The sequence below is a fragment of the Zea mays genome, chromosome 3, assembly GCF_902167145.1.
Source record: "Zea mays cultivar B73 chromosome 3, Zm-B73-REFERENCE-NAM-5.0, whole genome shotgun sequence".
In the NCBI taxonomy this organism is placed as follows: Eukaryota; Viridiplantae; Streptophyta; class Magnoliopsida; order Poales; family Poaceae; genus Zea; species Zea mays.
The window spans coordinates 234,527,521-234,599,609 of record NC_050098.1 but is presented as its reverse complement, the minus strand read 5'-3'; the positions used below and the strand labels follow the sequence as shown (position 1 = coordinate 234,599,609).

Below are 72,089 nucleotides of genomic sequence, written 5' to 3'. Positions count from 1 at the left end.
CTAAGCGAGCACATCGTAAGTTTTCTGCTCAAAAGTCGTTCCAAAGGGAATATAGAGCTTACAGCGAAAAATAAACGCTGATTCCGCCGAAATATAAGGCGAAGCGTGAAAAGTCAACGCGAATACCGCCGAAATAGAAGGCGAAGAAGTTCAAAAGACGTTCCTAAGGGAATGCAGAACTTATAGTGAAAAGTCAACGCTGATACATCGAAAAATAAGCGGTGAAGCCGAAAAATAAACGACAAAGAGATTGTGTATTCTACTGTGGGAATGTGTGTATCTTCGGCACAAATATCATTTTGCATAGCATAACATCATTACATCATTCACATAACATAACATCATACATCGTACTGCATCAATGGCACAAGAAGGGGATACAATGTTAACCTTCGGAAATTGCTTCGAAGAAGTTGTGCCAAGGCACAAAATAAGTTTTGAAGAAGTACAACTTCATCAACTCTAATATGAAACGAGATCTATTGCTTACAAAGTATAATGTTTTTACGGAGATTGTATGTTTTTACGGAATATGGATATTCTTCACGAAGCATGAAAAGAAGGGAAGGTGTTTTTTCGCCGAAGGCTCAAAAACGGTATGTACGTAAAGTTTCATGCATCGTAAAGAATTGAATTGCAAACAGCTTATATATTACATTCAAAACTATAAAATGTTACACACTTTGTTCAGCAAATATTACATTCCAAATGTTTTTACAATAACAGCTATTCTTCTTTTAAAGCTGTTTCCGCAGCTTCGTTTAGCAGTCGAGAAACAGCTTCGTCCATAATAGCTTCGGCCACTTTAGTAATTTCATCTTCTCTGCCTCTGGGTCGGCTATTGACTCGAAGGGCTCTAGGGGAGGAGACAGCTCAGCTGCGATAGAAAACGTAAATAAGTTCGAAGTCACAAAATTAAAAAATCAAGCTGAAAGCTATTAAACGATACATATTCGCCTTTCAAGTTCTGCAGCTTTTTCGGCTGCCTTTGTTGCTTCTCTTGCATCATGAGTATCTTTTTCGCTCTTCTTTATTATCTCGTGGGCCATCCCTCGGCCGCCATTTTCCCAGATGTCAGTAAAGAATTTTCCGCCAACTAAGCTTGCTTCGGCCGAGGGGTCTTTTGTATCTTCAACAAATAAAGCAGCTTTGGTTTACGCCAAAGATTTTACATGATCGCAACCTATCTTCTCCAAGACAGCTGCAATTCCCCTCATGCTAGAGATGGCGAAGACGTCCCCACAGCCACTCAAAACTTCCTCAAAAGCTTTGGCTTCGCCGCTGATCCATTCAATTGGGCCCTTAGGATCGCCTCTTATGAAGTTGTCCTCGCTGGAGTATGCGCCAACCTTGGCGAAGCTAGTTTTTATTTTTCTCACACATTCTATGGATTTTTCATAACATCTCTCTTTCGAAGAGCGTAGTTCTACAACTGTCTTCTCCCAATAATTCTTCCAGTAATCACTGGCGTCTCGGTCAGCTTCAGCAATAGCACATTTCAATTTTGCTTCGGCCAGCTGTTTCCGAAGATCTTCAATTTCGCATTTCTGAGCTTCAGCTTGGGTTTTGAAAGTAACTTCATCTTCTTTTATTTTGTTCACCAATGAATTTAAGATTTTATCTTTTTCAAGACCTTCGTTCCTTAGTTCGATCACTTCGGAACGAAGGTTGTTCAGAGCTATAGTACATCCTTCGTCTTCGGCAATTTTCTGAGTTCTGAGGGCATTGCTAAGAATTAGGCCCTACAAAAAGAAGTGTGGTATTAAGTATAAGCAAATAAAACAAATTTTTGTTTTAAAATACGAAAACTTCATTCTCATACATTTAAACTATTATATGCTAAGTTGTCTGCCAGTTCATCTTTTGAGAGCACCGAAAGCCCATCTTCTAGTGTTGGGAATCCGAAGCTCTTGCCCATCTCCCGGCAGACAGAAATCTCCTTGCTGTCTGGGAGACAATACAAGAAATCTTCTTCTCCGCTGCCGTTGAATATCAATGCCCCCTTCGGATATTTTAATTTCTAGGCGTAATATTGAGCTTCTCACTTTTCTTCTTCAGATAACCTTTTTCCCGAAGCATGTCGTATAATATAATCGAGAATTTCGGAAGATGTTTCGGGAGTAGGAGTGGCAGTTTGTTCAGACAAAATCTGTTCTGTAGCTTCTCTTTCTGTTTCTTCTTCTCCAGTTTCCAGGGATTTTTCCTTGGCGGGCTCTGAAGGCCCGGCTTCGGTCTCCGCATGACTCTTTGCAGCTTCGGCTTCAGTTTGTTTTGTTTCAATTCGCGTTTTTGAAGCTTCGACTATTTTCCCTGGAGTAGAGCTTGAAGTCTTTATTTTCTCCAGTACATCTAGTACGTTGACCATCCTTTTCCTCTTGGGGGTAGTTGTCAGATCCTTTTGCGCCTTCGACACTGTCACCTCTGCCGAAGGGCTTATAACTTCTAATATTTTTGTTCTTTCGACCTCTGCCTCTTCAATATTAATGGCCTTTGGCTCACCTGATTTGGCTGGTGATGCCTTCGGCATTACAGCCGGCTCTTCAATTTTCTGCGTAACCGTAGGTTCTTTGGCTTCAGTAGCCGAAGAGGTTTCACCGCCAAATTCAGGCACTATGTCCGGTTCAATGAAGCGCAGTCGGTGAGTAAGGACTTTCACCCTTTTTCTCTTCGGCGCGGGCTCGCTTGGAGCAGCTGAAGCATCATCTTTCCCAGAAGTTGCACTTTTTCTTTTTTGCCCCCGTGACGGGTAGCGGTAGTCAGGGTACATGAACCCAATAGCATCAAAAACTCTGTTCAGTCTCCTCTTTTTCCGGCTTCCGAAGGCCGCAGATAGCGCATTATCTTCCGCTTTGGAGTACGGCCCAAGCAGTTCATCACTTGTAGCTTCGACACACTTTAGTAAATCATCATCTGGCTCAATAAATTGGTCTCCAAACCTGAAGGTATATTTTAGTCTAACCAAACCACCTTTGTGGGGGTTGCTGATGGCCTCTTTCGGCATCTCCCATTTAACTACCAATGGCCATATCATGTAGGCCACGTGCTCTTGGACTAAGTCCCTCGTCCCAATAAAAGAACAAACTATGCCAAAGGCCTTTCGACATTCTTCGGCTGCTTCATCAATTTCTACCTTTGGTTTTCGAAGGCCGAAGCGCTGCCAGATAGGACGCATGATGATCTCTTTAATATCCTCTCGTACCTTTAAATCATTTTTCACATAGAACCATTCCTTCATCCAGTCTCCGGGCCATCTCTTCCGAAAAGTTGGCACGGGGCAGCTTGACCCAGAGCGAGCAACGAAGCTATAGCAGCCAAAATTGTTATGATATGCTCTTTACCCCAGGGCTTCGTCTCATATAAAAGTTCGTGCATACTGCAGAAACTTTTTGCACTTGGCTCCAAGCCCTGACTCCTCACAGCCCATACGAAGGTTCCCATTCTTATGATGGCTTCGGGAGTAATCTGGTGAAGAAAAATCTGGAATATCTTTAAAACCTCAACCACAAAGCTGCTTAGGGGGAACCGAAGCCCAGCTTTGAAGAAGCTTCGAAAGATCACGACTTCATTTTCTTCGGGAGTAGGAGAAGTCTTGTCTCCGTTGTCAGCCCTTACAATAGACACATCTCGAAAGTATCTTCCCCTTATATTGTCGAGATGACTCTGTTTAATAGTTGATTTTCCGAAAACTGCATGACTTGGTCGGCAGGGTCGATCTTCGGAGTCTTCCCCGCCACTATCCACGTCATAACTGTCGTTGTCACCAGTGTCTTCAAATAAACCTTCTAAAATCTCCCTAGTAATCTTCTCTGTATTTGTCTTTGATATTGATTCAATAAAGCCAAGATTCTTCTCCTCAGAAAGGCTCATCTTCGTTTCAGCAACGACTTTTTTATCTTGAGACATCTTCGGAAATGCTGAAAAAGTGCTCTCAAGGCCGAAGCTTAGAAAATTTAAAAAACCAAGCAAGTGTTGGTGCGCAAGAGCTAAAAATTGAGCAAGCAAGAGTAGATGGCAAAAAGCGTGCCAAATGAACTCGTGGTGTGCTCTTATTTATACGCCTAGTGCGTTGAAAGCAGGAGGGCCCCGCTTGTCATTGACTGTTGCTATTCTAGCAAAGGGAAGGTGTTTTTTCAGACCTTCAGCTTAGGGTCTTCGTCCATATCGCAATCTGAATTTATTATTCTAACAAATTAAAATTGCGAGGGGCTACTGTTGGGGGCCTTCGGCTTCCGAAGGTCCTCAAAAACATGATTTAACAATGTTTCTGGAGTATAATACATGAACAGGTACCTTCGGACTGGGATCAAGACCACAGTGTGAAGAACTACAAGGAATACGAAGGATGGTGCAGAGCCGAAGCTATGCGCAGGAGAGCTTCGGTATAATAGCAGAAAAGGAAACCGACTTAAAGATGAAAAGGCTATTTAGACCTCGATGGATTACTATAGAGTTATTAGCAAATGAAAAGGGCATGGGTGTAATTTTACATGGGCTGCGTCCCGTGCCTATAAATAGATGAACAGTGCTCCCGTACTGTTCACGCTAACTTGGCATTTGCTTTTGCGTCACGCTTGTATCTTTACCTTCTTTCAAGCCGAAGGTACACTTGTAATTTGATATCATTTCTAATTTTCTATAGTAATAAAATAGAAATGAGCTGATAATAATACATGACTGCTTATATTATCTTTTATGTTGTATATAATTCTTTCTTCATTATTATATGTTGTGTTTATGAAGGTATGTCCTTCATAACCTTCGTCCGAAAATCATTATATCCCAAGGGAAATAATGCTTCGAAGGACGAAGGACTTTAACGTTTAACATTCTTTGTGTTGCCTTGTTCTTAACTCATAGCATTTGAGAACAAATCCCCAATAGTATATATGCCTTTTTATGCTATATTATTCTTACCTAAGTATATTTTATTTTACGAAGGGTGTCCTATCACAACATGAAGTTCGTGGATCGTCCTCCGGCTAATCCTAAACGCATAACTATCGAGTCAAGCCAAGAATTCTTTAGTGTTGAGATACTGCCTTTGGCGTCAACTGGAGACCCTCCCAACACAAAGCATGACGTTCATCGTCCTGCACCCGTCGAGAGACCATCTGTTATTCATGAAACCACTGACCAAACTGGAACTGGTGATGACGACGATGATTTTATGACACCTACGAAGAAGTGTAATGCTACTGAAATTTCTAACAAAATCTTACAGAAGACAAGCACAAAGAGGATGAAAGTAATCGAAACTTCACGACAGGTTATATGTTATACATATTTTTTATATATATTAAATAATAATTAGTATACACTAAGCATGCGCTGATACACCATATTAAATACTAATTAGTATACACCAAGGATGAAAGTAGTCAAAACTTCACGACATGTTACATGCGCTGAACTGCAGTTACAATATCATATTGAGTTTTCAACATTTTGCCACCATTTTGTTATTGTGTACAGACATGGCATGTATTATTTATCTAGCTATTATGTTATGTTAGTTGCAAACTCATACATTCTGTGTGCTAATTTGATGGCTGATACACCATTTATTACAATTTTTCATATATTTTTTCAGAAACTCAATGTGAGATGCAACCCCCCAGGATGTTATTATAACCATTAAGATATTGAATGAGAGGCAACGACAAGCCATTGCGAGAAAAGGGTTTTCCAATATCCTCTACATGACCCTTGATGCACTGGGCAGTCGATCTCATATTCGGTGGTTGATGGATAAGTTGGACCACAAGGATATGGCAATTCGCCCCGGTCAAGGCAAGGAACTAAATGGTAAGCCACTAGGCATCGATGAAGCAGTGGTGGGCAATAACCTGAGGGTTGAACTTGGTTTGTCTAAAGATAAGTTCGTTGTTGCATCACTTCAGGACCGTTTGAGAAAATGAGACGACGATGACCTCTCCATTAGATGCTTCTTTTTGATATTATTCAATAGGTTGCTGTTCTCCACTTCCAGCTGGGGCATATCTAACCATGAGGTGTTACTGATGGAAGAAATGGATCGTTTCCATGAGACAGACTGGTGCCACTTAATTTTCAACGACCTTTGCGAAGCTGCTCATAAGTGGCATACAAGAAGCACTACTAACGTGTCCACGATGATATATGGATGTTCAATTGCCATAATAGTAAGTAAATAATATTGGACTGTTCATTTTTTGGCAAATCGCATGGAATCTATATTATGATAAATCATTAAAATGTTGTGTTACTTTTTTTAGTTACGCGGTTACCACCCATGATAGTATAAATTCATTTTTGATTTTTGTAGTTGTATTATTTGGACCACTTGCATGACGCTGCAGCCCCCCACAACAAACGTGGCACACCTCGCATAAAATTCTTCGATAAAAACATTATCCAAGCACTGACAGAAGTTGATAAGAGGAAGCCACGCCAAAGCGGGGAACCATTCGGCCATTGTGTGGTATGTCATTTGTACAAAAAAAATATGAAGCTATTACCCTGCATAAATATGCATTTCACTTATTATGGGCATGTTGTATATCTGTAGCATCACTATTAGTTTTTGTACCAGTCCGCATAAACTCGCAATAGACATCATATACTTCATTTTTTCACACCTCTCAATATATTTATGGGTATGTTTCATGCATTTACTTATATTACAACTTTTTTTCAGTTCCGAAGCAGCTCAGAAACTTGTTATTCTATTGTCCCTACTGTCCATGTACAATCCGAGGTTAGTTTATGACAAAACAGACATGACATCCATGTGCAGAACTAACTGCTGGGCATGACAAATGTTTTATGTATAATTATATCCATGTGTTCTACGTATTAATTATGACTTATGCATTATTATATATTATTTCACTGCAAAGGGCCAGGACAAACATTTTTGATGTGCCTCGTCTCGACCCTTGTGGTCATCATACCATTCATATCCAGCTTCCATGGATCAAGGATATGCTTTCAAGTAAGATCAAGCAGCTCCAACCACGTGACCGGCCGAAATTCATAGAAAAGTTGGTTGAGTACGATTCCGAAGTTGGCAAAGCGTGTTCCACCATCAAAAATACTCTTACCAAGATGGTTGTGAAGAAATATGAATTAGCGGACACATTTGCTGAGATGATCGATGATGTCCTTCGCGCGGAGTCTATCGACACAGACAATGCTACGGAAGCGCCTCAACCAGGTAAACTTCCAGATATATCTCATCATCTATCGTCATGTGACCTTCCCACATTGTAAATTTTTTCAATTTATGTATTTTAGTTCACCATTTTTAGTTGTTTCTATTCAATTACTAAAACCTTTTCCTTACAGAGGCATGCATTCATTCCGGTACCCAAAATACTCCGGACCTGACTATGCCAACTTCGCAGCCGACTACAGAGTTGACATGCAACCAGTTTGAGGAAATACATGAAATGCAACAACAAATGTGTCGTGCATTTGAGGGCTGCCCTGATGATTTGGACGTTACTGCGCCCATGGAGACGAACTCATACTCAAACTCTAAAAAGCAGGTATTATATACAATCTCATCATTGTTACATTATATGTTAATTTCCACTTCGCATCCAAATATTAGACAAAACCATAATAATGTCAACAGGATTACCATTTTAATGTTGGCGAAAACATCCCACCTCAACATATACCAGACTGCAACATTATGAGCTCATATACGTCTTCCCACTTGCCGATGTTTGACGCCACACCACAAAAACATGTATATGTTTCATCTTTGTTTTATCCTTTGTAATCTCAATTATCGATTAAATGTAATTGACACCTGACTGAGGGTTTAAACATAGTATCATTGATTTTTGGGGCAGGGAGGTGACATTGATGCATCTCATGACACTCAAACTGACACGGGCCCCCTTTTTGATCAGACACCTAGTGGTCATGTAAGTACTCCAAATATACATTTATGACCACATAACTTCACATAACTCGGTCATAAACTAGTATATTCTCTACCTGCATTGTTTTCAGGTTGCATCTGGAGAGGAAACACACACCTTGCACACTACACATGTGCACTCACTGCCACGGTTAACAGAGATGGACTGTGCTCGGTCGCTCCGTGATTTTTTGTGCTCCTCAATCATCGACCCAAACAGGTTTTAATCTTCAACTATTAAGACCAATAAAACATGTAGGTTGTTTCTTACATAAATAATGACTAACATATCTGTTTTTACATCATTATATAGGGAGGTCATAGAATTCGGCGAATGTATTGGAAACTGTCTCGATATTCAACAATCATTTGGAGATGGGATGTGTCTCGATAATGTTTTCATGCATTGTTTCATTCAGTGTTTTCGCAATGATGATGTAAATCATCGCCCGTCCATGAACAACAACAGACTTGTACTGGACGTCAATGTTGGTGTATGTAACCTTTCATTAATATGCACCTAATTTTACAATACTTTACCTATAGATTTATATGACACAATAATTATGCTTATTTAGGCTCTGCTCAACTTTGAAGAGCATGAACGCCACAACAAGTCTCTTCAGAGTTATGATCAAGTTGTCCTTGATGATTACCTGGAGAAGACACTACCTCAGCTGGACAACTGTGTTGACTACAAATCGGTATAAATCGTTATCTTGTTTGAAGCTTATTTTTTCTGCTATGCAAGTATATTCATGTCTCACCTACACACTAATGGTATCATTTAATATCTCTAACTTGTGATCATAAACAGATCATGGTCCCTATACTACATATGGGACATTGGACACTATATGTCATCAATATTCAGTTTCAGTGCATTCACATTTTAGATTCCAATCCATATGGTCCGAAACTGGGTGGTACTACGTGGAAGATGTATCATTACTCCCAAATGGACATAGGCTCAAGGAAATTACCATGGGCTAGGGTTATAATGAACAGGTTGAACAAATCTTTGCAACAAGTCTGGCCCAATTCACGCATTCCTAAATTTGGAAACTTCCCAATTGACATGCCACCTATGTGTCCAACCATGAAAGTTGGATCTAATGACTGTGGCTTCTTTGTCATGAGGTACATCCAGTACTATGACTACATGGATGGTCTATCAAGCCATATATACAACCAGTAAGTGAAATTTTGGTTATGCATTTTTTATTTTTATGTTCCACCTTTATTTTATAACCTAACCAGTTCGACAAAATGTGTTTTCTCCAGGACGACTCTCGTGACCTATGATCTCTTGCTCTATACTACCTCACATTTCATAGCAAGAACAAGTGCCTCCCGTTGCCTCCAGAAATTCAAAGATTCAAGTTTGCACGCAAGTAGTGTCGCTGGATCAGCTGTCTGTTATGAAGCAACCTTTTGTGAAGCCAAATGTCCGTTGCATGTCTATGGAATTGTAATGCAACTTTTGTGGTAGTTGGTGTGGGGGACAGATATCCCTCGGGTCCACTAGAAGGTTAGAAGGCCTCGCGAAAGACTCTGGGCCCATTACTTTGCGAGGCCATCCCTTCGTGGACAGGGGAGGAATCACTGGCAGAATGGATCGACACAAGATTGGACAGACTCGAGCCCAGACAGCTCATTGGGTTTAAACATTATCCGCAGCGTTGATCCATTTTTCCCACGCAGCTCCCTCAGACATCGGAACTAAACGAGGATAAGTCGGCAGGATAATAGGAAGATAAGTTCAGTCGGTTCACTATTACTTAGGAGCCCATAGTTATCATACCCGCATGTAACGCCCCACGGTCGAGTATATAAGGCCTAGGGGGCACCCCATCAAAAGACAGGTCACTCATTAGCCATCTACTCAATTCTCTAGCATCCTTCATACTAGAGAACTCCCCTGTAATCCACCACATAAAGAGCCACACCAGGAAGTAGGGTGTTACGCCTCTCTAAGCGGCCTGAACCTGTATAAAATTGTCTATCGTCTCTCGTGCGCCCAGCACGAACCATCAAGCTACAGTCGGTAACACCGTCCTACCCAAAAGCACCTCGAGGGGTAACCCCGAGTGCGCGGTCGGGTCCCAAACACCGACAGCTGGCGCACCAGGTAGGGGGTGTGTCACTGATCCAAGCTAGCTTAATGGCCATCACTTTTCAGCAAAAGATCGCTCTCCGCCCTGGATCCGTGTTCTGCTTCGGAACTATCTCGTCCGTGGCAGACGAAGAAGGGATTCTGCATCGTATAGCGGATCCACCGGTGTTGGGGACTTCTTCTCAAATGCTATGAATTAAGAACAAGGCAACATAAAATGTTAAATATCAATGCCCTTCGTCCGCCGAAGCATTATCTCCACAAGGATTTAATGAACTTCGGACGAAGGTCATGAGCATAATATTACGAAGGTTTCACCTTCGTAATTAAACTTATAAAGATAATACAAAGTAATGTAAAACGTGAAACATTAAAGATAAATATATTGGAAATAAATGACATTATTCACATATCTCATTATATAAATCTAAGATGTTCCAATATAACGTTTAGGTACATTTATACCTTTGCCTTGACAAACAATAATTCCCGAGCGATGCGTTTGCAATTACAGGAATGCGTGAACAGTAAAGGAATACTGTTCACTATTTATAGGCACAGGACACAGTCTGTGAGGAATTACAATCATGCCCCTCATAAAAGTTTACAACATTGACTCAGACCCTTATGGACTAAAAGGTCATTCTATCTCTAAGTCGGTTCGATCCCTCATCTTCGGACATGCTGTAATACCGAAGCTTCATGAATGATACCTTCGTCATTACGTTCAAGCAGCTTCAGCCGGAGCTGTTTCCTTTCCACAGGACCTTCGGCGACGAAGCATGGTCCCAACAACCGGAGAAGAAGCCTTCCTTGAAAATCTCCGAAAAAGCCGGAACGAAGCAGGAAATAGCGCAACCTCCAGCGCTCCGGGCGAAGACTACCTCCTGCAAGCCAGGAGCAGAGAATTCGTTTACCCAGAGAACCCCGTTGTCCACCTCATCCATGAAAAGATGGACACGAATTACAAGGAAAAGAGAAGCAAATGATAAAAAGGCTCGTCAAGCTGCTCTTCTGGCACCTCCGCCCTCAAAGGAGAACAGAAAGAAGCTTGTCGTCACAGCAACTCCATTCTACCCCGACGTCCTCTTCATCAGGGGGAGAGTGGAATCGTGCCCCATCTCCGACGATGAACCAACCATGCCTGGGGAAGAACCTCCTCAGCGAGAAGCTCGCCGACAAAGGAACCGACGCCGGAATGCTCGGTGACATCATGAAGCCGGAGAGCGAGACCCAACGCATCCCGTATCACGAGATGAGATCTCGGAGGTGGGAGAAACCCCTGATGAACGAGTCTTCAAGGAAAGGAGGAATTTCCGCTGACGTCATCGTCGGCAAGCTCAAGAGCAAGCCGAGCAGGGGGCGAGACAATGCCAAGAGAACCCTCTCTTCGGACGAAACCTGAACCTTGATTTCGCTCGAGCCATGAACACACCGAGCGAAGTCGGTGGGGTGTTGGCCCGGATAGCTGATGGCCTCCCCCGAACTCCAGATGCTGAGGGCTGTCGGCGACTGCTCACTCGGGCAGCTAATCATCTTCTACCTCTCGCTCATCCTCCGAGCGATCTACGACTGCCATCAATAGTCGGCGGGACACGCGAAGCTCCATCAATGCTTCACGTGAACGGCAACATGAGAATGAGATCTGGCGCCGAGAAGAGTATGATCGGGATCATGGCATCCCTGCATGAAGTCAGGCCACTAGGGTTGAGTCGACAACGGCTTCAACTGGCGACACAACTCGGGGGCAGTCGAGGCAGCACATCGGCATCTCCCCTCCCCGGGACCGACACCACAATCGTCGACAGGAGAACACGTGTGGAGTATCTATGCTCACTCCACGTCTCAGGGCCATTCAGTGGCCCCCCAAACTTCAAAGTCTCAAACATCGATAAGTACGAGCCTAAACAGGACCCAGGAGGCTGGTTGGCTGTCTATACCACCGCTGCCCGGGACGCTAGGGCATCTGAAGATGTGATGACTACGTACTTGCCCATCGTCCTCGGGCAAGATGCACTGCAATGGCTATGACACCTATCCCGACATTGCATCGACGATTGGAGCAACTTCAGTCGGCGTTTTATCGCCAACTTCCAATCCCTCTCCAACAAACCGGCGCAGCCATGGAACCTCAAATCCATTAGGCGCCGAGGGGATGAGACTCTTCGTCGTACCTCAAAATATTTCAGACCATGAGAAATCGTATTCCCGAGGTTGCAGAAGCAGCAGTGATCGAGGACTTCTACCGAAGGTCTAATGACTCGGCCTTCGTCCGAGCCATACTACAAAAAAGCGCCTACCACTTCCGAACAGCTGTTCAGGGAGGCGGACCTCTACATCACCACCGATGAACGTGCCCAGGACCTCATCTGAGGAACGAAGCCCGCTCCATCCGCACCACGGCGTGACACAAACCAGCAACCCGACAAGCGCTGGGAGTAGAGGCCTCGCGAAGAAGTCCAGGCCGCTAGACCACCCGTCTCTCGTGCCCGAGGGCACCCCGTGGAGGCGAACGAACATTGGATGACATCCTCAACGCCCAATGCCCGTACCACAAGAATATGCGTCATACCCTCTAGAACTTCAGAGACTTCAAGCACTCCGCCGGGAATGGCCGACCCTTCCAACCTCTACCACCTCCCCCACCACGAGGAGGACCCGGAGAACCTCGACAACCTCAGCAGCAGGAAGGGGGAGGAGGCAGAGCGTTCCCGCACGTCGATGGAGAAGTCAACGTCATCTTCGGTGGACACGGGTCACAAGAGAACAAAAGGCAGCAGAAGCTCAACGATCGTCAGATACTGGTGGCGGCCACCAGTGCTCCCGCCCCGTATTGATGGTCCGAACACCCGATCACCTTCACTCGGGCAGATCAATGGCTCAAATTCGATCATCCGAGCAAGTACCCGCTCCTCGTCGATCTGGTGATCCGAGAGAGCAGGGTAAAGAAGGTGTTGGTGGACGAGGGAAGCAGCATCAACATCACTTTCCCCCGAACACTCTTAGGCTTGGGAGTTGCACTCAAAGAGCTCCACGAGTTAGATACTCCTTTCTTCGGCATTGTGTCGACTAAAGGAGAATACCCACTCGGACACATCTATATGTCGGTCACCTTTGGAACTCTTGAAAACTACAGAACCAAGTTCCTGAGGTTCGAGGTAGCAAGCTTCGACTGTGGATACAACGCCATCATCGGCAGGCCGGGATTAGCGAAATTCATGGCCATTCCGCACTATTCATACATGATATTGAAAATGCCGGGACCACAAGGAATCATCACCGTAAGCGCTGACTTCCAAGGCACCATGGAATGCTTCTGAGTGGCCATTCAGGTGGCCCTCACCACCAAACCACTGACGACTTCCTCCGCGCAGGCGAACTCAAAGCCTAAGGAAGACCTCGTGATACCTGCAAATGAAGCTCAAGCCGTGACCTCTATGCGGCCGACTGAGGAGATGAAGAGAATCAACCTCGGGTTCGCTGACGAACGCAAGACTGCCATCATCAGCTCCAACCTGGATGACAAATAGGAAGGCACGCTCATCTAGTTTCTGCAAGATAACCGAGATGTATTCGCATGGCAGCCTGCGGATATGCCGGGAGTCCCGAGAGAACTGGCCGAGCACAAACTGAAGGTCTATCCCCAGGTGAGGCCGATCCGACAAAAGTTGCGTCGTTTCACACCTGACAAGAGAGAAGCTATTCACGCCGAGCTAGCTCGCTTAGTTGCAGCAGGGTTCATTAGAGAAGTACTGTGTCTTGAGTGGTTAGCAAATCCTGTTCTTGTACTCAAAAAGAATAAAGTGGATTGGCGCATGTGCGTCGACTATACAGATCTCAACAAGCACTGTCCGAAGGATCCCTTCGAACTTCCTAGAATAGATCAGGTGGTAGATTCGACTGTTGGATGTTCTATGTTGTCCTTCCTGGATTGCTACTCTGGATACCATCAAATCAGCCTGGCAAAAGAAGACGAGGAAAAAACTGCCTTCATTACCCCGTTTGGAGCTTTCTGCTATACCTCCATGTCGTTTGACCTCAAGAACGCTGGAGCAACTTACCAGAGAGCTATTCAAACATGCTTAGCCGATCACTGGGGCAAGCGGGTAGAAGCTTATGTTGATGGTGTGGTGATTAAGACAGAAAACTCAGAAAACTTCATTGAGGATCTGCAGCTGGTCTTCAACAGCCTGAGGCGGTACTGGTGGAAGCTCAATCTAGAAAAATGTGTCTTTGGAGTACCAGCAGGGAAGTTGCATGGATTCATTGTCAGCCACCGAGGAATTGAAGCTAACCCGGAGAAAATCGAGGCTATCATGAGAATGGAAACACCACGATCACAGAAGAAAGTGCAAAGGCTTACTGGATGCATGGCAGCTTTAAGCAAGTTCATATTAAGGCTAGGAGAAAAAGGCTTACCATTCTACAAATTGCTCAAGAAGGTGGACAAGTTCCAGTGGACCACAGAAGCACAGGAAGCTCTCGATGCACTTGTCGGGGACCATAATTAGGGGTACCCTCAAGACGCCTAATTCTCAGCTGGTAACCCCCATCAGCATAAAGCTGCAGAGGCCTGATGGGTGCGATTAAGTCAGGGATCAGTCCATACGAGTGACTCGATCACGCTTCGCCTAAGCCTAGCCTAAGCCAAGGGCAGACGACCTCGAGGGACTTCCGTCTCGCCCGAGGCCCCCCTTTTAACGACGGACGCATCTCCGGCTCGCCCGAGGCCTTGGCTTCGCTAAGAAGCAACCCTGACTAAATCGTCACACCGACTGACCGAGTTGCAGGAGCATTTAACGCAAAGGTGGCCTGACACCTTTATCCTGACGCGCGCCCCCCGGCAGAGCCGAAGTGACCGCCGTCACTCCGCCGCTCCACTGACCGGTCTGACAGAAGGACAGCGACGCCTGCGCCACTCCGACTGCAGTGCCACTCGACAGAGTGAGTCTGACAGGCAGTCAGGCCTTGCCAAAGGCGCCATAGGAAGCTCCGCTCCGCCCGACCCAGGGCTCGGACTCGGGCTCAGCCCCGGAAGACGGCGAACTCCGCTCCGCCCGACCCCAGGGCTCGGACTCGGGCTAAGACCCGGAAGACGGCGAACTCCGCTCCGCCCGACCCCAGGGCTCGGACTCGGGCTAAGACCCGGAAGACGACGAACTCCGCTCCGCCCGACCCCAGGGCTCGGACTCGGGCTAAGACCCGGAAGACGACGAACTCCGCTCCGCCCGACCCCAGGGCTCGGACTCGGGCTAAGACCTGGAAGACGACGAACTCCGCTCCGCCCGACCCCAGGGCTCGGACTCGGGCTGAGACCCGGAAGACGACGAACTCCGCTTCGCCCGACCCCAGGGCTCGGACTCTGTGACGGAACCTCCCAAGTGATTAGGCCCACCTACAGTTGTCCTTGTCCAACAGACATCAGACACCCTGTAGATGTTCCTAAGTCACTTGACAAGTTCGGTATCTTTCCTTACCTTACCAGGAACGTCTCACCCGTCTTGCAGACATTACAGAACATCGGAGATAAAGACATGCGGAAGCTTTTACATAACTTACATTTATTTAGAAAGTAAGATCAAGTTACTTATTACAGACCAGAGCTATAAACGAGTGCTGAGTACACATATCAAGGGAGGCAAAAACTCCTCCCAATAACTATCAAACAAAAAGATCCTATGTGGAGGACCAAGTCCTCCCGTATCTTCATTCTTGTTTTTCTTCATTAGATACCACCTTGGAGCAAAAGCAACAAAACTTTGTCGCTTTCTCACCTAAAAACAACAAAGGGATAAACCCTGAGTATGGAATTACTCAGCAAGACTTACCCGACTAAAGAAAAGACTCTCAAGGATATGCTGGATTTGGGAATCAAGGAGAGGCTTTAGCAAGAATCAACTTAGATACTTTTGCAGAAATAGCTTACTAAAGTGAGTCCTTACTTTCAATATTTTAACGCCAGATTAAATATTAATAGACTCTGTTTGCATATAGTCTACTTTCACCATCTCATCAATACAACATCATTTTTATTCATAATGTTCACATCCAGACTTAGGTTGTAGGTCAGTGACCAAGTCTTCATAACCGCGAAGGTACGGCGATCCGAATCGATTATACTCAGCTGAGGATCTCCAATCACACGACATATGTAGCACTTAACCCTTGCATATGTCAACCCGCCACCGGGGTTCTTAAGACCGGATCAGGTTCACGCAAACCGAGAGCACAGATACACCACCGTCCAGCCTCTTGCCACGGAGGGTACACGCTACTCTCGCCACCGCTCCACTCCCATTTCGTGTTATCTTATTCCGGCCTTAGTCTGCCCGAGGCAAGGCTTACCCATGACGAGGCATGTGACCAGTTAAAGGGTCCTCGATCAGCAGGCCTACATACGCATCCAATCCTTAATCAACCTGGGTAGAACATCACCTGTTCCTACCCCAAGTCACAATTTAAGTATTTCCATCCTTAGGATTGTGTCTGTTCCTTAGGATGAAAGAGCATCACAGGGAACTTTGCAGTAAGATCCCACCATTGCTCCAAATGAAAATATTCTTGCAGGTAGAAGCCATCCTTTCTCGAGTTAAATTAAGGACAACCTCTATCCACAAGATCTAAGCAAGGCTAAGCATTTTTGTAAATCATATTTTGATACTTCACAGAAGTATCTATAAAGGTATGGATATCAAGGAAAGCAATGCATCAAAGGGTTTCAAGCAATTCCTATGAACCTAATGCACATTTCACTAGACTTAAGTGTGCGAAAAGTATTTAAAAACACAAGGAAAGGGGTTGCATGCACCGGGGCTTGCCTTTGTTCACAGGTGAGTCAGGCTCGGACTCGCAGATGTCGAAGTAGAGCCAAGTCCTTGCCCGAGATTCCAAAGGTGGTGATGTCTTCTCTTGAGTCACTTCACTCTCTTCTTCGTTTTCTAAATATAACCATATAGGTATATATATAAGAATGAATGCCATGTTATGCTCATGAGAGTGCATAGATAATAAAGGTTTATTAACTAGGTCTTGAATACAACTTTCCTTCACGGAATTCCGGGAACTTAGGGTTTCCGGAGTCGGTAAAGGAGTTCATAGGGCAGGGGGGGTGGTTTTGGGTTTGGTGATCAAACAAAGTCCAAAACAATTCAAACTCTACCCAAGGCTTCTAAATAATGTGAAAAGTTCACAATAAAAGTTTGGGCAATTTTGGGATTATTATCTATTTTCTAAAAATCTATAACCAACATTTTTAACCACTTTAAATACCCTAAAATTTCTTACTTTCACTAAAAATCACAAACTTATTTTTACTAAATTCTAGGGAAAATAACAAACCTAGGAAAATTAGTTTCACAATTTTAGCATTTTTCTACATTTTTCTATAATTGTTTTGGTTCTGGAATAAAAAGAAAAAGAGAAATTTGTAACAGTCTTGGGCCGATTCTGAGCCCGGTCGGCCCAACAACACAGGAAAAGGGTCGCGCGCCCGCGTGCTCTAGCTAATTTGCACAGAAGCCCTGGTCTTTTCAGCTAAACCGAAGCAGGTTCGTTTACTATTGCACTTAGTCGCTGACACATTGCAGAAATACCCTTCGCGTTCTAATCTTTTACCACACCGAGTCCTCGACGGTGTTCCGCACGGGAGGCCGAGCTCCGGCGAGCTAGACCGGCCGGACGACGCGACGGCTGAAGTTCCCAAGTGACAGGAACACAATTGAACTCCTACGGATCATTTTCCCCAAACAAATTTTATGGTTGGGACCCAGAATCAATCGGTCCACGGTGACCGAGCGGTTGGGTAAGAGGATAAACGCATTCCGAGCAAACGACGGCGAGGACGACCGAATTAAGGCTGGGAAAAGGTTCATGGGTACACTAGGGTCTACGGACATCCTTTGATTTGGGTAGAACAAGACCCGAAGAACGGGTCGACGGTGGGGGTGGGTTACGGCGGTGTTCTTCAGGACAACACGCGTTCTGGTGAAAGGCTTCGGCCGAAATTTGATTGGTTGATACCGGGGGCAATAGGAGACTAATTGTAAGCAAGAACATGAAACAATTGGGTAAGTACTCACTCGAGGAAGGCTGGCCACGGAGATGTTCTTCGCGGCGGAGTTAGAACAGAGAGGAAACAGGTTCGGAGGCTATTGCGGTGAGCTTGAGTTGGGCACTTAGTAGCTGAGAGGTGGGATACAGTGAAGAAGCAACGCTCGCCCTCAATTTATAGCCAACCGGCCGCAATCGGATGAGCCTCACCAGCTGTAATCGCGCTGGCGAGCTTCACCCGCACGGCAGAGCCACGGCGCAAGTCCGGTGGCCGCCGTTTAACCGGGTAGCGCCACCTTACCGCTTTGAAGCCACGTCGCACCGGTTCTTTACCGCAGCCGCCGACGACCATCTGCTGCGGTGGCGTTCTTATCGCCGGCGAAGGACTGAACATATCCCTGGCGCGATATTTCTGAAGGCCGGTGAACAGTGTTCGGTTTCAGTAAAATCAACGTGTCTGACGGAGCACATTGGAGCTTCATTTCCTCCCAATTTCATGTGTCAACAGGTCCAAGTCTCTGCATCAAAATTGTAGTGCTTCATACCAGCTACAACTTTGCTACATGGTATTGTCACAAAAAGTCACTGGATCCAGGTCTAATTCACACTCAAAGTCGACCCTGTTACACTGAAAAGCTGAGTTTCAGAATGAATCCAGCCTGACAGTCCAACTTAGGTTGAGATTTTCTTCAGTTTTTCCTTAACAACAATGCCCACACCTTTAAGCAAAGTTGTTCCCCTAAGATTGATCTTCAACTTTGATGTGGTAACCTAGGGCAAAAACCCTATGCTTTGAAAGTTACAAGGGCTCAAAGTTGTGCTCACAACACTGATTTCAGTCTTAGGCTAAATAGAGGTCAAGTGGTACTTTTTGCAAATAAACCCAAAACTTAGGGTTTTGCTTTCAAGTCCACATATTTGTGAACCAAAGGACTTTATATGTTTAAACATAGTAGTTTTTACACTTTAGTCCAAAGGTTCATCACTTTTGCACATAAGCCCCTAGGGTTTGGTTTTAGGGTTTTCCAGGGTTCCAATTAGGGTTTCTGGTATCCCAGGGGTATAAAAGTGATTCAACTTTATGATTGGGGTCATTTTATGACTTTTACCCTAAAGCTTTTAGGTTTTCTCAACTTGGGTTAAGTTTTACCCCTTTAACCATTATTTAGGGTTAAGTCCAATAACTAGGGTTCTATTTGCAAAAACACTAAAACAATACAATTTGTTTGAAATTTTTGCCTAGTGAATGCACTCTAGGTGTGTCAAACATATGCAATGCCAATGCTTATGATGTCATGCTCAAGTTTTAGTTATAGTAACACCAGGGGTGTTACATCCTTCCCCCCATAAAAGAATCTCGTCCCGAGATTAAAAGTCCTAGGGTAAGTAATGGAAAAGGTAACGCGGAATATTTTTATTTCCTTAATTTTGGTACAAGGCAGGGGTGATGTGGGGGTTACTTCTTTATTACAACAGCTATACAGGCTTTACAATTTACATGAGGCTAAAAAGCCTGGAAAATTCTTATCTAAGAAGTCTTGGGTTTCCCATGTAGCCTCATCTTCCGAATGTTGGTTCCATTGTATCTTGTAGAACTTGAGAGTCTTTCTTCGGGTGATCCTGTCCTTTTGATCCAAGACTCGAATAGGATGTTCCGAGTATGTTAAATCTGGTTCCAGGACAACATCAGTCACTTTAATGGTTCGATCGGGAACCCGAAGACACTTCTTCAATTGTGACACGTGGAACACATTGTGAATAGCAGACAATGTTTCGGGGAGCTGAAGTCGATATGCCACTGGTATACATTGCTCAAGCACCAGGAATGGACCAATGTATCTGGGTGCAAGCTTCCCTTTTACCCCGAAATGCGATACACCCTTCATTGGTGAAACCTTTAAGTAGACATAATCGTCTACCAGAAAGCATAAGGGTTGTCGTCGTCGGTCTGCATAACTCTTTTGCCGTGCTTGAGCTTTCTTCATATTATGGATAATTTTCTGAACCTTTTCTTCGACCTCTTTCACCATATCAGGCCTAAAGAAGTATCTTTCTCCAGGTTCAGACCAATTTAGCGGAGTCCGACACCGTCGTCCATATAAAGCTTCAAAGGGTGCCATCTTGATACTTTCTTGATAACTGTTATTATATGAAAACTCCGCTAGGGGCAAACATTCATCCCATTTTGGTGAGAAGTCCAGGACACATGCCCGCAGCATATCTTCAAGTATTTGGTTCACCCTCTCAGTCTGCCCACTGGTTTGAGGATGATAAGCCGAACTGTGGAGTAATTTAGTACCCAAGGAGTTGTGAAGTGCTTCCCAAAACTTGGCTACAAATTGGGGTCCACGATCCGACACAATGGTCTTCGGAACACCATGCAGACTGAGAATACGGGCAATGTATAACGCTGCATAAGTGGCTACTGTATATTTGGTCCTGACGGGTAAGAAGTGGGCAATCTTTGTGAGTCGATCAACTATAACCCAAATAGAATCATACCCATTGGCCGTCCTGGGCAGTCCCACAATAAAGTCCATACTGATGTCTTCCCATTTCCATGTTGGGATAGGCAAAGACTGTAATGGACCATCAGTCTTCATGTATATGGCCTTGACACGTCTACAAGTGTCACGTCTAGTCACACAGTGTGCAATTTCAATTTGCATCTTTGCCCACCAGAAGAACACATAAGGTTCCAGGTGTGCAACTTGCTTTTTCTGATGACACTGTACTATCTGAGTTTGTTGGGTGGTAATTATGCAACTTTACCCAAATAGAATCAGATGCACCATCTTGGGTAAAACACACAAGAAGAGGTTTACTAACAAGTGGTTACAGTAAGTTCATAGCACACGAGACGGGTGTGAATGTTGAATAACATCACAGTTAACCCGTGGCTAAACAGAAAATCCAAGTCCACGAAAAGTGATTTAGATTCAAGAAAAATCACCAGCGGAGGGATCTAAAAATGCGGACTTTGCAACTAGTCCATTTTATCCAGCACTAGTCATGGATCGGCACGATCACACATGCAGGAAAAAACATGAGTGAGATGGTCGAGGCACGACTAGAGCGATGATTAGGTGGCTACTGGCTGACTTAATCTCATTTTGGTAAGTACCTTCTTTAGGGTGGGTTGAACCAAAGTGAGTTTAGACAACTCGATAAAACGATCTCTAAACTCAGTATTCGTTCAACGGGCAGTTACAAGTTAGTCAAAACCAACTTGTTGAACTACTTTTGACATTGAGCAAGTCCCCTCAGTACCATCGGTAAGCCAAGGGTTGAGAGTTCACATTTGCAAGCCAAAGGTCATGCATTTGGATAGAAATCCATTTGGTCAGGTTGTTCATCCGTTTCTTCAAGCGAGATGAATTATCCACTTGGTTAGGGAATACATAGATTAATTAGGAAAGCGAATGAACAAACTCCTGCATTTCAACAGCAGAGAAACAGATCTCTATTTTAGGAGCTAATCAGTTGTTGTCCAACACTAAAAAGCTCCAGGGCTTCACCTTTACACAAAGGATGTAAAGGGAACTTGTATGAGGAGTCACTACCAAGATCAAAAGAAATAAGACCACACATGAAAGTGGTATGCCCTTTTGATCCAATGGAAATGACAGATGTTGCTTGATCTCTTTACAAACAACAAGAAATTGTTTTAAGGAAGGAGTCCACAGAAGATCACATATCAGTGTAGTTTCACAATGGATCATGACCAGAAACTTCGATACCAACATGCGCCAAGCAGCAGAATCCTGTGTGTACATTCACAGGAGGCTCTCAGTTTCGCCGCGGTACCATAAGTTCTTAACCATGACGCCATTACAAAACTGGCACCAATAATGGATCTCACGTGATAAGAACGATTTGCGTAGAGATAACATATTGATATAATCTCATAATGGATTATAACTACTAACTGTGATACAAGCGTGCATCGAGCAGCACAACCTTGTGTGTATACCCACAAGAGGCCCTCGGTTTTAGCGCAGCATCATCAATTTTAGTCATAACGCCAATACCAGACATAACCAATAAGGAATCTCACACAACACAAATAGACTGATCGAGGATGACAAGGTACAAAAGAAACTCCACCTGTAAGTACGATCACAAGTAGAGATCCAAATAGATCATGGCCCAAGGAAGTGAACAAGGCATGGCCATAACCTAAACTTGATGAAAGAAGTATGATGGGAGACTGTTAATTCAGCCCAAACATATTTCTATGCCCATCATAGGGATCACCAGGTCAAGGATTAAGTTGGTAGGCCTTCGATAGATATCATGTCTTTCCTAGGTTAGGTTAATAAGGCAACATGGTGATCCACACGGAATATCCAAAGGAATAACCATCTTAACTCTTGAATTTTGACAAACTACTGTAGATATTAAAAGTTGCCTCAGAAACCGGCAGTCGTTTCTTACACCATAGTCACATAAAAGCTTCACATGTTACATGATCTAGGTGAAACAGGGAAAACTCTTTCCAACAAAGTTTAACCTGTCATTATTACCAAGCTGGTCTATCTACACCTACCTTATTACATTGATCTACTACATCTTCTCTAGCTACACCATCTGCCAGATGTTTGTTGCCATTCTTCCAAGGAACCCTTAGTCCGCCGGTGCAGGAGTAGGATAAAAGGCAACATTGAGCCTATGCACTGCTTGCTGCAGATGGTTGACAAGCCGTTGTGCTACTTGAAACTCCATGGGATGAGCACGATTCAATTCTTTGATCGCCTGATCCTGATGGCTTATGAAGCTCATGGTTTCCTTAAGGTCTTTTCTAACAGCAACAGCATACAGACAAACTTCTTCTTGTTGCTTACTCAAAATTTCTAATTTAGAATGAGCATTAGTTAGCTGATGCTCAAGTTCCTTAATGCGATTCTGATCAGCTTGGTATTGCATCTGAAGTTCTGTCACCTGATGCTCTAGTCCAATAACTTGTTCCGCTTGAACCTTTGTTTCCTCAAGTCGTTCTTGTGCTTGAGTACAAGCAATGTTCTTGGCCTTTTCCATCATCTTAAATGCTGCATAGCTCCCAGTGTACAACTGCTGCCACTTTTGACGACTGTGCCCCCGAGTAAGTTGCAACTCTAGCACGGCCATCAAAACTCGAGCAGATGCCGATTCAACAGAATCCTGCCCAATAGGAATGCTTTCCATTAATCGGGCCTGGTGATGATACACCAACGGGTCACTTAAGGCAACTGCAGGGAACAACCTCATAGATGTGGCTTGTATTTCTTCCCTTTTTTGGTAACAAATGGTTGTTAGTACCTCTAAGGCAGCTACCTGAGCACCCTCCCAAGGAGTCATTCCTTCGGCATGGAACATCCAATACGGCCAAGATGGTTTTCTAGCACGTTCTGGAATACGCACTACTACCTCATACCATGGTTGTCCTCTAAGAACAGTGCGTGACCATTGGTACTTGGGTGCTTCGGTATATCCGACCTCTTGAAGTAGTCGCCACAGGACTACTGGAACACCAAAATCTCGTAGAAACTCTCCAACTCCTGTAGGAGCTTCTTGTTGATTCATCTACAGAGAAGGGCAACGGATACACTCTATTCACTTGAACAAGGTAGATGAATTATGTACTAAACTAACTACGCAGGGGGGTTTAACTTAAAGTTTGTATGACATGATGCATGTGTAATTACAGAATCAACCTTAGTTGATTCATACCTTCTATACATCGCACTCTTCCTATCTGGTCTTTAAGATAAACTCTTCAGAATACTTAGGTAAGAAGAGAAAAGAATCTTTAGGTAAGACTTTTGAAAATCTTTTTGAAGATGCCTTATAATATCTGCAAAGAAGGGCTACGCTCCGATACCAGCTGTGACGGAACCTCCCAAGTGATTAGGCCCACCTACAGTTGTCCTTGTCCAACAGACATCAGACACCCTGTAGATGTTCCTAAGTCACTTGACAAGTTCGGTATCTTTCCTTACCTTACCAGGAACGTCTCACCCGTCTTGCAGACATTACAGAACATCGGAGATAAAGACATGCGGAAGCTTTTACATAACTTACATTTATTTAGAAAGTAAGATCAAGTTACTTATTACAGACCAGAGCTATAAACGAGTGCTGAGTACACATATCAAGGGAGGCAAAAACTCCTCCCAATAACTATCAAACAAAAAGATCCTATGTGGAGGACCAAGTCCTCCCGTATCTTCATTCTTGTTTTTCTTCATTAGATACCACCTTGGAGCAAAAGCAACAAAACTTTGTCGCTTTCTCACCTAAAAACAACAAAGGGATAAACCCTGAGTATGGAATTACTCAGCAAGACTTACCCGACTAAAGAAAAGACTCTCAAGGATATGCTGGATTTGGGAATCAAGGAGAGGCTTTAGCAAGAATCAACTTAGATACTTTTGCAGAAATAGCTTACTAAAGTGAGTCCTTACTTTCAATATTTTAACGCCAGATTAAATATTAATAGACTCTGTTTGCATATGGTCTACTTTCACCATCTCATCAATACAACATCATTTTTATTCATAATGTTCACATCCAGACTTAGGTTGTAGGTCAGTGACCAAGTCTTCATAACCGCGAAGGTACGGCGATCCGAATCGATTATACTCAGCTGAGGATCTCCAATCACACGACATATGTAGCACTTAACCCTTGCATATGTCAACCCGCCACCGGGGTTCTTAAGACCGGATCAGGTTCACGCAAACCGAGAGCACAGATACACCACCGTCCAGCCTCTTGCCACGGAGGGTACACGCTACTCTCGCCACCGCTCCACTCCCATTTCGTGTTATCTTATTCCGGCCTTAGTCTGCCCGAGGCAAGGCTTACCCATGACGAGGCATGTGACCAGTTAAAGGGTCCTCGATCAGCAGGCCTACATACGCATCCAATCCTTAATCAACCTGGGTAGAACATCACCTGTTCCTACCCCAAGTCACAATTTAAGTATTTCCATCCTTAGGATTGTGTCTGTTCCTTAGGATGAAAGAGCATCACAGGGAACTTTGCAGTAAGATCCCACCATTGCTCCAAATGAAAATATTCTTGCAGGTAGAAGCCATCCTTTCTCGAGTTAAATTAAGGACAACCTCTATCCACAAGATCTAAGCAAGGCTAAGCATTTTTGTAAATCATATTTTGATACTTCACAGAAGTATCTATAAAGGTATGGATATCAAGGAAAGCAATGCATCAAAGGGTTTCAAGCAATTCCTATGAACCTAATGCACATTTCACTAGACTTAAGTGTGCGAAAAGTATTTAAAAACACAAGGAAAGGGGTTGCATGCACCGGGGCTTGCCTTTGTTCACAGGTGAGTCAGGCTCGGACTCGCAGATGTCGAAGTAGAGCCAAGTCCTTGCCCGAGATTCCAAAGGTGGTGATGTCTTCTCTTGAGTCACTTCACTCTCTTCTTCGTTTTCTAAATATAACCATATAGGTATATATATAAGAATGAATGCCATGTTATGCTCATGAGAGTGCATAGATAATAAAGGTTTATTAACTAGGTCTTGAATACAACTTTCCTTCACGGAATTCCGGGAACTTAGGGTTTCCGGAGTCGGTAAAGGAGTTCATAGGGCAGGGGGGGTGGTTTTGGGTTTGGTGATCAAACAAAGTCCAAAACAATTCAAACTCTACCCAAGGCTTCTAAATAATGTGAAAAGTTCACAATAAAAGTTTGGGCAATTTTGGGATTATTATCTATTTTCTAAAAATCTATAACCAACATTTTTAACCACTTTAAATACCCTAAAATTTCTTACTTTCACTAAAAATCACAAACTTATTTTTACTAAATTCTAGGGAAAATAACAAACCTAGGAAAATTAGTTTCACAATTTTAGCATTTTTCTACATTTTTCTATAATTGTTTTGGTTCTGGAATAAAAAGAAAAAGAGAAATTTGTAACAGTCTTGGGCCGATTCTGAGCCCGGTCGGCCCAACAACACAGAAAAAGGGTCGCGCGCCCGCGTGCTCTAGCTAATTTGCACAGAAGCCCTGGTCTTTTCAGCTTACTATTGCACGGGAGCGTTCTAATCTTTTACCACATTGCAGAAATACCCTTCGCGTTCTAATCTTTTACCACACCGAGTCCTCGACGGTGTTCCGCACGGGAGGCCGAGCTCCGGCGAGCTAGACCGGCCGGACGACGCGACGGCTGAAGTTCCCAAGTGACAGGAACACAATTGAACTCCTACGGATCATTTTCCCCAAACAAATTTTATGGTTGGGACTACGAATCAATCGGTCCACGGTGACCGAGCGGTTGGGTAAGAGGATAAACGCATTCCGAGCAAACGACGGCGAGGACGACCGAATTAAGGCTGGGAAAAGGTTCATGGGTACACTAGGGTCTACGGACATCCTTTGATTTGGGTAGAACAAGACCCGAAGAACGGGTCGACGGTGGGGGTGGGTTACGGCGGTGTTCTTCAGGACAACACGCGTTCTGGTGAAAGGCTTCGGCCGAAATTTGATTGGTTGATACCGGGGGCAATAGGAGACTAATTGTAAGCAAGAACATGAAACAATTGGGTAAGTACTCACTCGGGGAAGGCTGGCCACGGAGATGTTCTTCGCGGCGGAGTTAGAACAGAGAGGAAACAGGTTCGGAGGCTATTCCGGTGAGCTTGAGTCGGGCACTTAGTAGCTGAGAGGTGGGATACGGTGAAGAAGCAACGCTCGCCCTCAATTTATAGCCAACCGGCCGCAATCGGATGAGCCTCACCGGCTGTAATCGCGCTGGCGAGCTTCACCCGCACGGCAGAGCCACGGCGCAAGTCCGGTGGCCGCCGTTTAACCGGGTAGCGCCACCTTACCGCTTTGAAGCCACGTCGCACCGGTTCTTTACCGCAGCCGCCGACGACCATCTGCTGCGGTGGCGTTCTTATCGCCGGCGAAGGACTGAACATATCCCTGGCGCGATATTTCTGAAGGCCGGTGAACAGTGTTCGGTTTCAGTAAAATCAACGTGTCTGACGGAGCACATTGGAGCTTCATTTCCTCCCAATTTCATGTGTCAACAGGTCCAAGTCTCTGCATCAAAATTGTAGTGCTTCATACCAGCTACAACTTTGCTACATGGTATTGTCACAAAAAGTCACTGGATCCAGGTCTAATTCACACTCAAAGTCGACCCTGTTACACTGAAAAGCTGAGTTTCAGAATGAATCCAGCCTGACAGTCCAACTTAGGTTGAGATTTTCTTCAGTTTTTCCTTAACAACAATGCCCACACCTTTAAGCAAAGTTGTTCCCCTAAGATTGATCTTCAACTTTGATGTGGTAACCTAGGGCAAAAACCCTATGCTTTGAAAGTTACAAGGGCTCAAAGTTGTGCTCACAACACTGATTTCAGTCTTAGGCTAAATAGAGGTCAAGTGGTACTTTTTGCAAATAAACCCAAAACTTAGGGTTTTGCTTTCAAGTCCACATATTTGTGAACCAAAGGACTTTATATGTTTAAACATAGTAGTTTTTACACTTTAGTCCAAAGGTTCATCACTTTTGCACATAAGCCCCTAGGGTTTGGTTTTAGGGTTTTCCAGGGTTCCAATTAGGGTTTCTGGTATCCCAGGGGTATAAAAGTGATTCAACTTTATGATTGGGGTCATTTTATGACTTTTACCCTAAAGCTTTTAGGTTTTCTCAACTTGGGTTAAGTTTTACCCCTTTAACCATTATTTAGGGTTAAGTCCAATAACCAGGGTTCTATTTGCAAAAACACTAAAACAATACAATTTGTTTGAAATTTTTGCCTAGTGAATGCACTCTAGGTGTGTCAAACATATGCAATGCCAATGCTTATGATGTCATGCTCAAGTTTTAGTTATAGTAACACCAGGGGTGTTACAGACTCCGCCTTGGCCTCTGCCGAACGACCTCCGCCTCGCCCGACCCAGGGGCTCGGGCTCGGCCTCGGCCACGGAAGATAGACTCGACCTCGGCTTCGGAGGAGCCCCCACGTCGCCCGACCTAGGGCCCAGGCCCGCCACGTCAACGGGAAGCGCCGTCATCATCCTACCCCGAGCCGACTCGGGTCACGGAGAACAAGACCGGTGTCCCCTCTGGCCAGCTCCGCCAGATGGGCAATGATGGCGCCCCACAAGCTCGGTGACGACGGCGGCTCTCAGCTCTCTTACGGAAGCAGGGGGACGTCAGCAAGGACTCGACCGCTCCGACAGCTGTCCCTCCGCCAGGCTCCGTTGCTCCTCCGACAGCCACGACATCACGCCAGCAGGGTGCCAAGATCTCTCCGGCTGTCACATTGGCATGTACTTAGGGCGCTAGCTCTCCCTCCGCTAGACACGTAGCACTCTGCTACAGCCCCCATTGTACACCTGGATCCTCTCCTTACGACTATAAAAGGAAGGACCAGGGCCTTCTTAGAGAAGGTTGGCCGCGCGGGACGAGGACGGGACAGGCGCTCTCTTAGGGCCGCTCGCTTCCCTCACCCGCGTGGACGCTTGTAACCCACCTACTGCAAGCGCACACGACCTGGGCGCGGGACGAACACGAAGGCCGCGGGATTTCCACCTCTCTCACGCCCGTCTCCGGCCACCTCGCTTCTCCCCCCTTCGCGCTCGCCCACGCGCTCGACCCATCTGGGCTGGGGCACGCGACACACTCACTCGTCGGCTCGGGGACCCCCCGGTCTCGAAACGCCGACAGTTGGCGCGCCAGGTAGGGGCCTGCTGCGTGCTGACGAACAGCTTCCCGTCAAGCTCCAGATGGGCAGTCTCCAGCAACCTCTCCGGCCCGGGACGGTGCTCCGTTTCGGGAGTCTCGAGTTCATGTCGTTCGACGGCGGCTACGACATGATACTCCTTCCACCGCCGGGCGACAACGACAATGGCGGCCGACATCCCGCCCGCCGGCGGCGGAACCGACGACATCTTCCCCGCGCGGTGGAAGAACAACATTCGAGCTCGCCCCGTCCTCTCCCCCGCCAACGGAGGAGGAGGCGGGGCAACCAAGGCCAAGCGGGAGGCCGCGCTTCATCGGCTGTCGAGCGAATCGACGTCCCCAGCGCCCCGACGGAGGGCACGCCGGGCGTCGACCTCGCGTTCGAGACGAAGGCAAGCGCCGTCCCCCCGCGACACGCTGATCCCGAGCAAGAAGACGACGCCAGCGCACTCGCGGAGAGCTTGCAGGACGTCGCCCTCGTACCTGAGATGATGGTGCAACCAGTCCCCGATGTGACTACGTCGCTCCGCGTCGACCAAAAGGTACTGACTAACTCCCATCTTACGTCATTTCGACTCGGCCTCAACCCGCCAAGCGACCTCGCTTTGGCGGGCGCTCTCACTGAGGCGAGTGCAACCCCACTGGGGTTTCGTATGCGGTCGCCTTGGGACCGATTGACGGACGTCTCGACCTACGGGCCCTCTGGATCCGAGGAAGATGACGATCCCAGCATCTGTTGGGATTTCTCTGGACTTGGCAACCCCAGTGCCATGCGGGACTTCTTGACCGCATGTGACTACTGCCTCTCCGACTGTTCCGACGGTGGCCGCAGCCCTGGCAACGAGGACTGCGGCCCAAGCCGCGAATGTTTCCACGTCGAGCTAGGGGATCCCTCCGAAGGCAACCATCTTGGCATGCCGGAGGACGGTGATTTTCCTAGGCCGGTGCCTCGCGCCGACATCCCGCGGGAGCTAGCTGTGGTCCCCGTTCCGGCGGGGGGTCACGACCCACAGCTCGAGCAAGTCCGCGGGGCGCAGGCCAGGCTCGACGAGGGAACAGGGGCGCTTGAGACGATCCGCCGGAATGTCGGGCAGGTATGGGCGGGCCAACCCCCGGCCGGAGAAATACGTCACCTGCCCCAAGGTCTCCAGCACCGCATCGCCAACGATGTCAGGCTCAGGCCGCCGCCCGCATCCAGCGGGGTTGGTCAGAACCTGGCAGCCGCAGCGATGCTCCTCCGCACGATGCCGGAGCCATCAACCACCGAGGGTCGGCGAATCCAGGGAGTGCTCAAGAATCTCTTGGAAGGCGCTGCGGCCCGACGGGCCGAGAGCACTGCCTCCCGAAGGCAGGGATACCCCTCAGAGCCTCACGCCGCGACTTCCCGATTTATGCGGGAAGCCTCGGTCAACACCGGGCGCACGCGCAACACCGCGCCTACGGCCCCGGGCCACCTCGGCAACGAGCACCATCGACGCGACCGTCGGGCCCACCTCGACGAAAGGGTGCGCCGAGGCTACCACCCCAGGCGTGGGGGGCGCTACGACAGCGGGGAGGATCGGAGTCCCTCGCCCGAACCACCCGGTCTGCAGGCCTTCAGTCGGGCCATCTGACGGGCACCGTTCCCGACCCGGTTCCGACCCCCGACTACCGCCTGGCCCGGTTCCGACCCCCGACAAACTACTCAGGGGAAACGAGGCCGGAACTGTGGCTCGCGGACTACCGCCTGGCCTGCCAACTGGGTGGAACGGACGACGACAACCTCATCATCCGTAACCTCCCCCTGTTCCTCTCCGACACTGCTCGCGCCTGGTTGGAGCACCTGCCTCCGGGGCAGATCTCCAACTGGGACGACTTGGTCCAAGCCTTCGCCGGCAATTTCCAGGGCACGTACGTGCGCCCCGGAAATTCCTGGGACCTTCGGAGCTGCCGGCAACAGCCGGGAGAGTCGCTCCGAGACTACATCCGGCGATTCTCGAAGCAGCGCACCGAGCTGCCCAACATCACCGACTCGGATGTCATCGGCGCGTTCCTTGCCGGCACCACCTGCCGCGACCTGGTGAGTAAGTTGGGTCGCAAGACCCCCACCAGGGCAAGCGAGCTGATGGACATCGCCACCAAGTTCGCCTCTGGCCAGGAGGCGGTTGAGGCTATCTTCCGAAAGGACAAGCAGCCCCAGGGCCGCCCATCGGAAGAGGCTCCCGAGGCGTCTACTCCGCGCGGCGCCAAGAAGAAGGGCAAGAAGAAGTCGCAATCGAAACGCGACGCCGCTGACGCGGACCTTGTCGCCGCCGCCGAGTACAAGAACCCTCGGAAGCCCCCCGGAGGTGCTAACCTCTTCGACAAGATGCTCAAGGAGCCGTGCCCCTACCATCAGGGGCCCGTCAAGCACACTCTCGAGGAGTGCATCACGCTTCGGCGCCACTTCCACAGGGCCGAGCCATCCGCGGAGGGTGGCAGGGCCCGCGACGACGACAAAAACGAAGATCACCAAGCAGGAGAGTTCCCCGAGGTCCGCGACTGCTTCATGATCTACGGTGGGCATGCGGCGAATGCCTCGGCTCGGCATCGCAAGCAAGAGCGCCGGGAGGTCTGCTCGGTGAAGGTGGCGGCGCCAGTCTACCTAGACTGGTCCGACAAGCCCATCACCTTCGACCAGGCCGACCACCCCGACCATGTGCCGAGCCCGGGGAAATACCCGCTCATCGTCGACCCCATCGTCGGCAACGTCAGGCTCACCAAGGTCCTGATGGATGGGGGCAGCTGCCTCAACATCATCTACGCCGAGACCCTCAAGCTCCTGCGCGTCGATCTGTCCTCCGTCCGAGCAGGCGCTGCGCCCTTCCACGGGATCATCCCTGGGAAGCGCGTCCAGCCCCTCGGACGACTCGACCTCCCCGTCTGCTTCGGAACGCCCTCCAACTTCCGAAGGGAGACCTTGACGTTCGAGGTGGTCGGGTTCCGAGGAACCTACCACGCGGTACTGGGGAGGCCATGCTATGCGAAGTTCATGGCCGTCCCCAACTACACCTACCTGAAGCTCAAGATGCCGGGCCCCAACGGGGTCATCACCGTCGGCCCCACGTACAAACACGCGTTCGAATGCGACGTGGAGTGCGTGGAGTACGCCGAGGCCCTCGCCGAGTCCGAGGCCCTCATCGCCGACCTGGAGAACCTCTCCAAAGAGGTGCCAGACGTGAAGCGTCACGCCGGCAACTTCGAGCCAGCGGAGACGGTCAAGGCCGTCCCTCTCGACCCCAGTGGCGACACCTCCAAGCAGATCCGGATTGGTTCCAGGCTCGACCCCAAATAGGAAGCAGTGCTCGTCGACTTTCTCCGCGCAAACGCCGACGTCTTTGCGTGGAGTCCCTCGGACATGCCCGGCATACCGAGGGATGTCGCCGAGCACTCGCTGGATATTCGGGCCGGAGCCCGACCCGTCAGGCAGCCTCTGCGCCGATTCGACGAGGAGAAGCGCAGAGTGATAGGCGAGGAGATCCACAAGCTAATGGCAGCAGGGTTCATCAAAGAGGTATTCCATCCCGAATGGCTTGCCAACCCTGTGCTTGTGAGGAAGAAAGGGGGGAAATGGCGGATGTGTGTAGACTACACTGGTCTCAACAAAGCATGTCCGAAGGTTCCCTACCCTCTGCCTCGCATCGATCAAATCGTGGATTCCACTGCTGGGTGCGAAACCCTGTCCTTCCTCGATGCCTACTCAGGGTATCACCAAATCCGGATGAAAGAGTCCGACCAGCTCGCGACTTCTTTCATCATGCCGTTCGGCATGTACTGCTATGTCACCATGCCGTTCGGTTTGAGGAATGCGGGCGCGACGTACCAGCGGTGCATGAACCATGTGTTCGGCGAACACATCGGTCGCACAGTCGAGGTCTACGTCGATGACATCGTAGTCAAGACAAGAAAGGCTTCCGACCTCCTCTCCGACCTTGAAGTGACATTCCGATGCCTCAAGGCGAAAGGAGTCAAGCTCAATCCTGAGAAGTGTGTCTTCGGGGTGCCCCGGGGCATGCTCCTGGGGTTCATCTTCTCCGAGCAACGTATCGAAGCCAACCCGGAGAAGATCGCAGCTATCACCAGCATGGGACCCATCAAGGACTTAAAAGGCGTGCAGAGGGTCATGGGATGCCTCGCGGCCCTGAGCCGCTTCATCTCACGCCTCGGCGAAAGAGGTCTGCCTCTGTACCGCCTCTTAAGGAAGACTGAGTGTTTCGCTTGGACCCCTGAGGCCGAGGAAGCCCTCGGGAACTTGAAGGTGCTCCTTACAAAGGCGCCTGTCTTGGTGCCCCCCGCTGATGGAGAAGCCTTCTTGGTCTACGTCGCCGCTACCACTCAGGTGGTTAGCGCCGCGATTGTGGTCGAGAGGCAAGAGGAAGGGCATGCACTGCCCGTTCAGAGGCCAGTCTACTTCGTCAGCGAGGTACTGTCCGAGACCAAGATCCGCTACCCACAAGTTCAGAAGCTGTTGTATGCTGTGATCCTGACGAGGCGGAAGTTACGACACTACTTCGAGTCTCATCCGGTAACTGTGGTGTCATCCTTCCCCCTGGGGGAGATCATCCAGTGCCGAGAGGCCTCGGGCAGGATCGCAAAGTGGGCGGTGGAAATCATGGGCGAAACAATCTCGTTCGCCCCTCGGAAGGCCATCAAGTCCCAGGTCTTGGCGGACTTCGTAGCCGAATGGGTTGACACCTAGCTACCGATGGCTCCGATCCAACCGGAGCTCTGGACCATGTTTTTCGACGGGTCGTTGATGAAGACGGGAGCCGGCGCGGGCCTGCTCTTCGTCTCGCCCCTCGGGAAGCACCTGCACTACGTGCTACGCCTCCATTTCCCGGCGTCCAACAATGTGGCTGAGTACGAGGCTCTGGTCAACGGGTTGCGGATCGCCATCGAGCTAGGGGTCAGACGCCTCGACGCCCACGGTGACTCGCAGCTCGTCATCGACCAAGTCATGAAGAACTCCCACTGCCGCGACCCGAAGATGGAGGCATACTGCGATGAGGTTCGGCGCCTGGAAGACAAGTTCTACGGGCTCGAGCTCAACCACATCGCTCGGCGCTACAACGAGACTGCGGACGAGCTGGCTAAAATAGCCTCGGGGCGAACGACGGTTCCCCCGGACGTCTTCTCCCGGGATCTGCATCGACCCTCCGTCAAGATCGACGATGCTCCAGAGCCCGAGGCACCCTCGGCATAGCCCGAGGCGCCCTCGGCACAGCCCGAGGCACCCTCGGCTCAACTCGAGGCACCCTCGGCTCAGCCCGAGGCGTCCGCGGTTCAGCCCGAGGTACCCTCGGCCCCCGAGGGTGAGGCACTGCACGTCGAGGAGGAGCAGAGCGGGGCCACACCTGATTGAAATTGGCAGGCCCCGTACCTGCGATATCTCCGCCAGGGAGAGCTACCCCTCGACCAAGCCGAAGCTCGGCGGGTAGCTCGACGCGCCAAGTCGTTTGTCTTGCTGGGCGACGAGGAGGAGCTCTACCACCGGAGCCCCTCGGGCATCCTCCAGCGATGCATCTCCATCGCCGAAGGTCAGGAACTCCTGCAAGAAATACACTCGGGGGCTTGCGGCCATCATGCAGCGCCTCGAGCCCTTGTCGGGAATGCCTTCCGGCAAGGCTTCTACTGGCCAACGGCGGTGGCTGACGCCACTAGAATTGTCCGCACCTGCGAAGGGTGCCAATTCTATGCGAAGCAGACCCACCTGCCCGCTCAGGCTCTGCAGACAATACCCATCACCTGGCCCTTTGCTGTATGGGGTCTGGACCTCGTCGGTCCCTTGCAGAAGGCGCCCGGGGGCTACACGCACCTGCTGGTCGCCATCGACAAATTCTCCAAGTGGATCGAGGTCCGACCCCTGAACAGCATCAAGTCTGAGCAGGCGGTGGCGTTCTTCACCAACATCACCCATCGCTTCGGGGTCCCAAACTCCATCATCACCGACAACGGTACCCAGTTCACCGGCAAAAAATTCCTGGATTTTTGCGAGGATCACCACATCCGGGTGGACTGGGCTGCCGTGGCTCATCCCATGTCGAATGGGCAAGTAGAGCGTGCCAACGGCATGATTCTACAAGGGCTCAAGCCTCGGATTTACAACGACCTCAACAAGTTCGGCAAGCGATGGATGAAGGAGCTCCCCTCGGTGGTCTGGAGCCTGAGGACAACGCCAAGCCGAGCCACGGGTTTCACGTCGTTCTTCCTGGTCTACGGGGCCGAGGCCATCTTGCCCACTGACCTGGAATACGGCTCCCCGAGGACGAGGGCCTACAACGATCAAAGCAACCAAGCTAGCCGAGAAGAATCGCTGGACCAGCTGGAAGAGGCTCGGGACAAGGCCTTACTACACTCGGCGCGGTACCAGCAGTCCCTGCGACGCTACCACGCCCGAGGGGTCCGGTCCCGAGACCTCCAGGTGGGCGATCTGGTGCTTCGGCTGCGGCAAGACGCCCGAGGGAGGCACAAGCTCACGCCCCCCTGGGAGGGGCCATTCGTCATCGCCAAAGTCCTGAAGCCCGGAACATACAAGCTGGCCAACAATCAAGGCGAGATCTACGACAACGCTTGGAACATCAAACAGCTACGTCGCTTCTACCCTTAAGATGTTTTCAAGTTGTTCATATACCTCGCACCCACGCAAAGTTTAGTCATCAAGGAAGGGTCGGCCTCGCCTCGGCAAAGCCCGACCCTCCCTCGGGGGCTAAAAGGGGGGAGACCCCCTCTGCGTCGAATTTTTCCTCGAAAAAAGATCTCTTGTTAGCAGAATTTCTTTCGTGCTTTTTGACTACTTCGAAAAGCGGATCCTGGAAACGACGGAGTACACGTAAGCAGCCAAGGCTGACCGAGCCGAGGGACTCCTACGCCTCCGGGATATGGATACCTCACTCATCACCTTCTGCGATAAGTAACTCGCGTTCGGATAAAGCGACTCCGTGGACCGAACAAGTCTTCACGTTCGGAAGCTCTTCTGCCGAGGCGGTCTTTCAAGCCTTCTCGACTGAATCGGTGACAGGGCTTCATGGACGGGTGAAAGTACGCGTAAGCGGCAAGGCCGACCGAGCCGAGGAACTCCTACGCCTCCGGGATACGGATACCTCACTCATCACCTTCCGCGAGAAGCAACTCTCGCCCGCACAAACATCCCTGTTACCGACAAAAAAGTCCAGATGCTCGGAGTAAGAGGAAAAGAGACGCAGCTTTACGAGCGCAGCGAGGGTGTGTTTTCTGGCCTCAGCGGCCGCAGAAGGCACACGCTACAAGACAATCTGATCCTGCAGACTCGGGTCTTCACGCTGAAGGAGGCTGCAGCACCCTCGGCATCGACGACGCCTTCAGCAAGGTCCGACCCAGCCTCGGACGGCGACGTGATCCAGGGACTTCTCCGGGAATCCGGCCCGAGCAGGCGGCTCGGCCGGTTACCCCTGGGGCCTCGGCCAACCATCTTCCAAGGGCGCTAGCCCGACCCGAGGCCTCGGCTGATCGACTCCGGCGTCGGCCCCGCCGACGGACAACCCGGCTAGGCTCCGGCCAACCAGGTTCCCATTTTCGAGCCAACTCCGCCTCTGCTCGTACTGATATCGCTACCCCTAGCCTCGGCTCGTCGAAGAGCGGCCAAGGGGTCCCTTTAACTAAGCTAGAGGAGCCTCAGACAACAAGGCCGATCGAGCCGAGGGACTCCTACGCCTCTGGGATACGGATACCTCACTCGTCACCTTGACACGGGGCGACTCATGCTTGGTGAAGCGTTTCAGATAATCGACAGGCGAGACTTAGTGCTCGGAAATAAGGAAAAAACACGGCTCCGTGCCGAAATTACATACATGTTCAGGCCTCGACAGCCACAATGAACAAAAACACTGGCAATCAAACTGCCATTACAAACGGAACTCCGGTTCCCCCTCCGCAGGTACGAACAACCCCACTCCGAGGGGGAAGGCCTGCGGAGCAATGGAAGGCCGACGAACGGCGCGCCGTCACCTGCTCCAGTAGCGGCGACGACGACGACTTCTGCTCCGGGGGGTCGAACGGCGGCAGCACTGACCTCAGGGCGGATGCTGCTGCCAGGAGGCCCCCGCCCATGCCAAAACTCGTGAGGCAAGGACAGGCAGAAGGCCGTAGAGTTGGAGGTCAGCCCGTGGCCGGCCCCGGCTATCGCGCCGGCGGAAGAACCTCTTCCAGCTGCCGTGGCAGACGCCGGCGCCGCGAGCGGCTCCGAAGCCACTCGCGCCTGAAGACCGGGCACGCTGCAGCTGCCAGCGCCACGGACAACAACCGCTCCTCCCCCCCATCACTGAGTGAAGGAGCGGGCCACCGCCCACGCAGGAGCCGACCCCAACTCGGCACTCTCCCCTCCCCAGCCTTGGTGATGAAAATCCTTGAGGCTGAGGGAGGGGCAGGGGCCGCAGCCCGGCTCGCTTTCCCCCACCATCAAGCCGGAGGTCACCATCTTGGGTGACCGCCGGTGGAGGGGTGCGACCGGGCTGCATGATGAAAATCCTTGAAGCCGAACGATGGCTAAAAGGTACCAACTCCCACGGAGTTGCGTCCCTCTAGCGAGGAGGCGGAAAGACGGCGGATACCCCCCATCCGGGGGCTTGGAAGATGGAAAGACACGACGCATAAGGGAGGAAGAAGACATGGTTGCCTTCCGAAAGGGGTCGCCCTCCTTTTAAAGGCAACTCTCCCTACGTGCGCCCCCAAACGCCACGGGCTGAGTCTTCTCCAACACGCTCCAAGGCCCCCCCCTGCGGCGCAGGGGCTGGGTCCCGCATGTCATGCCAACCGGCTCAGAGCAGAAGAAGCCAAACCGCCGCGCGTGGTGCACACAACCGCCCAGCGGTTACAGGCGACCCCCCACTTTTGCCCAGACCAACGGGCGGAAGGGGCGGGCAGCCATGCAGGCGGCATGCAACCGCACCGCCACTTGTGCCACCGTCGCACCTCTTCGGTTGCGGAACCTATGCCGCGACTCGAGGCGACCCAGCGCATGACCCAGCAGCGCCAGCCTGGCGCGACGGTCAATGCGGCCGAAAGTGGGCCGGCAGTAATGACGGTGGCAGGCAGGCGGGGGCAGCAGTCACGTCGTCAGCCAGGCTCACGTCCCATCCAGGGACAGCAAGAGAGCCTCCTCCCACGGCGTGAAGACGGTGCGCCCGTGATCCGTTCCTCGAACGGCTCGCGCACGCGCAACGGCCGCCCCGCCAACCACTCGCCCCGTCGCATTAACTCCGCGGCGGGATAGGCGGCGCCTCTGGCAGGAGAAGCGGACGACGCTTCGCCTTCGCCGTAATAACCGCGCCAAAAAAGGTACGCCACATCGTTCGATTTCGTATCCTTTTCCTTTTTCCTCTTTCTCTATCTCTTGCAACAGGGACCGGGAAAGGGGGATACCCCGAAAAGGATCCTTCTCTGCGAAGGAACCGGGCTCCGAGCCCCCCCTACTGATCAGAGGTTCGAAGGCTGGCCCTCCGAAGGGTTCAACAGTCGCCTCAGATCGCGTGGGCCCGACACCCACTACTGGTCAGGGGTTCGAAGGCCGGCCCCCCGAAGGGCTCCATGGCCGCCTCAGGCTACTCGGGCTCCGCGCCCATTACTGATCAGGGGTTCGAAGGCTGGCCCCCGAAGGGTTCACAGTCGCCTCAGACGCCGAGCGAGGGATGACCAGGGGTACGTTCGATACATAACCGAGGCTCGGGCTGCGCTCCCGAGGTACCCTAGGACATTTCCGAGACCAGCGGGAACGATCTTGTAACGGAATCCCATCAGAGGGAGGCATCGAGCCCTCGGACCCCGTCGCCAGGGGACCGGGTCCGGCAGATCACCCGCAGGTACTTTTGGGCGTGCCTCTGGGCCCCTAGCCGACCCCCAACGAACGGGGCACAGACGTCCACTCGGATTACCCGCTTGCAGCTCACTGGAGACACCATGTTCGGTGCCCATCGAGGGTAACATGGCGCTCTCCCCCCCTCCTCCTTGCGGAAAGGCGACGTAGGGGCGTATGTAAAAAGCCGAGTCTGTCCCTGACCGCCCTCTCGCCCTGTGCGGAGGCTCGGGGGCTGCTCTCGCAAACCCGGCTCCGGCCAAACCGTTGACAGCGTCAACATACCAGCCCGAGAGCTTGGGCCCCGACCGTGCACCCGGGCTACGGCCGGTTCGCATGAGGGAACAACCAGACCAGCCGAAGCATTACGCAAGGCATTAAGACCTTGAAGGAGTAAAACCACTCCTTCGAGGCCTCGCGGGCTACACCCGGCGGGTGCGCTCGCGCGCACCCACCGGAACAAAATGCAACCAAGAAAGGCTGGTCCCCTTGCAAAAAAGTACGACGAAAGCCTCCAAGCGAGTGCTAACACTCCCTTCGAGGCTCGGGGGCTACTGTCGGGGACCATAATTAGGGGTACCCTCAAGACGCCTAATTCTCAGCTGGTAACCCCCATCAGCATAAAGCTGCAGAGGCCTGATGGGTGCGATTAAGTCAGGGATCAGTCCATACGAGTGACTCGATCACGCTTCGCCTAAGCCTAGCCTAAGCCAAGGGCAGCCGACCTCGAGGGACTTCCGTCTCGCCCGAGGCCCCCCTTTTAACCGCGGACGCATCTCTGGCTCGCCCGAGGCCTTGGCTTCGCTAAGAAGCAACCCTGACTAAATCGCCGCACCGACTGACCGAGTTGCAGGAGCATTTAACGCAAAGGTGGCCTGACACCTTTATCCTGACGCGCGCCCCCCGGCAGAGCCGAAGTGACCGCCGTCACTCCGCCGCTCCACTGACCGGTCTGACAGAAGGACAGCGACGCCTGCGCCACTCCGACTGCAGTGCCACTCGACAGAGTGAGTCTGACAGGCAGTCAGGCCTTGCCAAAGGCGCCATAGGAAGCTCCGCTCCGCCCGACCCAAGGCTCGGACTCGGGCTCAGCCCCTGAAGACGGCGAACTCCGCTCCGCCCGACCCCAGGGCTCGGACTCGGGCTAAGACCCGGAAGACGGCGAACTCCGCTCCGCCCGACCCCAGGGCTCGGACTCGGGCTAAGACCCGGAAGACGACGAACTCCGCTCTGCCCGACCCCAGGGCTCGGACTCGGGCTAAGACCCGGAAGACGACGAACTCCGCTCCGCCCGACCCCAGGGCTCGGACTCGGGCTAAGACCCGGAAGACGACGAACTCCGCTCCGCCCGACCCCAGGGCTCGGACTCGGGCTGACACCCGGAAGACGACGAACTCCGCTTCGCCCGACCCCAGGGCTCGGACTCCGCCTTGGCCTCTGCCGAACGACCTCCGCCTCGCCCGACCCAGGGGCTCGGGCTCGGCCTCGGCCACGGAAGACAGACTCGACCTCGGCTTCGGAGGAGCCCCCACGTCCCCCTACCTAGGGCACAGGCCCACCACGTCAACGGGAAGCGCCGTCATCATCCTACCCCGAGCCGACTCGGGTCACGGAGAACAAGACCGGTGTCCCCTCTGGCCAGCTCCGCCAGATGGGCAATGATGGCGCCCCACAAGCTCGGTGACGACGGCGGCTCTCAGCTCTCTTACAGAAGCAGGGGGACGTCAGCAAGGACTCGACCGCTCCGACAGCTGTCCCTCCGCCAGGCTCCGTTGCTCCTCCGACAGCCACGACATCACGCCAGCAGGGTGCCAAGATCTCTCCGGCTGCCACATTGGCATGTACTTAGGGCGCTAGCTCTCCCTCCGCTAGACACGTAGCACTCTGCTACAGCCCCCATTGTACACCTGGATCCTCTCCTTACGACTATAAAAGGAAGGACCAGGGCCTTCTTAGAGAAGGTTGGCCGCGCGGGACGAGGACGGGACAGGCGCTCTCTTAGGGCCGCTCGCTTCCCTCACCCGCGTGGACGCTTGTAACCCCCCTACTGCAAGCGCACCCGACCTGGGCGCGGGACGAACACGAAGGCCGCGGGATTTCCACCTCTCTCACGCCCGTCTCCGGCCACCTCGCTTCTCCCCCCTTCGCGCTCGCCCACGCGCTCGACCCATCTGGGCTGGGGCACGCGACACACTCACTCGTCGGCTCGGGGACCCCCCGGTCTCAAAACACCGACAGCACTGAAGAAGTTCTTGACCACGCCACCAGTGCTAAAGCCGCCACGTCGAGCCATGCCAGATCAGCCGGCAGAAGATCTGTTGTTGTACATCTCCTGCACGACTCACGTGGTGAGCACCGTGTTAGTAGTCGAGCGAGCAGAGGAAGGGCACGCATATCCAGTACAGCATCCGGTCTACTTCATCAGTGAAGTTCTGGGGCCCTCCAAAAAGAAGTATCCTCAAGTTCAAAAACTATTATACGCAGTACTTCTAACTGCTCGTAAGCTCCGTCACTACTTTGACAACCACAAAGTCATAGTAGTCACCGGGTTTCCAATAGGGGATATTCTTCACAACAAAGAAGCCATTGGAAGAATAGCCAAGTGGACCTGCAAGCTGGGAGAGCTCACGACATTGAGTTTTGGCCTTGACTGCAATAAAGACTCAAGCACTAGTTGACTTCGTATCAGAATGGACCGAGCAACAAGTACCAGACAACCCGGAGGCTGTAGAAGTATGGCGAATGTATTTTGATGGCTCGTTGAAATTGCAGGGAGCAGGCGCAGGGATCCTCTTCATTGCCCATGGAGGTGAACAACTCAAATATGCTCTTCAGTTGCTATTCTCAGCATCAAATAATGCAGCAGAATATGAAGCTCTGATCCACGGATTGAACATTGCCATATCACTGGGCATTAAGAGGTTGATGGTATACGGAGATTCACTGGTAGTCATAAGTTAGATAAATAAAGACTGGGATTTCTTGACTGATTCTATGGGCAAGTACTGTACAACTGTCCGGAAATTAGAAGACAAATTTGAAGGGCTGGAATTTCATCACGTGGAAAGAGATCGCAACGCAGCAGCAGACGCGTTATCAAAACTAGGATCCAGTGGAGCTCAGGTCCCACCCGGAGTTTTCGTCTAGGAAGTGTCACACCCAAGCATTCCCTCAGATCAGGCAGAAGAGTGCAACGCTTTGAGCCAGCCAGAGTCAGACTCTAATGACTGGAGAGAGCCTATCATTAGATATATAAAGAATGAAGAAGAACCGGATGATAAGGCCGCAGCAGAACGCATCGCAAGACAGTCGGCCCACTACACCCTCATAGGGGACGCACTGTACAGAAGGGGTGTAACAGGAGTCCTCATGAAGTGCATTTCCTCGGTAACTGGGAGACAACTACTAGATGAGATTCACGCCGTACAGTGTGGAATACACACAGCATCCAGAACTCTGGTTGGGAAAGTCTTCAGGTCTGGTTTCTACTGGCCGACGGCAAAGAGTGATGCAGCCGAGTTAGTCCAGAGATGTGAAGCTTGCCAATACTTGTCAAAGCAACAGCATTTACCAGCACAACAACTGCAGACCATACCTGTAACATGGCCATTTGCATGCTGGGGACTGGACACGATTGGACCCTTCAAGAAAGCTCAGGGAGGCTATACTCACGTGTTGGTTGCCATTGATAAATTTACCAAATGGATAGAATACAAACCCATTGCTTCTCTAACTTCAGGCAGGCAGTGGAATTCATACATGATATAATATTCAGGTTTGGGATACCAAATAGCATCATAACCGACCTAGGATCCAACTTCACTAGCTCTGAATTCTTTGATTTCTGCGAACAACGGAGCATCCAGATTAAATATGCATCAGTAGCACACCCAAGAGCCAACGGTCAGGTGGAAAGGGCTAATGGAATGATACTGGAAGCACTCAGGAAGAAAGTCTTCGACAAGAATGAAAAGTTCGCAGGGAAGTGGATCAGAGAATTACCTTATGTGGTTTGGAGCCTAAGAACTCAACCCAGTCGAGCTCCGCATGGAAACACCCCCTTCTTCATGGTCTATGGTTCGGAGGCAGTGCTACCTGCCGACCTCAGGTTTGGGGCACCAAGGCTGGTCTTCGAAAGCATAGCTGAAGCAGAGGCTACCAGGCTAGAAGATATTGACGTACTGGAAGAAGAGCGATTGAATACAGTAATTCAGTCAGCTAGATACCAGCAGACCCTGAGGTGCTATCATGATAAGGCTATACGACATCGATCCTTCGTAGTGGGAGACTTGGTCCTTCGCCGAATTCTAACGGGAGAAGGACGGTACAAATTGTCGTCGCTATGGGAAGGGCCATTCATGGTGTCGGAGGTCACTCGGCCATGATCATATCGGCTTACTCAAATGGATGGCACGGAAGTGGGGAACTCATTGAATATAGAGCACCTCAGGAAGTTTTATCCTTAGCAAGACTCAAAGCTACCAGAGCAATGTTGTACTCAGAAATTGGAAAATACGTCATCAATAAAAGATTTCCTTCTCAAGGACATTCACACTATTGGTTATCAATTGACTTCGACTAGACTTGGAATCAACACACTTACTCGACTTAGGGTGACCACTATACCCTACTAACGTAGCAATCGGCTTAAGTCGGCAATGACTTAAGACGGTGCAACATGCTCACGCTTACTCGACTTAGGTTTACCACTATACCCTACTAACGGAGCAATCGGCTTAAGTCGGCAATGACTTAAGACGGTGCAACATGCTCGCGCTTACTCGACTTAGGGTGACCACTATACCCTACTAACGGAGCAATCGGCTTAAGTCGGCAATGACTTAAGACGGTGCAACATGCTCGCGCTTACTCAACTTAGGGTGACCACTATACCCTACTAACGGAACAATCGGCTTAAGTCGGCAATGACTTAAGACGGTGCAACATGCTCGCGCTTACTCGACTTAGGGTGACCACTATACCCTACTAACGGAGCAATCGGCTTAAGTCAGCAATGGCTTAAGACGGTGCAACATGCTCGCGCTTACTCGACTTAGGGTGACCACTATACCCTACTAACGGAGCAATCGGCTTAAGTCGACAATGACTTAAGACGGTGCAACATGCTCACGCTCACTCGACTTAGGGTGACTACTATACCCTACTAACGGAGCAATCGGCTTAAGTCGGCAACGACTTAAGGCAGTGCGACATGCTCACGTCTACTCATCTTAGGGCAACCACTACTCCTTACCAGCCAAGCAATTGACATAAGTCGGGAAAATATCAAAAACCAACACGTCACATTCACTTCCGCAATCATTCAAGATAATTATTACATCCTGACAACAGAAACAAATGTTACAGTTGTCAGTGCCAGGAGCACATTTTAGTGCTCTATCCACCAAATATCCGAGCACCATGATCACACACACAAATGCATTCAGTATCCTCTAAACACGTCGCAATGGCGAAACATCTCTATTTGGCGATGTCTTTCATAGGGGCGATTGAGGAAGAAGGGCGACTCGAGGCATCAGGCATAGCCTTGACGTCGGCAACAATGTCATCAAGAACAACTACACTGGGCCTTCTCATCAAGACCCGCCCCGTGCGAATGGCTTTGTCCATAGCCTTATCGCGCTGAGCTTTCAGAATGGCGCAGTTGTCCTCTGCAACTTTGGTTGCCAGTCGAGCGGCTTCTAGCTCCTGGGCGACTGATTTATTAGAGGCATGCAGATCTTTGACGATGGAATCCTTGCTTGACACCAACTGTCTAAGCCGCATGACCTCATCTTGGGACACTTGCAGTTCACGATGATGATGATCTAGATCTGACATAGTAAAGCGATGGCTTCTCTCCAAGATGGTTAAAGAATTGCTAGCATCACGGTACAACCTATCCAGATTGTCACAAGAAGCTGCAAGTGCTCGTCTCTCCTCCTATAAACAAGAATAAACTCTCAAGCATCCAGTAAACAATAAAGCACAACAGAGCCAATTAAGTAAGTTTACCTCGTTAGCTGCCCTTTCAGAGTCAAGCTGAACATTGAGAGAAGAATTCAAAGAATGTGCGTCGTCCAAAGAAGCGGAAACCCGAGCCAGGTCGATCTGACCTTGGGAATACTTCTCCTCAAGCTCGGAGTACTGTCGGGTTGAGTCGGCTTGATGTTGAAGATGTTTTTCCTCAAGCTCAGAGTACCGCCAGGCCATATCTGACAAAGCAGTCGAAGAAGGATACATGGTTAAAAACAAGTTGATCAATCAACCAAGGAAGAAACAAAGTTACCAACCAACATTTGACATTTTCAAATTAGCTATCTGTTTCTGAAGCAGCAATGGGTTCCACTGCGTCAGAGACAGAGCCCCTTTTGGGATAGTGGCACCGCGTGATCTCAACTGAGCGGACATTCTGTCAACCAATGCCTGTTGTTAAAGACAAATGAGTACATAGAAGATGATTTACCAGGAGGAACGACAGAATGAAAAAGCCAAGCTACCTGAAGATTAGAAAAGAATGAGGGTAACCCCAAGTCATGAGAAGCTGCGTTGTAGCTCGACGAAGGAAGATCAACCGGAACAATTTGAAGAGCATCGTCGGGGGTTGACTCAGCCCCACTAGCAGACATCAGAATTCTTGCATCTGGCTCGCCGACCTCCAAGGCGACTTGCTTGCTCGAAGTCAAAGAAGTATGCATCGCCATTACCCCATCAGATTGTGGCGGAGACGACCCGACATGGACATCCATGGAGGTACGGGAAGGAGAGCTCACTTGGACACCCTCTAGAGCTAGGTTGTAGCTCGCGCCACCCACCAGAGCCAGATCATTACCGGCAACACCCTCGGGGGCTAGGTTGCAACTCGCACTACCCACCAGAGCCGGATCACTACCGGCGACACCCTCGGGGGCTGGGTAACTACCAGCACCACCCTCGGGGGCTGGGTTTTCTGCAACAGCCACCTCTAAGGCTGAAGGATCCTCAATCACCTCCATGCGAGTCGAGCAATCTTGACCAACTTCTTGACATCGAAGACTGCCCTCCAAAGTCGACGATGTGTGAGATACTGCTCGGGATACCTCTAATCCCGCGTCTGGAATTTCAGAGCAAACATCCATCATGTCGCCAGCAGTCGGCTCCGACAGCATATCTTCAGGAATGACATCCTCAAGGGCCTGATCAAAATATGTTATGGACAATTCTTGAAGGCTGACAAGAGCAGACAGAGCTAGAGAAGGAATATCACTATCCCCCCTACTACCTCTATAACACCGGTTGTTTTTATGAATTATCGAAACTTCTTCCTCTTCTTCGTCCTCATCAAAAATACGGACAATAGCCGGCGCACGGTCACACCCATTGGGATCAGCTAGTGCACGGTCACACCCATTGGGTTCGGCTTCAACAGGTACACCACCAATGGGATCAACCTCAATAAAGACCTCTGCTGGTACTTCTTCACAAACAGGAGCAGAAGGGCCAGCACCCTGGTCCAAGCATGACAGTCGTCAAAGCCATCTCTTTTTCTTCTTCTTCTTCTCCTCACTAGGCGCAGTTGGGCGGCTGACTTGGCGAGGACGCTTTGGGCGAATACCCTCAGGCTTTCGGGTGTCCACTGTTTTGTCAAGATCTTGTATAACCGTAACAGCCATTGCTTCAGCAGGGGCCGAGTCAGAAGATTCTCCAGCCAACATATTGAGTACAACATCTATTTCTGCATCATCTAGACTCGCCGGCATCTCAAAATGAACTTGCCTCTCATCATTGGGAAGATCACAAAGAGGAGCAACCAAAGCCTCAATGTCTTCAGGAGAGGGTCGCACTCTAAGACCCAGACCACTATCACCAGCAGGAGAGTTGGACACGAAATTGAAAAAGGACATAGGAGATGGCAAATTCCAAGCAGAGTAGGCAACAGGAGCACCAACATTTGATACTTTGCCCCTCAAGATCATATCTAGTCGGCTCACCAGACCCTCAGTAGGAATTTTCCTGTTGGTAACCCGAGTTGAGTCAGTAATGCCACTGTACAAGTAAGCTAGGTATGCTCTGTCCTTCAAGGGTCAAATATTCTTAAAAACAAAGTCAGCAACCACAGCCTCGGCAGTCATACCTCTCTCCTTCAGCAGACAGATTTCAGCAAGCAGAACCATAGCTTTTGTTACCTCCAAGGCAGTAGGAGACTCAACCCAACTCGGAGTGCGCACATCTGGCTGTCTCCCCGACCGAGGGGGGAGGGACTTGCCATGGTTTTCCACAATAAACCACTCAAGGCACCACCCTTTAATGTTGTCCTTGAGAGGAATGTCAAGGTATTCTGTTTTCCTCCCGCGGCGCATCTCCAGACTTGCACCACCCACGAGCTGGTGCTGCCCCCCAGCCATCCCAGGTCGACAGTGATACAAATACTTCCATAAACCGAAATGAGGATGAATTCCGAGGTAGGCCTTACACAGATGTACAAAGATAGAAATTTGCAAGATGGAATTGGGATTCAGATGGGTCAGGTTTAGATTATAAAAGTCAAGGAGACCACGGAAGAAGGGAGAAATGGAAAGAGCAAGGCCGCGGATGAGAAAAGGAACATAGACAACGGACTTGTGGGTATCTTCTGTCGGAACAGTGACCCCATGGCAAATCCGCCAAGAACAAAGCTCTTTTGGAGGAAGAACTCCAACATCGACAAGGCGGAGGAGATCTGATTCTGAGACAACAGACATGTGGTTACCTGCGAACGACAACTGGCTATTGGGGTCGATGGGAGGAATGACTGCCGCAACAGAATTCTGGTTCTTTCGCTTGGGCGTCATTGCAATCTCACTGGCGGGTTGAACAAGGGCGAAATCAGAGGGAAGCAGAGGAGTGGTTTGAGGCGGAAATGTGAAGTTAGGGCTCAGAACTCAGAAGCGCGCGACGACGTGATATAAATGGGGTTTTCCCGGGTTGGGCACCGTTTCTAAAAGTGCCAAGTCATCACTCGGGAAAACGAGGTTTCTGACATAACTTGGTTGTTACCTCTAAAACGCCGACAGCATCAAGCACCACTCGACGGTTACCTCTAAAACACCGATAGTATCTGTCATAACTCGACTGTTATCTCTAAAACGCCGACAGGGTCAAGCATAACTCGACTGTTACCTCTAAAACACCGACGTCATCAAGCACCACTCGGTTGTTACCTCTAAAGCGCCGACAGTGTCTGTCCTAACCCGATAGTTATCTCTAAAACACCGACGTGGTCTAGTGTAACTCGGTAGTAACCCGATAGTTATCTCTAAAACACCGACGTGGTCTAGTGTTATCTCTAAAACGCCAACGTCATCAAGCATCACTCGACGGTTACTTCTAAAAAACGCCGACAGTGTCTATCGTAACTCGGTCGTTTTCTCTAAATGAATGCCGACAGAACCAAATACGACTCAGCAGTTACCAGTCATTACTCGGTCATTATCTCTAAAAACGCCAGCAGCGCTAGGCGTGAAGACAAACTATCAATTGACTATAAAAGAAGAAAGATGGAAAAGCGAAAGGATACTCAGAACAAGCTGAAATTTTCTTCAATAATAGAGGAGGGAAGTTCTTCCACAAACTTAAAGACCAACTCATTATGAGTCGGCCTTTTTTCCCTTTTTCGCTACATTACATTACTACATCACTACACTACTCACACTACACTATACTACTAACTACTACTACATTATTCTACTACTACTAATTACCTATACTAATATTTAAACCAGTGGCGCTTTGCCACTGGCCTTGCTGCTGCCGCTGCTGCCCTTGCTGCTGCCGTCACCCTTGCCGCCGTCGCCATCATCGCCGTCGTCGCCCTCGTCGTCGCCGTCACCGTCGCTCTCCTCCTCGGACGAGTCGGAGGAGTTCTCCTCGTCCGAGGAGATCTCCGACTCATCTGAGCCCTCGAGCCCAGAGCGCTTGACGGCCCGGATGTACGTCCACACCTCGGCAGCGATCCCCTCGGAATCGTCCGAGTCATCGGACGACACCGGAGGAGAGGCGTAGACCGGCGACCCCTCGGACTCGTAGGAAAACTCCTCCTCCTAGTACTCGGAATCACCAAAGTCCTCCAAGAGGGGGACTTGGCTCGCGCTTCCGTTTGTCGCTGGAGTGGTGCGACGAACTTCCACCCTTCTTGTTCTTGCCCATGGTTGATTGGAAGAGAAGAGAAAAGTGGGAGAATAAGCAACAAATGGCTAGAAAATGTGTGAAGACACCAGCGAGGCAGGCAGTCTATTTATAGAGGCAGGAGGCAACCGCTCATCTCCTACCATGGTCACTGAACAGTCACAAGAATTCAATAAGAAATTCAAATCGTCTGGAAACAAGTCAGGCGGCAGACGTCGTTTCACGTAACACGACACCATTTGGACTGAGGTCAACTGCTTGGACGATATGATTACACCCCGCGGTCACGTCAAGTTACTGCTCAAGGGCAGTTTGCTAAACGCTCAGCGTACCAAGCCGTCCCTTGGTTACACCCATTGGGGAGGGAACGTCCAGGAATTTTCAATAGATTTTCCCAAGCAGTCACATCCATACAATATACGCAATGAATGTATCAAGACAGAAGAGAGATATCGATGGAGATCGGAGGAAAGCCAAATATAGCTACTGAAGTACAAGTCTAATCAACAGAAGCATTGAAGCACAAAGCGAAATGAAGACCAGCCAAGAGCCATCTACCAGACGTCCAATCTGTCGCCGATCAAATAAATTTCAAACGTAACAGGACATGGGTACATCGCGCTGCTGATTTTTAAAGCAGGAATTGAAGACAACAGGCTGATCTCTAAAAGCATAAGCTGGTGATATAATGCTAAGTTCTAAGGCATGAGACGAAGATAAGTTAAAGATTTCTATAAAGCATGAGATGAAGACCTTTGAGTGGATTATTTTCAGTAATCCACTCAAAGCTCGGGGGCTACACCCATTGGGTGCACCTCCGGTGCACCTAATGAATCCTCAACCCCTAAGGACAGAATGCTGATCTCTAAAGCATGGACTGATGATGAAATGCTGATCTCTAAAGCATGAGACAAAGATAAACCAATGACTTCTAAAAAGCATGAGATGAAGACTTTGAGTGGATTATTTTCAGTAACCCACTCAAAGCTCGGGGGCTACACCCAATGAATCCTCAACCCCTAAGGACAAAATGTTGATCTCTAAAGCATAAGCTAGTAACCGAGCACTAATTTCTGAAATACAAAGTGAAGACCGTTGAAAGAGCTGAAGCAGGATAACAGAAGTTTGTTTTTACCGGATTGATCAGAGTTCAGAAGCAACAACTTGATAGGTGCACTTTCAAAGCATCTGCGATCTAAAATCAAAACTGCAAGCTGGACCAAAAATCTTTGGGCTGATTGTTTCAAAATCAACTCAAAGATTGGGGGCTTGTGGGGGACAGATATCCCTCGGGTCCACTAGAAGGTTAGAAGGCCTCGCGAAAGACTCTGGGCCCATTACTTCGCAAGGCCATCCCTTCGTGGGCCAGGGAGGAATCACTAGCAGAATGGATCGACACAAGATTGGACAGACTTGAGCCCAGATGGCTCATTGGGTTTAAACATTATCCGCAGCGTTGATCCGTTTTTCCTGCGCAGCACCCTCAGACATCGAAACTAAATGAGGATAAGTCGGCAGGATAATAGGAAGATAAGTTCAGTCGGTTCACTATTACTTAGGAGCCCATAGTTATCATACCCGCATGTAACGCCCCACGGTCGAGTATATAAGGCCTAGGGGGCACCCCATCAAAAGACAGGTCACTCATTAGCCATCTACTCAATTCTCTAGCATCCTTCATACTAGAGAACTCCCCTGTAATCCACCACATAAAGAGCCACACCAGGAAGTAGGGTGTTACACCTCTCTAAGCGGCCCGAACCTGTATAAAATTGTCTATTGACTCTCGTGCGCCCAACACGAACCATCGAGCTACAGTCGGTAACACCTTCCTACCCAAAAGCACCTCGAGGGGTAACCCCGGGTGCGCGGTTGGGTCCCAAACACCGACAGTTGGTATATCGTGGACCTATGTGTATTAAACAAGTTATGAAGCCACTCTTGTTTAATACAGTGTTCAGTTCAAACTACAATTATCAACTCACATGTGTATCGACCATTTCTTCACAAGTTATTGTTGTTGTGTGTTTTCTTTACAAAGCGATTATTCACCAGTATTTGCCATCAAATCTTCTGCAGCGACAGATTACGCTGTTTTGATAACACAATTACGCAAAATTGATATACAGTTTACAACACTTTCCATTTAATGCAGTACTACATTATTACTTATACTTTTGTGAATATCAACTGGTATCAGATTTACAAATTCATCCATCTGTGTAATAACAAATATGTTACTACATTACAATTGTCCTTAAATGCTTTTCATCTACTCCCCACTAGACAAATCATTGTCTGTGATACCCCCGCGATGTTTTTGAAGTGCATGTCTCATTCCAACTTGGAGCATCAGATGAACCCTTGTTCCTAGAACCTAGGGGCCGCCCTCTCTTTCGACGAGTAAGGCTGGCCAACCGAAGCCTATTCTCCTCCACAAATAGACAAGTGCGACTGTTGTGACCATCAGCAATGCCACACCTTTGGCACTTTCTATTCTTCTTCTTGACTCCTTTTGTGCCCAACTTAATAACTCTTTTTCTGTATCACTGATTGTTCTGCCCTTTGGCTTCGCGTTATCTGGTCTTCTCAAGCTTACTCCACTCACATTAAAACCTAGCTTCTACATTTTTCAAATAAAAAATTCTCAGTGTTGGAATATTAGTAGATAAATCCATCTCTTTGTACGTAAACTTTAAAAAATACCCATGCACATGTGTTTTTAATAATACCATTACCTTTTTAATCGCCAGTTCTGTTACGCACTCATCACTCATTGGTATGCCAGTGGTCCACTGTCCAGCACCGTGCTGCCCACACATACCATTGATGTTAACATCATAATCAGCATCAAGGTCTAACCGTTACTGTTGTGTATTGTAACCAACTTTTCCTATTTTCTATGCATGTATTACCAGTTCCAGTACTTGTAGCGGCATAGCACATCGGGTATCGCACACACCACCTTCATGTATACTAGGCACCAATTGAATTTCCTGACAAATCACACGTTTGACAATTAATAGTTGTTTTTCTACTAAACAATACACACCATTATACATAACAAACATCATATATAATATATATACATACACCATCCTTAGCCCTTCTAGTCGGTAGATTTTCTCCTGGCATGTCTCTTACATCATCCCCCTCGCCTTGTACCAGGCAAGTTTCACATTTTTCCCATTTACTTAGCATAAAAACTTAGATTATCATGTATGAAACATACACGGATATTTAAAATAATACAACAAATACCTGGATGCCTTCGCCATCACTAGTACTATCATCATCTTCTATATCTGGCTCCAAACGCGATAGTAGAAAACGTAGTTCATCCATCATCTCTAGGGCTCTATCATGCCACCCCGCCCTTGAAAGACTTGCATGATGTACTACTTTCATTGCCTTTTTAAGCAACATCTTTTGCCTATATGATTTAGTCTCACCGCCTTTACCCTTCAAATTCTTATCATCCCTTGAAAAAGTCACATCTTGTATAGCGGAGTAGGTGTATCTCTGAAGGATGTATTCCGGAGGAATACGATCAATCTGAAGATGCATACATGTTCGTAAAAGATGCACACAAAGCAGACCTACAGCAAAACAAATAAATAATGTGTCCGCTTATTGTCACTTACAAATAAACAGTTGTATATAACAATTACCCAATATCACATACTTGTATGCTCCCAATGCTTGCATTCACATGCATACTTTCCAGCATCTGCATCAGCCATTACTTTGAATTGGTGTTGCCCCCACACAATCTTATTCGACCTTGTAGTATGCTGAACCACCCAATCATCCACACCACCATCTGGATCGTGTGCTATCTTGTATGCAGTAGCATATTTCAAAGACTCGTGGAACCTATTCATTACAGCCCTTGTGTATGTCCTCGCTACACGTATCTCAAACATATACAGTGTATTTGTTTCCTTTTGACCCTACATGATACCAAAATCATAGTTATACCACGTTAAGTTAAATATTATGGCACAATAATATTCTACGTACTCACCATGCATCCTAGTGCCTCTTTTGTCTCTTTCATCTTCCTACTGTGCAGAAGCTTCAACAATTGCTTGGCGAATTGATGAAGTGGCGTGTTTGCATCGACATGAGCACTCTTTACAAGCTTGTTCATGCTCTCGCTACGCTGTGTAGAGACCATCAACCCAGAATAATCATGTTTGAAAAAAGCAGGTATCCAATCCTTACGAATTTCATACATTCTGGTAAGACTGATGTTATCATGCAGGTGGAAATCATCAAGCAGCATTGCCTAGGCAGTCTCAAACTCAATTACAGTCAAAGGATGATGTATTATAGATTGGAACCTTGATTTGAAATCCTCTTCCTCAAATCTAGCGTACAACTCGTTTAAATACGGCATATACCTGTTCTGAACATGCCACAAACACAAACGATGGATTGTGTTTGGAAATACCCTGCCTAGTGCAACTGGCATTGTTGGGTCTTGATCTGTAATCATAAATTTACACAACATTATGCAACACATTAACAACTATGTTTGCATTCAATCCAATGATAGTAAAATGTAATAATTGAGAAGCTTATTAATCATACCTGTCAGTATTACTCATGGTCTTTCAGGCCCCATGCACGTTTTGAATGCATTGAAAACCCACTCGAATGTGTCTATAGTTTCGTCTCCCAACAACGTGAAACCAAATACGGTGCACTGCAGATGGTGGTTACAACCAACAAACATTCCCAAGGGTTTATCATATAGATTTGTCTTATGAGTTGTATCAAAGGTAACTACACCACCAAAGTCAATGTAATCCGCCTGCTGGCTAGCATGGGACCAAAAATGCTCAAAATCTTTCCTTCTTTGTCCAGTTGGAAGTCGGAGAAAAATTGTGGGTTACCTTTTTTACACAATGCAAAAAAATAGAGGAGCTTAGACACATCATTGGTATTTCTTTCTCTTTGTCGCGCTTTCTTCTTGTCAACATTACACAATATATCATACGTCAATACGTACAAAGCATCATTATGTAATTATATCAGTGCAAATAACAATTTGACTTACAGGTTACTCATGTCTTGAGCAGTAACCGGGACATTCTCTGGTCCACCATGTATTTCCGAAACAAAATCCATAATACAGTGTTGCGGAATCCTGCTTTCTTGCATTGCACTAAGGAACTCCATGTATTCAGTATCATGTGTCTTGTTGCACTGTAATTGATTCTTTTCTGTATCCTTCCTGAAGAACTCATGATTATGTTCCAAATGAATCAGATCAATCCGCACCAAAATAATATTCTCTTTGGCATCGTCATAGATTTTTTTAAGTTTCATTCCAACTTTGCATTGTGTTCGCTTGGAACTTATATTACGCACTTGTGGATTACCATATCCTCTTTCGGCACGCTTGCCTTCCATTGAACAATTCAACCACTTGCAATTTTTCTCTCTCCCTATATCTCTTCAACGGAAATCCAACTTCATATGCATATCGGCTATAGAATTAGTACGCCTCGTCCACATTAGTAAATGTCATACCGACCTTCGGTACCAATCGTTGATCTATACTATCATCCTATTCAATTAATGGAGTCGTCATGCAGTGCACATATACAAAATAATCTTATAGCATGCTGAATTTCTAGGACTTCATAACTTGCACGGACAGTATAACAAATATGCACAAAATCTGACATTATCTTACTGAACTTACATGGCTTTGGAGAATGTGTGGTGTGTCCTGCTCATGATCACCAATTGTCCTCATGGGTATCCGGTGAGTTGCTCCCACCAAACTTGGATGAACTGCGTTGCTGTCTTCAAGGAATCCTGGCGCTGGTAACGCAGCCGGTGGAGTTACAGCATGCCGACCATCTGACCCACAGGGTAACGTCGTCGTTGTAGCCTCTCCACACTGCACCGATCCCCTGGCCATCGCCATCGTGTATACCCTACCTCTCCTAGGTCATCGAACAAAGCGGCGGCGGTGTGTAGCCCAGTTTTTTTTGGAGTTATCCTACTATATTCGCTAAAACCATCTTTGCCGATATTCATGACATGTTCCAAATATCCCGTGCGATTTGCATGTCGCGAGATTTCCGTGAGTCGACACGGTTACGATTACTTGCCAATTGTGTTACAACACCATAAACATGGCTCACCCCCACACGTGACCCCACCATGATCCCGGTGCACCCACGCGGCACCCCCACTACCCGACCTCACCACACACGACGCATCAGATGGATATGCAGTTGTTATCGGCAATTTATGCAAGCATAAACGCCCCCGACCGCGTCCCGACCACACCACTATGCCAATTTACGCAGCCACTATTGTCAAAATATGCATGCATAAACGCGCGACCCACGCCCGACCCCACCACGATCCCGGTGCACCCGTGCGGCACCCCCACTATGCCCATTTACGCAGTCGTTTCCGTCAAAATCCGTATGCATAAACGTGGAACACCCCCACACGCGACACCACTACGTGCACCCGCGCGGCACCCTCACCACCCGACACGTCGCCCGCGCCCGCGGACCTACCTTGGTCGGGCTCTCTCCAGTAATGGAAGCCCAGCCTCAACCCTATATATAGTCTACGGTATACTTACGAGTTTGTTGTACCATATTAGACCTGTCGCGGGTAACAGGTGCGTGTTTGATATTAAATCCGTGATTGCGGGTTTGTAATCCTGTACCCGAGGATTTCAAATTCGTTGTGATCCCTAACAGGAGCTGTTGGGATGGTCTTAGACTATCTCCAGCATATTCTTTATTTTATTCTCTATTTTAAACTTTGTACTAATATATTTTCGTGTTCGGCGAAGCACATATTCTTACTCTGATCTCCCTCCATCCACTGATTCGCTCCGCCCTCCGCCATGGCAGGCCGCGTCCTCTTCCGCGCCGCTGCCTTCGGCCTCGCCGCCGCCGGTGCGGGTTCCCTGCATGCCATGTCGAATTGGATGCCTCCCTCGGAGATCTCTCCCTTCAGCCGGATAGTGAAGCTGAAGCCCACGCTCTTGGAATCCGCGAACGTCCTTCTGGCCGCCCTGCTCCGCGCGCACCCGCTCTCCAGTGCGAACCTGCGTGACGTCCGCGCCCGCGCTGAGCTCGACCTCGCGCGTGCTGACATGGAGATTGGCCATGGCGGCGACCCAGCCGCCGCCGTGGACCTCCGCCTCCTCCTGGCGCTCCTCGCCACGCGCGACGGTCGCGCGTACGACGCGTTGCGGCTCTACGCGGAAGCGGCCCGCGACGCGCCTTTCGACCCCCGGCCCTGCGCCCTTGCGGCTAACCTCTCCCTCATGTGCGGGCGAGATGACGTATCTGCGGCGGGGATTTCCGCTTACACCCGCCTCGTCTCCACCTTGCACCAGGGATGGGAGTCCGACGAGACCAGGGAGCTCATCCACGAGCTCGCGGTCGCGGCGACGCTGGGCGGCGTGTACAAGCTCCGCTTCGCTGATAGTAGGAACTTCGTCATGCGCGTGGCCAGCAGAGCTGTGGACAAGGGGCTGGTCGCTGCGCAGCAGGACAAGGCGCTATCTGCGACCGAGAGGCTTCAGTTCCGATTGCTACGCGTGTTCCTGGACACCAAGGTGCGGCACGTCGTGAAGGAGAACCTGGCCGTGGCCGACATTGGTGAGGACTGAGGATGCATCTTCGGGTTCATTGTAAGCAAACTTACACAGTTATACACTTATACTTGTCTCATCATCGGATCAAATGAATGAATGCGATTGCCCAACTTTGCGTATCCAAAGAGCAGGGTGGATCGGATCCTTCATGCTAGTTGCACAAGGAATTTTATATGCACAGGCTAGTTGTTTAACCTGATTGGTTTCTGCTCCCTGGATCAATTGATCTGTCAGACAGACAGGCACCCCCTGAGATAGCCATCTAGCAAATCAAATCACTAATAGTGCTAACTTTGGTTGATCGTATTCTTCAATTCTTCTCATGGAATTAATGCACATTTTGTGTGTGAGCTTTAATTTGTTGTTAATGGTGATCTGGATCCATAATATTATGTCATTGCAAATTTGAACTTGGTATTTTCTTGAAACTGAACTACATGGAAAAATACTAGCATAATTTTGCAATGTAAGAATATTAGTGTTCTTTACCGTATTCATTTTATTTTATGTGTTTTATCATTGCATAAGTAAGGAGATTACAATATTACATGCACAATAAAATAGCACCGATCACATAGAAGGGAGGTTTGATTGTCGTCCTTAGCTGGAATGGCCCACAGATTGGCATGGTCGGACAATTCTCACTTATCATAATCTGATAATTGGATCTTGTCTGATATTATGACATCATTGCACAGTTTTAATTAGTAGGATAACTAGTTCTGGAGTCTGTTTGATTTCAACCTTGAACAGAAGATGCAATGAATAGGGTTGATGATCTATATCCTTCTTGCGGAACCATTTATAGATGCCAATGAACAATAACATGTGCAATTACTTATATTATGTACCATCTGAAAAAAACGCATATATGCTTGAAGGAAAATTTCCACACGTGTTTTTGCATGCCTGCCGTATTCAATCCTTTCTTTTCTTGATGGATATAAGGTCTGGCTCATTGAAACAGAGCACTGTCTTGGTTAGGTGACAAATGACAGTGTTTACAATGCATGTTTAAGTCAATTTGCTGTTAGTATCCTTATCACAAAAAATCTGGTAAGATGATTTGTATGCATAAAAGATTTTTAATCGTTCAACATAAATATTATCCCCCGTTCCAAATAATAAGACGTTTAGATACATAGTTTTCGTTATACACATTTACATTTAACACATAGCTCAAGCAATGTATCTAGAAAAACTAGAACTTATTATAATTTGGAATGCAAGAAGTACTATTGGACATGTCTTACAACCCTAAACCTCCCTTTTTCTATATGAGAAACAAATATGAGAGCTTCTTCAAACTTCAGAGAACTGCATACAGTAAAGCATTACAAAAAAATTGTGGAAAAAGCAAAAGCGGGGACTGGGTGTGTTTATGTGTTCCTATCTGTGAATTATACTTGGATAACTGTTTCTTCATAAGCTAATGGCCAAATTTTATATTCGTTTTTAGTAACAATTTATACATAGTAGTGTGACATCATTTTCTCTCTTAGGCAGTCGTGCATACAAGATATGCATGACCCATATGCTTCTTGCCTTTTTATGAATGTTCTTCACGAAAGTACAATTGTCTACTTGGTGATTAAACATGTGCTGTCTATTCTATGCAGATGAGGTTGACATAGCTACAAAAACTGGCAATCTTGTTTTTCTGAAGGGCCTCATAGATCGAGTTACTTTGGAGACCATGTTCGACACATCAGCTTTATAGTTCTAGATTGTAAGCAGAGTTATAAAACTAGTAGTTTCGTTAACCACATAAGCTAGTTAGTTCTTTCATAAGGATGCTAATTCAGATGCTGCTCCAAAAGAATTGCCAGTAACAGGGTGGTATGCTCGAAGGTGACTGTTCAAGCAGCTTATTAGTGATGTGCTCAAAGGTGACTAATATTACTAGGCATATAGCTCTTATTCAATAAGCCCTATTTTTGCTCAGATGTTAACTGAAGATGCAATTTCATTTCACACACTTGTGTATAAGCCTTTATAACCTGGGTTTTCGTTGGATGTCATCTCAGCTTCTGCTCGTGTTTCATGTTGGAATTTGGCCTACTTAGCCCACTTGTGGGTGGCTCAATTCATATAAGGGAGCCAAGGTGGTGTGTAGAAATGGCATAAGAGGCTTTAGTCCTATATTGCTTATCCAGGTAGAAGATAACTATTTATATGTGAGGGTGCTCTTCACATGTGATACATGTGATGCACAAATGGTTATGGAGGCTGCTATGAACTGACCATACGCCTGCGCTCGCTTTTCGTGTTTTTTCGTAAAATTAACTTGTGACTTGCGATGATGTTCGATCGCGTCGTGACGTGTTCTAAACATTAGTTTATTTTTTGCCTTTTATTTATTTGGTTATCGAGTACCACACCTAAACTACCACGTCAACTTGGAGTAATTTGTCGTGCACTGTATGAACTCTGTGTGGTTGCACATGTTGCTTGGGCTCCCACGCCTTCAAATGGTCTGTATTGTGAAGTATATATTGGCCCCAACTTGAAACTAGCCATTGGAGAAGAAACATTTTCTGTGTCACACCGGACAGTCTGGTGATAAGGATCGGACAGTCCAGCGCACATAGCCGTTGGAATTGACCGTTGCAATTCGACCGTTGCCGCGCTGACTTCTCACATCAAATAGTCTGATGGTTCACCGGACAGTCCGGTGGCTCTCTCCACAGTGCCACCTGGAAGTAGTCGTTGGGCTCCTGTTCCCTGGTGCACCTCCAATGCACAGGCTCACAACCCTTCTTAGTTTTCTTCGCTTCTTTTGATTTGGCTTCTCTTGAACTTGTGTGTTGGACTTGTACTTTATACTTATTGATCTTCTAAGTATCTTATAGGTCGTCTTTTGAGGTGTTGCATCCTCAGAGCCTCAATCTAATCCACTTCGCGTTATGTGAACTACAAAACACAAACACTTGGAAAACATTAGTCCACAAGGTTATGTTGATCATCAAACACCAATATCACTTAGCCAAATGGCCCGGGGTCCATTTTTCTTATAGGAGTGCGAGCAGGGTCGTCAATGGCGGTGCTGGGCCGAACCCCAAGGCGCCGGCGGTGGTGGGCAGGAGCGCGAGCAAGGATGGGAAGCTGTAGCACAGCGGTCGAAGGCTGTGAGGTGATGGCAGAGGAGATTGGGGAATGGTAGAGAAGATTGGGGACGTTTTTTGGTGGGTCCCAAAGTGTAAGAAACGGAGATGGACAGAAACGACGTTGGTGGGCATTGTTGAGTAGTTTTTGTGCAGCAAGTGTAGAAATGAGGAAGATGTAGAACTATGGGTAACAATGAGTAGTGTGCCCAAACTAAGGCTACAGATGTAAAAAAAACCTAAAAGGTAAGGAGACAGTGGCGCGCGGACAAGTCTGATCGAGCGAACATCTGTCTCCTAGTGTTTACTTATGTAGTTGTCTTCTCTTATTTTAAATGTGTAACACCCTGAATTTAGGGTATAAAATATCTTTCTAATTATCACCCAAATTCAGGTGTTACTCTTCTCTCTCTCTAGTTTCTTTCTATCTCTAGATTCTCTCTCTCTATTTCCTTTTGAGTATAAATAGCTTAATTAAGGAAGGATTAATTATTTATTTTTGCCAAAACATTATGAGTCATGAAATGTTGCATCATGCTGAGTTTAAATATTCTTTGAATTGTTGCACATGTTTGAATTAGTTTGAATTTGAAACTTGAATTGAATTTGAAATAAAAACCCTAGAGAAAAGGAAATAGAAAAGCAATTAGAAATTCCAGGTAAATAGAAAAAGCCAATTCGGCCCAAACCAGCCCACCAGGCCCAGCTGCGCGCCAGACTGCCCCGCACTCTCCTCTCTCTCTCGCTCGCTGCCCAGCGGGGCCAAGTTGTCGGCGCCGGTTTCTTCGCCCGCGCGCTCCTCTTTTCTCTCTGCTTTGCGGGCCCGTTTTGCCAGTCATCGAGCCATTGCCCCCATGCACCCGTCCTCTCTCACTCTCTGTGTCGTGGGCCTCCCCTGTCAGCGCGCGCACTCACGCACGTCGCCGGAATCCTCGGCCATGACGCCCGCCCACGCGCCCCAGCTCCTTTTTGAGCCCCGTCCGCGCCCGCACTCACTCCCTCGCCTCATTTCATGCAGCCCCGCTCCCGCTCGCGCAATGCCCACGCCGTCCGACCTCGCCGGAGACCCGTGCCCGCCTCCCAGGTCATCTAGCTCACCGGAGGCCACGCCAAGCGACCCCGAGCTCTGCCCCGAGGTGAGACACCCGCCCTCGTGCTTGTTTTACTCTATTCGCGCCTGCCTTTAGCCAATTTGGCCTCGCCGGCGTGCGACCGCGCTTGCTTGCCGCGCCCGCACGGTGTCCGGCCAGCCCGATCGCGTCCAGTTCCCCGGCTTTGGCCCAAAGTGCTCCCCCACCTCTACTGGAACTAGCCCCAGCCCTATCACGGCCGATTGCCTCTCCTGCCAGCCGCAATTCCTCACCGGAGTTACCCTGGCCCGCCCGGAGCTTTTCCTCCGCCGTTCCCCCCTCTTTGACCTCGGTCTCGTGGCCACAACCCCGCCACTGAGTTCGCCGAGTTGTCTTCCCCCTCTCTGACCAACTCTGGCGACCCCGGAACCGCCATAGCACGCACCCGCCCTAACTCTGGCGACTTCACCGCTGCGGGAAGGAGTGGCGCGCCCCCGCAGCCGTTCACCCCTCCCGGTTTGATCTCCCCCGTCCGATCTGGATCGCACGGCCGAGATCGCGGGATACCGCTTCGCGCACGCGCGCCCTGCGTCTAGGCCCGTCTGTCAACGCCCGTGTCCCCTGGCGCTGGGCCCAATCGGTCAGTGCGCCCCCCCCTTGGTCGCTGACGCCGCTGGCCCACCTGTCAGCTCGCCCGCCCACGCGCGCGCACCCTCGGCCGCGGATCTAATCTCGGCCATTGGTTTCTGATCTAACGGTTGAGATCGTCCGATACCCTTTCGCGTGTAGTTTTGCTTAAGAGACCCTCGGGTTAGTTGGAATTAAACTGTTGTCCCTGTTTTTCGCGCGCAGGCCCCGGTAATCTTGCAGATTGAACCCTAGGCTTTTAAATAATTATAGAATTAGACCTATTTTCATATTTTAAATTCCCAAACTTGTTTATTTCATATCTTTTGCATATGAACTCCAAATTTAGTGATTCAAATTACAAAATGTTCATAGGAATATTCTCTGTTTAAATAAATTAGTTCCATTTACAATATGTACATTCTAATTTTATGGTTAACTATGAACTAGTATATGTGTAGATTTGTTTATTTAATCAAATAAATAAAAGGAAACCCTAGGGGTTAAAGTATATTTAGTTTTGTGAGACTAATAACATGTATCACATGAGTTTATCTCTGGTCTAACTTTTAGGTCACAGTAAAATAAATAGAACTAGGTTGTGTAATTATGGACAACACTTAAAGAATAATCTATTTCTAAATGAAATTAGTTCATGTTATACTTTGATCTCATTATTCCTTATTTAATATTGTGCCTTTTTAAGATGTATTCCAATGTTTGTACATGTTTGGTGTGCTGTTCATTTGTACTTTCCAAATGTATTGAATGCATGCTCGCTTTATTTAGACAAATAGCAGTCCGAGGTTCCCGAGTGTGTTGCTGGAGACCTCCCTAAGCAACAACCTGGTGAAGGCAAGTGTCCTCTGACCTATTATGTCCTATATACTTTATGATTCACTGTCCCGCATTACATTACTTAACCTAAGGATTGACTAGTCTGTATTTACCTTATCCTTTTTTACCTTTTTGGGTTATCATGGTTAGCATTTTGCTATTGCCTTAACTTAATCAATGAACACGATGTAATTATTTATGATATGATGATGTTATCCCAATGATGATATTGTGATACTCTAGGGGGCTCAGGCTTTTTTTCCTGAGTACCTCTCCGTAAGGACCTGTTCGTGGAGTGACCACCCGGGATAACAGTGCAACCATGAGGGTGGAATGGGACGCCCTTAGCTGAATAATTAGATGAACCTGGGGGTGTAGTTGGCTTTGCCTGAGGGTCGTCAATGGGGGCTGGGGCGTAGTGCTCGCTTTGCCAAGGGGGTGCAGAGGTTCATTCGATTTAGTTTTGTTAGTCACCCACCTTGGGGAGGTGTACTGCATTTGTACGACTGGTGAAACCTAACGAGCAGCTATGCACCAGGGGAGTCTTTGTAAAGGCTACGTAGTGTATCCCTGGCCATTCACCTCGGTAGTGAAGATCGGGTTTGTACAACCTAGGCTGGAAAGGGATCACGACTTGTGGGTAAAGTGTACAACCTCTATCGAGTGTTAGAAACTGGTATATCAGCCGAGCACACGGTTAGAGCAGCCTTGGGATCCTCTTTGATTAGAAGAATTCTGGTTACTTTTATGATGATGGTTTACAATGATGATATAATTCTGATCTCTGGTGTTTCCTCTTTGAGGGAGTACGTTTGGGTAATAGCTGGGTATATTACTAAAACTTGGCTCTACTAGTAATAATAAATACTTGACCAACTAAAAGCAACTGCTTAACCTCAACCCCACATATAGCTAGTCCACTTTAGCCAAACGGGACATTTGCTGAGTACGTTGATGTGTACTCACCCTTGCTTTACAAACCACCCCACCCCAGGTTGTCCCCACTATACTCAGTGCTCAGGAGGTGATGCTGGCAACATGGAGGACTTCGAGGAGTTCTAGGATTACGACGAGTTCTAGTTTATTCTTAGTGGCAAACCCCCAGTCAGCTGCCTGTGTAGGCTTATCTTCTACGTTTCGTTTCTTCGCACTTTGATATTGATGTTGAACATTATGGCTATGTATTAGACTCTGTGGATGTCTTAGACATCTTAATGTAATTAAAGTACCTTTCCGCTATTTATTTCGAGCATTGTGTGATGATGTCCAATTATATAATCGTTGTGTACGTGAGTTTCTGATCCTGGCACGTACATGGTTCGCATTCGGTTTGCCTTCCAAAACTGGGTGTGACATAAGTGGTATCAAAGCCTTGCTGACTATAGGACCGCTAACCTAGACTAGAATGGTCGCCCTAAGGAACTAAAGACCCCTACTCTTACCTTGATCATTAGAGTCATTTCAAAAGTTGGTCATCTTGACCAACTCTATGTTATTTACTTATCTCAAAAGTTGTCTCACTTTTCTTTCTGTTGACTTTCTGGTCTCATAGTTCTACCCTTACTCTTGTGCTTACGATGTCTTTTGTAGATGGCTTGTCTTAGGTGCACTGCACGTAAGTCTGTGATCCTCTTTTTGCCTTCTCGCCTGGCGGAGCATCCACTGCGTCGCACAGTGCCAGGTCAGTCCAGTCACCTGGAGAGACTGCATCGTCTCCTATACGAGGAGCAAGAGCGCCGACACCAGGAGCAGGGGCAGGAGCAGCAAGACTCTCCCCCCTCACTTCAGTAGGAGGTGGAGTCTGAGAGGCCGCCTTCCCCTGCACCTTAGCCAGAGATGCCCCCTGCACCACCATAGGGCATCCCGGCTGCTGGAGAAGACCCTGATGGAGACGGAGACGATGACGACGCCGGTGGCAGTTCGAGCCACGGCACGGAGCTCTCGGAGGAGCCAGAGTCGGAGGGATGGATCGCTAGACCCATCACTCGTGACGCCGCTCGCGGGTGTCACTTCCATGACGCACTCGACACCTTGCTGCGTCGGGCCTTTGACCGACACACTTGGTCTATCGAGTATCGTTGTGTAGTCTACCAGCATCGTCGCAGGTTATACCCGGACCAGTGGGAGGCCACTTGCTTGGTGCGCCGTCCGGACGACGATCTCCGGGGTGCAGAGGCCTTCTCGGAGCACTATTCTATTACTAAGAGGGATACTGCCGAGGCAGCCATGCAAGATGCAGCACGACGGGCACTTTCTCAGTATTGCTAATTGTTCAGCGGGGTAGTTGATGGCCTTGACCTGAAGTACTACCCTCGTCGTTCGACCAGCAGTGCTGGAGGTGTGATTGTCTCGCCAGTTGGTGAGGGCAATCCTAGGCTTAACAACATGGTCAACCTGGTTGTCGTGCACAACACAGAGTTGGACCACGCCCTTGACGAGTTGGGCAAGGTTCGGGTAGAGGTTGCGGAATTGTGTGCTGAGTGCGCAGCACGCCACTATCTGGATGGTGGTTCTCCCGCCCCTATCGGGATTCAACACCCTTACCGTTCACCGCCCCGTGGTCGCTTCGACTATGGTACCCCAGACTGCAGGACCCGGATAGATTTGGATCCATAGATCGACAGAGTCGGAGTATGTAATAATGCTTAATTTAGTGTCTTAGTCTAGTCAGTCTTAGTTAGAGTTAATTTGCTTATCTTATGTTGGATGCTTGTTATGATGGACATGTAATGAAGTTGGATCTTTGTAATGATTGTCACCAAGGTGTGGGTATCCCCTGCAACTTGGTGTAGTTATTAATAAAGTCGGTTATTTAGTTGGGTAATCCATTTATTTTCACCTTAATCTTTATCTGAGAAGCTGTCAGTGAAGATGGTCATTTGTTCAGTGCTATAAAGATTTTCTATACATCTTTTCTTATGTTGAAAGACTGCAGAGTCAAATTTGATATATGTGTGTGATTTTTACAGATGTCTGAGAACATGCGCAGATGTGTGAGGCGTGCTCAGCCAGAACAGCAGGCACCCCAAGAGGAGGCAGCTCCGCAGCAGCATTTGCCACCGCCACCCCCGATGACCATTGAGCAAATGTTCCTGATGCAGACTCAAGCAGTCCAAGCAATTGGTCAAACCCTAGTAGTGATGCAGCAGGTGCAGCAGCAGCCACCACCGCCTCAGCCTCCGGTGCAAGTCCAGATGCCACAAGTGCCCAGAGACAAGCAGGCAGAATTCATGAGGGGCCATCCCCCAGTCTTTGCCCATTCTGTTGATCCCATGGACGCCGAAGATTGGCTGCGTACCGTGGAGCGTGAGTTGCACACTGCCTAGTGCAACGATCGTGAGAAGGTGTTGTACTGTTCCCGACAGCTAAGGGGAGCAGCACAGTCTTGGTGGGAGTCTTACCTCGCCACCCATGCCAACCCTGAAGCCATCACTTGGGAAGAATTCAGGGACAACTTCCGTCGCTACCATGTACCTGAGGGACTGATGATAGTAAGGAAGGAGGAATTTCTCGCCTTGAAGCAAGGTCCCCTGTCCGTCAGTGAGTACATGGATAAGTTTCTGCAGCTGTCACATTATGCCCCAGAAGATGTCAACACGGATGCCAAGAGGCAGTATCGTTTCCTGAGAGGATTGGTTAACCCCCTCCATTACCAACTGATAAACCACACCTTCCCTACCTTCCAGCATCTGATCGACAGAGCAATCATGACTGAAAGGAAGCGTCTGGAGATGGAGGACAGGAAACGCAAGATTGGTGGATATCAGGTCAGGAGTAGCAGTCGTCCTCGCTACTCAGGCAACCCACCTCATCCATTCAAGCAAGGTCACCAGCACCAGCACCAGCATCAGCGTCAGAACCAGCAGCAGCAGTACTAGAGGCAGTTTCCTCAGCAGCAGCAGTAGTACCGTCAGAATAACCAGTAGGGAGGAAATCAATATCGGCGTCAGAGCAACTAGGCACCATGTCTTCCTGCCCCAGCAACCAACTAGAACAACCAAGCAGCGCCAGCGCAAGGAGTAAGTCGTGCATGTTTCCACTGTGGGGAACAAGGCCACTGGGCAAATCATTGCCCAAAGAAAGCAGCTCAGCAGCAGCCAGCTCCCAATGCCCCAGTCAGGCAGAATGCAACGTAGCAAGGAGGTAGCAACCGTGGGCAGCCTCGAGTCCAGTACGGAAAGGTGAATCACCTGGAGGCCGACACAGTCCAGGAGTGGCACTAGGTACGTTTTTGGTCGAGTACCATTCTGCAAATGTGTTATTTGATACTGGAGCAACGTATTCTTTTATGACTGCATCATGGGTAGAATCACATAATATACTAGTAGCACCCATGTATCCACCTATGAGGGTTAGTTCAGTTGGTGGAAGAACCCAAACTGATAGATTTTTCCCTAGTGCAAGAGATCAAATAAGGGGGTAGAGTTCCCCGCTGATCGAATAGTTACGGGTAACCAGGATACAACTATAGATGTCATCCTAGGGATGAATTGGCTAACCAAGTACCAAGCCAGTCTTAGCTGTGACAAGAGAACAGTGAAGTTAGTGTCCCTATCAGGAGAAGAAGTGTTAGTAGAGTTGGTCTTGTCTGGACCAAGGAAAGGAAGTTGTCACCAAGTCACCGCCCATATTGAGGAGATTAAACCATCAGAGGCTATCAATGTAGTATCAGAATTCTCAGATGTGTTTCCCAAGGAGTTACCAGGTATGACACCTGAAAGGAAGGTTGAATTCGCCATAGAGCTTATACCAGGCACCGCCCCTATTTCCAAGAGCCTATAGAGTGTCCGGACTAGAATTGGTGGAACTCAAGAAGCAGATTGATGAGTTGTCAGAGAAAGGCTACATCATACCGAGTACCTCGCCTTGGGCAGCCCTAGTGCTATTTGTGGAGAAGAAGGACGAAACAAAAAGGATGTGCATTGACTATAGATCCTTGAATGAAGTTACTATCAAGAACAAGTACCCCCTGCCCAGAATTGAAGATTTATTCGATCAGTCGAGAGGAGCCAGTGTTTTCTCAAAGATAGATCTGAGGTCAGGTTACCATCAGCTTAGAATCCGACCTTCGGATATACCGAAGACATCATTCATCACCAAGTATGGACTGTATGAGTTCACGGTCATGTCATTCGGTTTGACGAATGTGCCAGCCTACTTCATGTACTTAATGAACAGTGTGTTCATGGAATACCTCGACAAGTTCGTATTAGTGTTTATTGATGATATTCTTATATATTCCCAGAATGAGCAAGAGCATGAGGAGCATTTGAGGAAAGTACTTCAGAGGCTACGAGATTGTCAGCTGTATGCCAAGCTCAGCAAGTGCGAGTTCTGGATCAGTGAAGTCCTGTTCTTCGGTCACATTATAAACCGAGAGGGATTGGCTGTAGATCCGAAGAAGGTAATAGTTATCTTGGACTGGAAATCACCAAAAGATGTCCGAGGAATCAAGAGTTTCATTGGAATGGCCGGTTATTATCGGTGTTTTATTGAAGGTTTCTCCAAGATTGCCAGGCCAATGACAGCCTTGCTGGCAAAGAAGGTTGAGTTCAAGTGGACCCCAGCATGCCAGAAGTCCTTTGAGACATTGAAGGAGAAGTTGGCGACGACACCAGTACTGATTCTGCCAGATGTTCACAAGCCATTCTCAGTATATTGTGATGCTTCGTACACTGGACTGGGATGTGTGTTGATGCAGGAAGGGAGAGTAGTGGCATACTCGTCCCGCCAATTGAAGATTCATGAGAAGAATTATCCTACTCATGATCTAGAATTAGCAGTCGTGGTTCATGCACTGAAGACCTGGATGCATTATCTTTATGGGCAGAAGTGTGATATCTACACTGACCACAAGAGTCTCAAATACATATTCACTCAATCAGAGTTAAACATGAGGCAGCGAAGATGGCTAGAATTGATCAAAGATTGTGAGCTGGAGATGCTCTAAGCAGAAAGATTCAAGTTAATATGTTGGCCGCTCACCCGATGCCGTATGAGCTAGCGAAGGAATTCGATAGATTGAGTCTCGGATTTCTGAACAACACCCAAGGAGTGACAATTGAGTTGGAACCCACTCTAGAGCAAGACATCTGGAAGGGCCAGAAGGATGATGAGAAGATCAACAAGATCCGGCAGCTGATCATAGATGGAAAAGGCAAGGATTTTCGTGAAGATGCAGAAGGAGTGGTATGGTTCAAGGATAGACTATGTGTTCCTGACATCAAATCGATCCGGGAACTAATTCTTAAGGAAGCTCATAAGACAGCATACTCTATACACCCTGGTAGTGAGAAGATGTACCAAGACCTAAAGAAAAGATTCTGGTGGTATGGTATGAAAAGGGAGATAGCAGAGTATGTGGTTGTATGTGACAGTTGTCAGAGGATTAAAGCAGAACATCAGAGGCCTACAGGTTTGTTGCAGTCGTTGCAGATTCCTCAGTGGAAATGGGATGAAATCGAAATGGACTTCATAGTTGGTTTGCCTCGCACTCGTACTGGTTATGACTCCATCTAGGTAGTAGTAGACCGTTTGACAAAGACGGCCCATTTCATACCAGTCAAGACCACCTACAATGGTGCAGTGTTGGTCGGACTATACATGTCTCGGATTGTGTGCTTGCATGGCGTTCCAAAGAAGATAGTATCAGATAGAGGCACTCAGTTCACCTCTCATTTTTTGTAGCAGTTACATGAAGCTTTGGGCACACACTTGAAGTTCAGCTCAGCTTATCACCCGCAGATAGATGGTCAAACAGAGAGAACCAATCAGATTCTGGAAGATATGTTGAGGGCTTGTGCTTTGCAAGACAAGATAGGTTGGGACAAGAGGTTATCATATGCGGAATTCTCTTACAACAACAGCTATCAAGCCAGTTTGAAGATGTCACCATTCGAAGCGCTTTATGGGAGGAATTGAAGAACTCCATTGCATTGGGACCAACCTGGTGAAAGACAAGTGTTCGGTCCAGATATTTTGCTTGAAGCCAAAGAGAACATCAGAATGGTCCGAGAGAATTTGAAGGCAGCGCAGTCCAGACAGCGAAGCTATGCTGACACCCGAAGAAGAGAACTGAGTTTTGAAATAGGATACTATGTCTACTTGAAGGTGTCACCAATCAGAGGAATCAAAAGGTTCAGAGTCAAAGGCAAGCTAGCACCTCGATACATCGGGTCGTACTAGATTCAAGCAAAGCGTGGAGAAGTGGCATATTAACTTAGCTTACCAAAGAATCTGTCCGTTGTCCATGATGTGTTCCATGTGTCTCAGTTGAAGAAATGCTTGCGAGTGCCAGAAGAGTAGTTGCCAACATAGGACCTTGAAGTTCAAGAAGATCTGACATATATTGAGAAGCCAACTCAAATTCTGGAAACAGCAGATCGGGTCACTCGGAGAAGTACCATAAGGATGTGCAAAGTCAAATGGGCCACCACTTAGAAGAAGAAGCAACTAGGGAAAGAGAAGATGATTTGAAAGCCAAGTACCGTGAGCTCTTTGCTAGCCAGCCCTGAATCTCGAGGGCGAGATTCTTTTAAGGGGATAGGTCTGTAACACCCTGAATTTGGGGGTATAAAATTTCTTTCTAATTATCACCCAAATTCAGGTGTTACTCTTCTCACTCTAGTTTCTATCTGTCTCTATATTCTCTCTCTCTCTTTTTCCTTTTGAGTAGAAATAGCTTAATTAAGGAAGGATTAATTATTTATTTTTGCCAAAACATTATGAGTCATGAAATGTTGCATCATGCTGAGTTTAAATATTCTTTGAATTTTTGCACATGTTTGAATTAGTTTGAATTTGAAACTTGAATTGAATTTGAAATGAGAACCCTAGAGAAAAGGAAATAGAAAAGCAATTAGAAATTCCAGGGAAATAGAAAAGGCCAATTCGGCCCAAACCAACCCACCAGGCCTAGCCGCGTGCCTGCCGCCCCTGACAGGCGGATCCCGCCTGTCGGCGCCAGACTGCCCTGCACTCTCCTCTCTCTCTCTCTCGCTCGCTGCCCAGTGGGGCCAAGCTATTGGCGCCGATTTCTTCGCCCGCACGCCCTCTTCTCTCTTAGCTTTGCGGACCCGTTTTGCCAGTCGTCGAGCTGTTGCCCTCGCGCGCCTCTCCTCTCTCTCTATGTCATGAGCCTCCCCTGTCAGCTCCGCCCTCCCCGCGCCCGCCGTGGACCAGCGCGCGCGCACTCGCGCATGTCGCCAGAATCCTCGGCCACGACGCCTACTGAAAGGGAAATGTGCCCTTGGGCCATTTCTAAGTATTTTGGTGTTTGAGTGTCAACACAAGTGCTTAAATGTGAATCAATGCCCATGGATGAACAAAGTGCAAATCTTCAACAAAGGTATGTTTCTAAGTCTTAGTACATTGGTTTTGTGTACTAATATATTTGTCTAAGTGTTAGAAACAGAAAGAAGAAGAGAAGAGAAGACTTGGCTGTGTACAGCCAAGGGGCTGTTTCGGTCTGGGGCACCGGACTGTCCGGTGGTGCACCGGACAGTGTCCGGTGCGCCAGGCTCCCTCGGCCGAAGAGGCCGCTCTCGGGAATTTGCTGACGGCGTACGGCTAAAATTTACCGGACTGTCCGGTGTGCACCGGACTGTCCGGTGAGCCAACGGTCGGCCAGGGCCAACGGTCGGCCGCGCGATCAGCGCGGGACACGTGGCCGAGCCAACGGTCGGAAGGGGGCACCGGACTGTCCGGTGTGCACCGGACATGTCCGGTGCGCCAACGGCTCTCGCATCTGTAACGGTCGGCTTCGCCATTTAAGGAAAGGAATCGGGCACCGGACACTGTCCGGTGTGCACCGGACTGTCCGGTGCGCCCGACGACAGAAGGCAAAGATGGCCTTCCAGATTTGTTCTCAACGGCTCCTAGCTGCCTTGGGGCTATAAAAGGGACCCCTAGGCGCATGGAGGGAACACTAAGCAACTCTTGAGCATTCTTGATCATCCACACTAAGTCTTTGCGCATCCGTTTGTGATTCTAAGTGATTCGAGCTCCGTTCTTGTGAGAAACTGTGAGATAGTCTTTGAGCTCGATTCTTGGCCATGTGTGTGCGCATTTCGCTGTGGATTTGTGTGTGTTGCTTCCCTCCCTTACTCCGTGTTTCTTTGTGAATCTTAAGTGTAAGGGCGAGAGACTCCAATTTGTGGAGATTCCTCGCGAGTGGGATAAAGATAAGCAAGGCATAACACCATGGTATTCAAGTGGGTCTTTGGACCGCTTGAGAGGGGTTGATTGCAACCCTCGTCCGTTGGGACGCCACAACGTGGAGTAGGCAAGTTTTGTACTTGGCCGAACCACGGGATAAATCACTGTGTCTCCTCTGTGTTGAATTCTCTGTGATAGTCGTATTGTGCAAGATCTCCTCTTTAGCCACTTGGCAATTATTGTGCTAACCCTTAACAAGTTTTTGTGGCTATAAGTTAAGTTTTTACAGGATCACCTATTCACCCCCCCTCTAGGTGCTCTCAATTGGTATCAGAGCCGTTCTCTTCACAAAGGGACTTACCGCCCGAAGAGATGGATCCTAAGGGGAAGGGAATCGTGATCAACGACAAAGAGAAGGAATCCTTCGTCAACGAGCCGAAGGACGACAAGCCTACCGACTCCGGCTCGGGGCATAGACGGAAGGAAGGGAAGAAGAAGAAGACAAGGCGCATCAAGGAGATCATCTACTACGACGATAGTGATGAGTCTACTTCTTCCCAAAAGGATGATGACAACGACTACAAAAAGACGGTCAATTCGAACTTTTCATTTGATTATTCTCGTATTCAACATAGTTCGAATTCGCATTTGCTTTCCATTCCTCTTGGCAAACCTCCACACTTCGATGGGGAGGACTACGGATTTTGGAGTCACAAAATGCGTAGTCACTTATTCTCTCTCCATCCAAGCATATGGGAGATTGTGGAGAATGGAATGAAATTTGATAGCTCGGATAGTCCTATGCTTATAAATGAACAAATTCATAGAAATGCACAAGCTACTACTGTTCTCTTAGCATCTTTGTGCAGGGAAGA

General features: G+C 48.6%; 1 protein-coding gene across 1 annotated transcript; it reads left to right on the top strand.

Annotated features, from left to right (window-relative positions):
• The first annotated feature begins 55,486 nt into the window (after positions 1-55,486).
• Positions 55,487-58,470, top strand: LOC100276835 (uncharacterized). The gene is made up of 2 exons (NM_001150544.2): positions 55,487-56,456; positions 58,040-58,470. Exon 1 carries the CDS (start codon positions 55,662-55,664, stop codon positions 56,433-56,435), a length of 774 nt encoding a protein of 257 aa, NP_001144016.1. The 5' UTR covers positions 55,487-55,661; the 3' UTR covers positions 56,436-56,456; positions 58,040-58,470.
• The last annotated feature ends 13,619 nt before the right edge of the window (positions 58,471-72,089 follow it).

Bases quoted from the DNA above. Each gene is read 5' to 3' on its own strand.
- LOC100276835 (NM_001150544.2), top strand. From the start codon at position 55,662: ATGGCAGGCCGCGTCCTCTTCCGCGCCGCTGCCTTCGGCCTCGCCGCC.